We start from the raw sequence: 72089 nt of genomic DNA, 5'->3' as shown, positions 1-72089 counted from the left end.
ACTCTTTGGACAAGGATTTGCAGACTTTAAGCACCATAACCGAACTCACTCAAATTGAAGAAAATCAATAAACATTTTTGGATTTGCAGGTGGATTCAGAGTGTTTTAAAGATCCAAATGTATTCTTGGGACATAACTGAACGTTCCACAATCTGTTTCGAACTTGGAAACATCAACAATACGCGACAATACCCCTACGGTTTGCGTTTTGTTCTTTGCTTCAACTTCGATGATTCAGGCATCCTTTGCTCGATTTGATTACAGATATATGTTTATGTTGATGTGTGTAGTGATTCTGGACGTTTAATTGCGTTTTTGTGAGTGTTTGCTACCGATTTCCATATTAGGGTTCTTGAGTGTGAATTTGGGATCGTGTGGTTCGGTCCAAATTAAGCTTTGAAACGAGCATCATCAAGTTCGTATGAACAAGACGAATCCAGCCATATATTTAATTTTGATTTTTATGCGTGTATGATCGTTTTCGTAATGGACAGGTGTGATAACTATGCATTTTTATAGCTTACTGGTAAGAAGCGCTGTAATAGCCCTGAATCACTTGTCTTCACGAGGAAGACGAAGACGTGGCATAATGCAACAGGCCGGTTTGAATTCGCGCGCGCGGATTTCCGCTAATTGCTTGGTCTCCTTTATAATGAATTAAAGTTATATATTAAACAAATACGAAATCCAGTTAAAGTGGCAAGGAGCGATGCTGTTCACATGAGGGTCGCGGGTTCAACCCCAGGTCCCAACATTATTTTTGTTATAATTATAACATTTATGTTTTAATTACATAAATGTTTCTTATTTCTTTTACTCTTTTGCTTTGTTATTTTAATTATTTATTTACTTTTATTTCTATAACTTAATTTTTTTTATATAATTTTACTATTGTTTCTATTTTATCGAAATTTCAATTTTTTTTACCATTCTATTAATAATATTGTTATTTTAAATAATTATATTTAAATTCATTTAGTTGTCTAATTGTTCATTTAATTATCAATGTTTTTGATTAAAATACATATTAGGGTTAGGTAATTTAATCGAAAACTTATTTTTGCCGATTTAATTAATTGGGTTGAAAACCAACAATTAATTAATTTGGTTCTTATTTATTTTATTTTATTAACCATGGTTAACTTGTGCCTTGATCAAGGTTTGTGAGGTTTATCATTAGATCATTCCTACGCTGAAAAAATATTTCTTTGTGCATTCTTTTCAGGGTTGACTTTTCAAATGCACTCCGACTATGCGCCACGTCAAATACGAAGCTAAGTTCTAACCTCTCTTATTTAAATATTTATTTACCTTTTATCTTATTTAATCAGGGTTTAGTTCCTTTGTTAATGGAGCTTCTCCTGCACTTACTTCTTCTTTTTATTCTTTTTGCCAACCCTCTAATGATCAGGGTCAATGCTTAATGCTCGAGGCAAACCTTTTCCCATCAACCTTCATCAATCGAAGCTAAGTGCTCTTTTCCCTTTTTCTTGTATTTTCACTTTTATTGATTAAGGTTAACCATATTTATGGCTGAACTGATAATGCACTCACATATATCCTGTTTTCTATTTTTCCCACCTTTTCAGGGTTTGCTAATTACCAAAGCTTCGAATAGTCGGTAACCCTAAACCCTGATCTTAATTATTACTTGTGTTAGACCTATAGCATTATTATCCCGCTGGTTTCATTTTCCCTTTCCCCCCGCTAGTTTCATTTTCCCTTTCCCCATTATTATTTTAATTGTTAATATTAATTGCTGTGGTTAGTAATTCTAGGGAGTGCAAGCCTGTAATTAACCTAGAATAACTAATTATAAGATAAATTTCTGAATCAAATCACGTGATTGGTGCACACACGCACACTTTTAGGGTAACCTCTCTGTTGCCTGTTGCCTGTTGCCTTGTTGCCTGTTGCCTTGTGTTTTTGCAGAATAGCCATGTCCCTCGAATTCGAGGATACCTCAGCCATGTTGCCTCGATTATGCAAAGGTCATAAGACCCTAATAATGCTGCCTTCGATACACCAATATGACCTCGACCCTCGGAAGTTGCCTACGAAAAGGATGAGGTATCCTCTGGCTGCCTACGAAAGGCTATTCTGGTTCTTCCCTTAGACTACCTGCCTCTCTATGGCATGGGACAGTCTTATGGCAAACGAACTCTCGATGACCCTTCAACCTCCAAATGAAAGGCTTCCTGCCCTCTTATGGCATGGATAGACCCTTTCACCCTGAAAGGCTAAAAGAACATTTTTCATCTAACCAGGTAATTGCCCCTAATTGCTTTGCCTTGCTCTAAAACCTTTTTCATATTCTTTCTCATAAACCTTCAAAATGGCTACGCTCATTTACGAGCTAAAGTCCATATTCAATTCTTCTACATTTCTGAAAACAAAGAGCAAAGCAATTAAGAGCCCATGGAAAACCATGGATGCAAAGGGTGCCTTACACCTTCCCTTTGCATAATTACCCCCGAACTCAGTTTTATTTAAAAGGTTTTTCCTGTTCTTTTAGCCTTTCTACTTAATTTGGATAAAATAAAAGTCGGTGGCGACTCTTGCTACCGTAACACTTTCATTTAAAAGTCAGTTCACCGAGTTACAGAACTGGCGACTCTGCTGGGGATTTTCGATTAAAAGAGGGGTTAACTTAAAAGTTTAGGAATCACTTAAATGCTTTCTATTGTTTGCTTTGTTTGTTTTATTTTTCAGGGGCGTTTTGGGAATTAACTGAAGGACGAATCCTACACCCGGATTCAAGTACACTTAAGATAGGAGTGGCATAGTCATGGCGACCTCTTTCACATATGTGGGAGATGAGTCAATATGAAGTTCACGCTTGAGTTAGGACTCCATAGCATATGCACACCTTTCTCAAATGAGGGAGGTCTATGTATGTGTCTGTGGGTGCGCCGGAGCTCAAGGACCTTTAGTTACCCTAAACCCATCTTGGCCTTTAGGAACGTAGTGGGGGGACTACTCTTGACAAATGTTGAGAACTAGTCGCTACCCGATGCTACAATTCAGATAGGTCCTTTCTCAAAGTATCATTGCATGATGCGAATGTATCATGTCCGAGGGTGCTTTAGAAGGGCTGACAATTCTGGATAACTCATAGAACCCGTTGCTGATATCATCCTTATCCTTAGAAATACCTTTGGGGAAGGGTATCTCACATGATCTAAACTCCATGCAAGCCCAACCTAAGAAAAGTGTGTGACTTGTGTGACTTATGTGACTTGATTGCGTCTTCTACTAACCTTTGTTTCCTCGCAGGTTTTGTTAAAAGTACTTGTATGTCCTTACTATCTCACACTATGCCTAATGAAACGCATTCGCATAACATCATGACATCATGACATCATAAGCATAACATGATTTAACTAACCCTTTCAAGGACCTTAGGGATTTAGGGCGCACAATTTCAGGTGCTCTTATCAAGGACTGAATTCCTATCAAGGGGCAAGAGGATTTATTTTCCTCTGGCCACATACCTTCCCATTCAAAGACACAGTACCTATCAAGGGGCAAGAGGATTTATTTTCCTCTAGCCATGTATTTTGAAAATTCAGAAGTATCTCGAATCAGAGGCTATGACCCACTGGATATGGTGAGCTTGATTCCCCTAGAAGAACATCCAAGAATTCGAGTTCTTCAAACAAAGATGCGACCAAATCATTTTCCAATGTTGCTAACTAAATTTCCTATAGATCCTTGAAAGTATTGCATTTGCATTCATAACATCGCATAACAGGTTTCTATAAACAGGTCTCTCATCTTTCCGCTATTTATTTCAGCATCATGGATCTCGAGCAATCAGTTAGAAATCTTCAGGCTCAGAACAACCAGTTCCAGAAAATAATCTTTCACTTGGCCAATGGGCAAGAAGAATTGAAGGCACTTTTGATCAAGAAGGAAAAGGATCAACATAGGCAACAAGATGGTCAAGGTAAATGGAAATCCAAACCCAAGCGATCATTCACTCCGTTGTACATGCCGATGTCTCAAGTTCTGCAACAACTGCTCAATCAGAACTTGATAACCCTATTACCTTCATATTCAATTCCTACAAATCCTGCTCCTGGGTATAAGTACCATGCGGGATGTGCTTGTCATTCGAATAGTCCTGGTCATGACACAGAGGATTGTGGACCATTGAAGCATAAGATCCAAGACTTAATTGACGACAAGATCATTGACTTCAATTCAATTAAGGGGCCTTACATGGCTAATACTGTGCGCAACCAACAGGTTGGGGAAGTTCTGATCTCCACATCAGCATCACAACCAAAACGTAAGCATAGCGCGCCTAAAAGACAATTCACAAAGATCAACATGACTTTGGCTGAAGCGTTGCAACAGATGCTGAAGAAAGGGCTAATTACTTTGAGGGATCCATCTCGGAATCCTAACACTTTGTCTCGTCAGTATAATCCTAATGCAAGATGTGCATATCACTCTAATAGTCCTGGACATGACACTAATGATTGCTGAACATTGAGGAACAAGATCCAAGACATGATCGATGTTGGTGAAATTGAATTCCATCACCTCAAGACTCCTGTAGTAATCACTTCTCCTATGCCTAATTACGACAAGACTGATTAATGTCTAAAAGGATGAACTTTTAATCATTAGACTTATTCTCATGCACAATTTCTATTCTGTTTGTTTAAACATTCGACTTATGATAGACATTACCTGTTTTAATAATCATCATCAGTGCATTGCATATGCTTGTCTTGAATAAATTATTTCGTTATCACTCATTTTAAATTACGTCTTTACTTTGCATATGTTTTGTGATATTCAACTCCAGCTAAGCTGTAAGCCTTTTAAGGGAGGATGACAAAAACGATACCACAACCTCATACAGTATGCTTTTGAGCGGACTATGCTGACGATGTACATGCATTGTTTCAATTCCTAAACAGTGGAGATATAAGGATGTTAATCCCTCGTCAACCCCTTTGAGCCTAAGAAGTAGAAGTTTCTTTCTTGTACTAATTAAAACCCTTGATCATAACCTGGGGCAGGGTAGTTCTCAGTTAATTTGGCTGTGCAGTCTATTTTAAGAGAATCATTCAGTACACCTTTCAACAAAGGTTTCAATCACAAGTGTTCATCCGCACGCATCAAAGAAGTGTTGGAGATGTCAGTCAAAAGCCAATAATGGTTCATCAATCATTAAGCAATGCAACCAATATCTTTCAAAAAGAAAAAAACGAAAAAACATATATACAAAGAAAAGCCTGCTAAGTCAAAAATCAAAAAGATGACTTAGGCAAAAATCAAGGCATCCCGCTGATTGTAAGCTCAAAATAGACAGGTCAGGCAAAAGTTAGGGATATCAAAAAGATGAAAAAAGAGAAGTCAATAATTTCCTGAACAACACAATGTTGTGACTACCAAAAGGAAGAAGTGACTGCCATCTCAAAATTTCTCCTTGCTTGTGAACCATCGTCATTATCAAAGGTGCAAATCCAAAAGTCTCTTGGAACCTGAATGCATAAGTTGAATTAACTGAGCTTAGGACTGAAGATCATCACGAAGAGGGGTGGGCACAAATAAACTTTGAGCCTTTATCCTTTGTTACTTAAAACCGTGAACCAAGCCACGTTACAACCCTTGAAAGTCCTAATTGAAGCATGGTTAGTTCGAAAGCATACTGTCACCAAAAAGGTATCCCGACTCCTTAAGGTTTACTAAAATGCTGAGTCGATATTTCGCTTCTACAAAAATAGCATGTTTTTACAAATGTCACGCTTTTACATCTCTTGTTTTAATAAAACTCAAGACAAACGTATGCATTGCATCTCATGAATTCATTATTAAACAAATTCTGCTACATAATTTCAAACGTTAGCAACAAAACGAATTTGCACAGGGTACAACTAATGACTGAAAGTTATCCCGACAGACAAGATTCCTACGAGAAGCAATGTCTCCTACGTATACAAGAGGAATGGCCCGCTTTGTCCGATCAATCCGGGGCAATCAAGTCAAGATTCGAAGAATCTCTCAAATGCCAAACAATCAAAGGCATACATCCCAAGTGGATTTCAAACTATTTCCCGATCAGTCAGGGGCATCATACTAAGTACTAGGGGCATGTCACCCATAGTGCACATCTCATAAAGTCCTCGCGAGGCGAATCTTTCCAAAGTTCCTACTAGCAGGGACAAATCTATGCGAGTCCAGTTGATACTTTGATCAATATTCATTGGTGTTTTCCAATCAATACGAGTCTAGGAATGTCAAGTGCTATAATCACGTGGGGAAATGTTCAAGACACCCATGTCTCCCCACAGAGCCGGGTTCACAAGATCATATCCCCACAGAGTAATCATTAAGAAGATATCTTCAAAATGCTCTCGTCCCGACAAAGACATGGTTCCCCAACAAAGTCTACACCTTCAACACTACCGGTTCTCCAACACTTTGCTCTCCTCCAACATGACCTAATTCATCTCTCCTATCCCTAGTCAGGGTACATCAAATTACTGGTCGTCCCCAAGCAAAATCATAAATCCCCAGTTGTGAATCTTCAAAACAAGATCAGGCATTAGAGTCGAAATGACCTAGAGATTTATTTTCTCAATCAAGATACTTCAAAATAGCATAAATCATGTTCATACATTCATACATACGCCTCATTGCATATGCATAACACTCTCATTCATGTCAAAAATAAACACTACAATACATGCATCACGACATTACATAAAACTAATGTCCCTTTTTCAGTCTATTTCTACGATCAAATGAACATTGTCTTCTAGATATAGTGCAGAGATAATCAAGTCAACGGTTTAATTTTGACGCTCATTCAAGACAAATATTTAATTCTGATACTTAATTTTGGATATCTTCCAAAAATAGTTCAGAGATAATCAAGACAGAGATTTAATTCTGATACTTAATTTTGGATATCTTCCAAAAATAGTTCAGAGATAATCAAGACAGAGATTTAATTCTGATACTTAATTTTGGATATCTTCCAAAAATAGTTCAGGGATAATCAAGACAGAGATTTAGTTCTGACACTTAATTTTGGATATCGTCCAAAGATAGCTCAGAGATAATCAAGACAGAGATTTAATTCTGATACTTAGTTCCGGATATTCTCCAGAGATAGTTCAGAGATAATTCAAAGATCTAATTCATCTACTACGAACGGAGCTGACGTGATCGACCTTCCAGACATCTACGGATGCAAATTGTATCTGATCTAACGCACGACTCATCCTTCAGCCTAACACACGGCTTTCCAGACATCTACCGATGCGAATTGGATCCGGTCTAACGCATGACCCATCCTTTAGTCTAACGTATGACTCATCCTAAGTATATCATTCAGATACGATCTAACGTACGATGTATTCTGACTCTCAAGTCTATCAAGCTGGATGGCATCTTTAAGCCTATCTCAATCATACATCTTTTCCAAACACCTCGATGGCATCTTCAAGCCCATCTCCGACGAAGGCAAATTTCTGGGTATTCTAGTGTTCAATTCTTTCTACCTTCAGATTCCGACAGACACATGCCAGTCTACATCTTCAGATATAAGAAAATTGAACAGGGGCAACTGTCATACCCCAAAATTTGACCATCTTATTTCTCCTAACAAATTCAAATCAAAGTATAAAGCTCAAAGACATCTCTCCTAAGCAAAGATCAGAGAACTAGGGTTTTGTTGTTCAGAAAGAAAATCAATGAATCAATGGCTCCAAGGCATCCCATATGGCTCAAAATATCTCACATTACCTCTATGACAAGTATCAAGTCTCAGCTCAAAAGGATTGGCCACTCAATTGTTCAGAAGGTCAACAGTCGACTAGATCGACCTAAAAGTCAACTGCGGTCCAAGTACAGTCAAAACTCCTGATTTTTTTGTCAACATCCTTCCATTGAAGTATCATTCACCATTTGATCAAGAATTGATAATGGTTCATCAAGGAAAGATCAAAGATCAACAGTTCAAAAAGTTTCTAAATTAGGATTTGTATAAGAGAAAGTCAACTGAACTTTGACCAGCCATAACTCTTACATGGAACATCAGAAATTTTCCATCCAAAGATCAATTTGAAGGAAATTTGATTCTCTACAACTTTGTCTCTCACATGCCAAGTCTAAAAATGCTTCATTTGAGAGGTATGGACCAAAATATTATAGGTCCTTTTTAAAAGTCAACAAAAAGTCATTTTCTTCAAAAGGACACACAAGGAGCATGGAAAATTATTTTGATATGAGACCAAAGACACTGGTTAGAGGACTCTCTAAGGTTTCTAAAAAGTCCTAGAACTCCTCCATACCTCAAAAGTTGAGGGAGATAGACCTTGTCAAAGTTGGACTATTTTCAAGGGCATATGTGAAGAGAAAAGGTCTAAAAATCCAAAATTCTTCCAAAAGGGCCCATATTTTTAAGACCCGATCTCTTTCTTAAGCCCATGCACGACCCATGTATCATCCTACCAATTTTTAGTATTTATTTATTTCTTTTATTTTGAATTTAATCATTTAAATTCAATTTAAATTGAATAAAATAATAGAAGGAATCAAAAATTATATTTGTCTTCACTTTTGAGCCAATATCTCATCAAAACAATAAGGCAAATAATTGGATCTCATTTAAAGGGTGATTGGAGAGATTTGGTACAGAATTATAAATTTTTCAATCAAATTTCAATCAAAAATATTTCACACTCAATCATACCGATTGCAAAGGTTTGGATCAATTTTGATGACCTAAGGCATCCCTATAAATGCATAAGTGTATTCAGAAGCAAGGGGACTCTTTGGATAAGGATTTGCAGACTTTAAGCACCATAACCGAACTCACTCAAATTGAAGAAAATCAATAAACGTTTTTGGATTTGCAGGTGGATTCAGAGTGTTTTAAAGATCCAAACGTATTCCTGGGACATAACTGAATGTTCCACAATCTGTTTCGAACTTGGAAACATCAACAATACGCGACAATACCCCCACGGTTTGCGTTTTTTTCTTTGCTTCAACCTCGACGATTCATGCATCCTTTGCTCGATTTGATTACATGTATATGTTTATGTTGATGTGTGTAGTGATTCTGGACATTTAATTGCGTTTTTGTGCATGTTTGCTACCGATTTCAATATTAGGGTTCTTGAGTGTGAATTTGGGATTGTGTGGTTCGGTCCAAATTAAGCCTTGAAACGAGCATCATCAAGTTCGTATGAACAAGACGAATCCAGCCATATATTTAATTTTGATTTTTATGCGTGTATGATCGTTTTCGTAATGGACAGGTGTGATAACTATGCGTTTTTATAGCTTACTAGTAAGAAGCGCTGTAATAGCCCTGAATCACTTGTCTTCAAGAGGAAGACGAAGACGTGGCATAATGCAACTGGCCGGTTTGAATTCGCGCGCGCGGATTTCCGCTAATTGCTTGGTCTCCTTTATAATGAATTAAAGTTTTATATTAAACAAATACGAAATCCAGTTAAAGTGGCAAGGAGCGATGTTGTTCACATGAGGGTCGTGGGTTCAACCCCAAGTCCCAACATTATTTTTGTTATAATTATAACATGCAGGATCACATATGCTCCAGCCAGGGAAGACTACCATACACTCTAGATCCTGGCCATACGTCTCCAGCGAGCAAGGATCCAACGTCCCAGAGTTTGCAACTGCATCATAGTCCAACAAGGTTCACCACACAGGATCAGCTAAGTCTTTCTTTTTAATTTTTATTTTTTATTATTTTTAATTACATAAATGTTTCTTATTTCTTTTACTCTTTTGCTTTGTTATTTTAATTATTTATTTATTTTTATTTCTATAACTTAATTTTTTTTATATAATTTTACTATTGTTTCTATTTTATCGAAATTTCAATTTTTTTTACCATTCTATTAATAATATTGTTATTTTAAATAATTATATTTAAATTCCTTTAATTGTCTAATTGTTCATTTAATTATCAATGTTTTTGATTAAAATACATATTAGGGTTAGGTAATTTAATCGAAAACTTATTTTTGCCGATTTAATTAATTGGGTTGAAAACCAATAATTAATTAATTTGGTTCTTATTTATTTTATTTTATTAACCATGGTTAACTTGTGCCTTGATCAGGGTTTGTGAGGTTTATCATTAGGTCATTCCTACGCTGAAAAAAATATTTCTTTGTGCATTCTTTTCAGGGTTGACTTTTCAAATGCACTCCGACTATGCGCCACGTCAAATACGAAGCTAAGTTCTAACCTCTCTTATTTAAATATTTATTTACCTTTTATCTTATTTAATCAAGGTTTAGTGCCTTTGTTAATGGAACTTCTCCTGCACTTACTTCTTCTTTTTATTCTTTTTGCCAACCCTCTAATGATCAGGGTCAATGCTTAATGCTCGAGGCAAACCTTTGCCCATCAACCTTCATCAATCGAAGCTAAGTGCTCTTTTCCCTTTTTCTTGTATTTTCACTTTTATTGATTAAGGTTAACCATATTTATGGCTGAACTGATAATGCACTCACATATATGCTGTTTTCTATTTTTCCCACCTTTTCAGGGTTTGCCAATTGCCAAAGCTTCGAATAGTCGGTAACCCTAAACCCTGATCTTAATTATTACCTGTGTTAGACCTATAGCATTATTATCCCGCTGGTTTCATTTTCCCTTTCCCCCAGTTGGTTTCATTTTCCCTTTCCCCATTATTATTTTAATTGTTAATATTAATTGATGTGGTTAGTAATTCTAGGGAGTGCAAGCCTGTAATTAACCTAGAATAACTAATTATAAGATAAATTTCTGAATCAAATCACGTGATTGGTGCACACACACACACTTTTGGGGTAACCTCTCTGTTGCCTGTTGCCTGTTGCCTGTTGCCTTGCGTTTTTGCAGAATAGCCATGTCCCTCGAATACGAGGATACCTCAGCCATATTGCCTCGATTATGAAAAGGTCATAAGACCCTAATGATGCTGCCTTCGATACACCAATATGACCTCGACCCTCGGAAGTTGCCTATGAAAAGGATGAGGTATCCTCTGGCTGCCTACGATTCTGGTTCTTCCCTTAGACTACCTGCCTCTCTATGGCATGGGACAGTCTTATGGCGAACGAACTCTCGATGACCCTTCAACCTCCAAATGAAAGGCTTCCTGCCCTCTTATGGCATGGATAGACCCTTTCACCCTGAAAGGCTAAAAGAACATTTTTCATCTAACCAGGTAATTGCCCCTAATTGCTTTTCCTTGCTCTAAAACCTTTTTCATATTCTTTCTCATAAACCTTCAAAATGGCTACGCTCATTTACGAGCTAAAGTCCATATTCACTTCTTCTACATTTCTGAAAACAAAGAGCAAAGCAATTAAGAGCCCATGGAAAACCATGGATGCAAAGGGTGCCTTACACCTCCCCTTTGCATAATTACCCCCCGAACTCAGTTTTATTTAAAAGGTTTTTCCTATTCTTTTAGCCTTTCTATTTAATTTGGATAAAATAAAAGTCGGTGGCGACTCATGCTTAACCGTACATTTCAATATAAAGAGTCAGTTCACCGTATTACACACGTCTTCAAAAGCTTGATAACTCATGGCTTTTAGGAATGAACGAGCCTTCTTCAATAGGAACTTGGCCAGAAAGCCGTTGACTCCACTCTTTGTTTCCCAATTAGACACAACTTCTGATTTTTCTATATGTAGCGCGCTTGCCATGACTTCAGGTTATGGGACGTCCTCCAAACCTGTGAAGGGCATCTGATCTTGGATGGGTAAGCAAAGTAACTCAGAGAATTCCTCCAGGGTAGGCACCAACTGATAATCAGGAAAAGTGAAGCAATGATGCATAGGATCGAAGAACTGGAATAAGACCCTCATCATATCTTCTTCAAAATCTGAGGAGACCAATCTGAGTAGGCAACCATGTCTTTCAGCGAATCGAGAATTTCCGGGGACCTTTGAGACTAATTCTTTAAGCTCGGGAGGTACGCCCACAAAGTTGATTTTGATGAACTTCCTAGCAATAGGAGCCATAACCTATAACACAGAACAAAGATAAATTCCTCGGTCCTTGAAACGGTTAGTAAAGATGCTATGTTATGATGTCATGATGTCATGATGTTATGATGTCAGATAGATAACAAACATAAACAAGTCACACAAGAGCCATAGGTTTGAAGGCGAGCATGGAGTTCATAGGTGACTACCCTCCCCACTGAATTTTAGTTGGTTCAACCTGTCCTAGATAAAGATCGGGTTCTATGGTGCTCATCTCGACGATCGTTCTCGAAAGCATTATCTCAGTCAGCGCTCGGGTGCCTGACCAAAAACATCTTAAAAGATTGATCTCAATGAGTGTAGCTTCGAGTATCAACCAGCTTCAGTCAAGGTCCAAAGCCGGCCATCTTGTTGTACCCTAAATTTTGCCCCGACTTTTTATCTGCATCATTTGCATTTAGTATTCTTATTTTATCTCAAAAATTCAAAAAAAATATATGTAGCGTCATATATGCATTTGCATCATTCTCATTCAAAATTGAAAAAAATATATAATTCATTCATTTCATACATCATCTCACACTTTATAGTTTTTTTATATAGACTAACCATTGCATGATTTTAATATTTTAATTTTAGTTCAATTTATTTTGAACTTCTATTAAAATGTTAAAACAATTTTATTTTTGTTTTATTATTACTTGCTACTTTTTGTTTTTTTAGGTGCATTTCTTATAAAAGTGAAGGTCCAATTCAAGAGTATTTGGTACAACGTTTCAAGGCCCATTTGTAAACATTGATTCAAGTCCAAGACTTTTTTAGTCATGAGAAAATCTGTTGGGACCCATCTCAAATGCTTCACACGATGAAAGTTTTCCAGCAAAAGCCATGTTCACGTTTTTTCACCATCAAGAGGAATTGCATGACATCACACTACAGACAAAACAAAGAAAATATCTTCACAGCATCAGGTTTTACTCGTGAAAATTCCTCACGCGTTTTTGATTCCACTCCGGAAATAGTGGATCGAAAAATGCTCATGCTTATCCTCTCTTCATCCTCAAATACCATTCTACCCTCACCTCTCACTTCCTATATAAGGAGCCTCGATCCACAGAAATTGGGAGGAAGAAAAAGCTATTGTTACTCTGCCAAAATTAACTCAGATCTTCCTCCCAAAATTCAATTTCCAAAACCTACAAAACCATTCATTTGTTTCAGCTTCGCACAATGTAGAAGCAGATTCATATTCATACCTTCATCATCATAACTGAAACATGTAAATCATACATCACCTTCATAAATTGCACCTACAAATTGTTTCAGTCAACCACAATCTGATCCACCATTCTATCAATTCACTGCACCTTCAACTCACTCACTTTCGCATCACCGATTTGCTTCAGCGAACGTCATCATCATCTCGTCACAAATCCAAATCACAACACAAGAATCGCTCCATCCAGATCCAACGCGACACCGACGCGGCCTTCAAATTCCTTCAAGCGTGATGTCAACGAACCGCTAGCAACTCAGACAAAACAACAACAACACCGAATCTGGCGCAGCAGCATCTGAGTCAAACCGCGTGACAACGTCATCATCGCAACGTCACCGAGTCCAAACTTCACTGAATCTGCGGGTTGATTGATCTTTACAACATTCTTCGGCAACTTGTACGCGCTCTGCACATATAGTAAAGCAACGTCTCCTTCAAGCTTCCGATTCGGTAATCCTAAGCTCTCTACCTTCGAGTTACCGTTGATTGTGAGTTTCTGATTGGAATTTGTTGTTGTTGCTTGGTAATTATTTGAAATGATGGTTGATATTGTTTGATTTGTGTTTATGCTTGATGATATGCAATCTATTGTTTGTGTTTTGCTGATACCTGGAAATTTGAGTTTTGTTTGAATCTCAATCGAATAGGAAGAGTGAGAACCGTGAGAAAAACAGAGAGAGAACAGAAATCGTGAGAGTGATGTTGGAAGAGAGAGAGGCCGTTTTGGCTTTGTTTAGTTTTAGGTTTTTTTTTATGCTCAATTGTAGTGTGGGCCGGTTTTGTTGAGTGATGAGAAGCCCAAACTCGGTTTGCCTACAGCACACCCCCACCACGTGAATATCTCCCCCTGTGCTAGACTGATATCTCTTCTGTGGGCCTGATGCTGAAAGCCCAACTGATTCCCAGCGCCCCATCTATTATTTGCATGCTGTTTTATTTTTCTAGCCCATTTTCTTTTAATTGTTTAAGTTTTAGTTTTAGTTTTCCTTTTTAGTTTTAATTGTTTAAAATTTACATGACATAAAAAAATACAAAAATATGTTTACTTAGATTTTACTTCTTATATTAAAAATACCAAAAATATTTTGTTTAATTTTAATTTTCTTTTAGATTTTAATATGCTTATTTCTAGACTTTCTTTAGTTAATTTTAATTAATATTTGTTAGTATATTTTTGTCATTTATTCATGCATCATTATATATATCCGTTGCTAATGTTTTCTTGACTTTTGTGAGGTACTACTATCATTGAGGCATTGAACTTTATTGTGGACATTTATATCTCATTTTAATCTTTGTATATATTATCCTTTTATTTTCTGCTTTAATATTTCGATTGGGTTGTAATAATTAGTAGTTAATTTTCATCCCCATTTATTAAGTGTGTAATCCCCATCCCCGAGGCCTTGTAATATTTTTACCGCTTTCCTTTACCGCTTTATTTTATTGTGCATTGCATGCTTTTAACCGTTTTCAAAATAAAAGAATATTAGGTTCTTAGCCGTTTTCTACCATAAGTCGATCGCACTTCACGCATCGCCATCAACCGTACTTACACATGCACACTTGCACGTACACCCTTATTTTACCTCTTTCATGTTCATCCCTTTATGCTTGAACTTGTATGCTTGTTTGTATGGATTTTACCTGTATGAGCTTGTATGTTTCCATTTACTTCTTCTACTTTTCTCTTTTAATAAAATGTTCACCCCCGCATTACTTGGTCCATATACCAAGCACCCAACCAACTCTTTGTAAGTCGAGTGCCTTGCGCACCGCCATCGACCTATTTTCAAAACTCTTTTCATAATAAAACTTTGACTTTTGTCATGTGATCTTCTTTAAAAACTCTTTTGTGCACTTGCGCTCTTTCTCTTTTAAAACTGTTTTCAATAAAACTCTTTTTCAAAACTTTTGAGCAGAACTACAAATGCTCTGACTTCTCCATTGCACCGAGGAGGTATGTAGGCACAAGATTTTACATCTTGCCGAGCAAACTTTTGTAAATAAGCAAACTTTTGTAAATAATCTTTTTCTTTTGTAAATAACCTTTTCTTTTCTCATTTCTTTCTTTTTAGCAAACAAAATCGCTTTAACTTTCAAACACAGATTTTCAAAAGGTTCCTGTGGAGTACCACAGATGTTAGGGGTGCTAACACCTTCCCCTTGCATAACCAACCCCCGTATCCAGATTTCTTTTTGTGGTTTTTTCGAGTTTTTTTCCCTTTCCTCTTTGGAATTAAAAAAGTTCGGTGGCGACTCTTGCTTTTTAACGATTTAAGTTAACCAAATGACTTAAACTCAAATTTTCCGCCGCTACAGAAAAGTGGCGACTCTGCTGGGGACTATCTCTAAGTGGGTTTAGCCTATTTTGTTTATCTGTGTGTTTATGTTATTGCCATTTGTTTGCTTTTTGTATATATTTTTATGTGGTTACTTGGGTGATACCTTGTGATATGAGATAAAGTTCTAACCCGAACTTTTGTGAGTAACTTGAGATAGGAGGTGGTATGACCAATAGTTGCATGTCAGGAGCGATCCTTAACATGAGCATCATATGGTGGAACCCCAATCAGTGGAGGCCTCATGGAAGGTAGTAGATGTTGTTACGAGCTATCGTAAGAACGCTATTACTTTCAATAGTGAGTGTCCGTAGAAGCTGAATGACCTAGAACCCTTTTAACCCATCTAAGCCTTTTTTAGGATGTAGCGCAGAAACAAGTTCAAGTACCAATTTGTTCTTGTTGTCATGCGATGCTACGCTCAGACGAGGTCTTTTTAGGAATATTATTGGCGCCCATGAGCAATTGTGCGAGCCGGTAGTATCCGATAGAAGATTGAAAACTCTGGGAACCTTTATAGAACCCGTTTGGCAGGTACAAAATTCCCTAGTACATACCTTTGTGGGTGGTTCTTAACCATAACTCCATGCTCGTGACTTTGAACCTTGTTTGTGTGACCTTGATTATGATGGATACATAAACCATGCATTCGTTTGATTTCCAAGGAACTCATAGGTCTTTCTTTGTAAACATCATAAGTTTCATCAAACTCAATGGATCTTGGGTGTTGATAGGGTGAAAACCCTAATCCACCAAAATGGATGATTGATCTTGATGATAACTTGATCAATGCTTTCATCAAATTTAGGATTTACTTCCTTCATGCTTTGATGCTTACAAATTAATAACTTGAATTCCTCGAAAATCAAACAATAACAAAAACAACATTGCATTTGCATTGCTTCATTTGCATACTTCATGCATTTATCCAGGTTGTCCAGAAAACTTATCCTTGTCTGTCTCCATCTTCAGTGTTGTCTGTCTACCGTCAAGCTGATTCCTCCACACAAGTACGGAACTAGAGCTGCTGTTAGACAAAGAATGGCAGACCAAGAGAAACATAACATGGAAGTTAGAATGGAAATTGATGAGTTGAAATCAGGCATGATTAAGCTTACCGAGATGATGCAAGTGTTGATGGCTAGGACTGATCCACCTCAGAGGACTGTTATTTCCGAAGTCTCCACTGCTGTTGTTGATCCTTTACAGGTTCAGAAGCCACCTTCTACTTGGCCAGAATTTGGGTTACCTGAGAATTTCTCTCCAACATATGTCAATGCTTCTATGGTGGGTCAAACTTCGAGGCAGATATTCCAACCTCCGGTCTTTTCTGAACCTCCGCCTGTTGTTCATACTACTGCTCAAGCTGTTCCAGCTCGTTATGACAATCCTCTCTATGATTACCGTTCTGTTGGTTCTCGAAGTGTTAGTCAAGGAGATTGTGGTGAAGTTGAAGAAGTCCGTGAGCAATATCAGGCATTGGAAAAGAGACTAAGAGCTATGGAAGGAAACAATTTCTTTAGTGTGAATGCTGATAACATGGGTCTTGTTTCAAATCTTGTCATGCCTTCCAAGTTCAAAGTTCCTGAGTTTGAGAAGTATAAGGGGCATACTTGTCCAAGAAATCATTTGACCATGTACTACAGAAAGATGACTGCTTACACCAACAACCAGAATTTGCTCATTCATTGCTTTCAAGACAGTTTAAGTGGTGCTTCGTTGAAGTGGTACATGAGTTTGGAAAAGGGTTGTGTTCAGAATTTCCAAGATTTAGCTGATGCGTTCATGAAACAGTTCAAGTATAATCTGGATATGGCACCTGATCGTCGTCAACTTCAGAATATGGCTCAGAAGGAAAAGGAATCTTTCAAGGAATATGCTCAACGTTGGAGAGAATTGGCTTCCCAAGTTGAACCACCTTTGTCTGAGAAGGAATTAACTAGCTTGTTCATGGATACCCTTTCTCCTTTCTTTTGGGAGAAGATGATTGGAAGTGTGTCTTCAAACTTCACTGATTTGGTAACAATTGGTCAAAGGCTAGAAGAAGGAATCAGGAAAGGAAAAGTGTCTGTTGCTGTTGATTCTTCAAAGAAACCTTTTGGGGGCTTCCAAAAGAAGAAAGAGAATGAGACTAATGCTGTGTCAGATGACAGAAGAAGATTTCACCGTAGACCTCAGAATGGTGATCAGCCATATGTAGCTGCTGTCGCTCCTGTGCGACTTCAAGCTCCTCAACCTCAAGCTGCTAACCAGAATCAGATTCGTAATAGGGTCGAATTTGATCCTATCCCCATGACTTATACTGAACTGTATCCTGCTTTGGTCCAGAAAGGGTTGATTACAACAAGAGCTATGCCTCCTCCTCGAAATCCTCTCCCTGATGGTTTCAGATCTGATCTTCATTGTCCTTTCCATCAAGGTGCAGCAGGCCATGATTTAGAAAGATGTTTCCCTTTGAAGACCTTGGTGCAAGAGTTGGTTAGATCAAAGATGCTATCTTTCAGGGATATGGGTCCTAACGTTGTCACTAATCCTTTGCCAGATCAAAGTGGCTGAAGACAAGTCAAAGCCAGATGGTCTCCTAAAGCCAAGTGTTTCAGACAGGATAGCTCATCCTTGTTGCTGATTAATCACTAGGCCTTTGTTTCTTTACTGTTTGCATTTCCTTCATTGTATATTTTGCTTTCAAACTTTGTTTGTTCCTGAATGTTAACTTTAATGAAATGAGCATTGCATATTTTGAATTCATTCACATCTACTACTATGTTTATGCCTTCTTTTACAAAATTTTCTTCCATTTGCTTTCTCTATCAAACTTGTGTTTTATGCAAAGATTGGAGGGAGGATGATGACAACGAAATACCCAAGTTGTTGACTTGTATGCTTTCAAATAAACTTTGCTGATGATGTACAGGCATTGCTTCAATTCCCAAACACTGGAGAAATAAGGAAGTTAATCCCTTGTCAACCCCTTTGAGCCTTCGAAGTAGGAGTTTCTTTTTGTACAAAAAAACCCGCATTTTTAACCTGGGGCGGGGTAGTTCTCAGTTAATTTGGCTGTGCATTCTATTTTAAGAGAATCATTCAATACACCTTTCAACAAAGGTTTTAATCGCAAGCGTTCCTCTGCACACATCAAAGAAGTGTTGGATATGTCAATCAAAAGCCAATGATGGTTCATCAATCAATAAGCAAGGCAGTCACTATCTTTCAAAAAAAAAAAAAATAGAATCAAAGAAAAGCCTGCTAAGTCAAGACCAAAAATGACTTAGGCAAAAACAAGGTCATCCCGCTGACTGTAACTTCAAAAATAAACAGTTCAGGCAAAAGTTAGGGATATCAAAAGAAAAAAGATGAAAAAAGAGAAGTCAATAAATTCCTAAACAACACAATGTTGTGACTACCAAAAGGAAGAAGTGACTGCCATCTCAAAAGTTCTATTTGCTTGTGAAACTATCATTATCAAAGGTGCAAATCCAGAAGTCTCTTGGAACTTGAATGCATAAGTTGAATTAAATGAGTGTTAGGACTGGAGATCATCACGAAGATGGGATGGGTACAATCAAATTTTGAGCCTTATATCCTTTGTTTCTAAAACCGTGAACCTGACCACGTTACAACCTTTAAAAGACCTAATTGAAGCAAGGTTTATTTTGAAAGCATACTACAACAAGGTTGCGTAAGCTGACTCCCAAGAGATTTTCCAATCATTTGTTTTGATATCATGCCTTTGCTTTATCTTTCGCTTTGAATGTCTTAACCTCTATGTTTTGACCAGTGATTCCATTTGCTTTACATCAATAATATCATTCCAATAATGACTTTGATTTCAAAAATATGTTTTGAGCATTGCATTAAAATTACCATTCTTGAATGAACATTTTATTTGCAAGTAAGCACTCATCTTTCAGGAAGTTCAAACAGTCAAGAAACTTGATCAGTGATCCTATCAGGGGCACGTTACTTCAAGATCCTGTTGTTCAGATGTTCAGTCAAGATTTGTTTATCAGAATATCCTTTCAAGACTTATACTGGGGCAAGCCATCCCAACATGAATTTGAAGAATTGAAGCCATGATCAGTTCATCCCCAGTACAGTTCAACTAAAGCCATGATCAGTTAACTTGCAACAATTGGTGAATCAGGGGCAATGTTCGTTAGCAATCCCCAAGCAGTTTATCAGTCCTTCCCAAAAGGATCATCATTTTGATACAGTTACAGTGCAATAGAAGCGTGTTCAAGCATCTTCTTCCCAAGCAGAGTTGGAAGAGTTCCCGTGTTGAGGAATCAGAGCTCCAATCTTGCCTCACAAAAGAGTCTACCTCAGTTGTCACACACAATTGCATTGCATTGATCATATATCATGCATAGAAAAATTCAACATCATGCATTGAAGCAAAATTCATGCTCATTTACATTCTCTGAGGTCCTGTTGTTATCAACATCTTACCTTGAGATCAAAGTCCAACCTACTTGGCACCTATCCAAAACAAATACTTGTTTGTCTTCGCCGTCTAGTGCTATTCCTAGATGTCTTTTCCTTCTTTCTTTCAGTGCCATTCCTGAAAGATGTTTCTCACTTTATTCAGTGTCATTCCTGGATATTGTGATTCCTTACCCCATTCAGTGCCATTCCTGAGTGTTGTGATTCTTATTTCTTTCAGTGCCATTCCTGAAAGATGTTTCTCACTTTATTCAGTGCCGTTCCTGGATATTGTGATTCCTTACCCCATTCAGTGCCATTCCTGAGTGTTGTGATTCTTATTTTTTTCGGTGCCATTCCTGAAAGATGTTTCTTCACTCTATTCAGTGCCGTTCCTGGATATTGTGATTCTTTATCTCATTCAGTGCCATTCCTGAATGTTATGATTTCCCTTTCTTTCAGTGCCATTCCTGAAAGATGTTTCTCACTTTATTCAGTGCCATTCCTGGATATCGTGATTTTCTCACCTCATTCAGTGCCATTCCTGAATGTTGTGATTCCCTTTTACTTCTTTCAGTGCCATTCCCGAAAGACTTGTTTCACTTTAATCAATGCTATTCTTGGATGTTGTGATCTTCACTTTATTCAATGCTATTCCTGAATATCGTGATCCTTTGAAGTCCAGTTTTATTCCTGGTTGACGCATACCTTTTCCCCAGCTGTTTCTTTCATTCGAGTCCATTACTCATTCTTTTTGTGTATTCCCCTGCGGAGTTCTTGTTTCCTTTTCCAAGTTTCTACATCAACAGTTTGTCTTTTGTGGCACTATATTCCCCACAGAGATTCGAGTCGGTCTCATATCATACGAAAAAACAAAAAAAAGAGTCCCTGCATTCATCGCATAACATATCATTGCATCAAGGGGCAAAATTCAGGTTTTTTAAGTATTTAATTACCTTCTGCCACTGATATCTTGATGACTAAGTCATTCAAGCTACCTGGCTAAAGATAATTAAATAGGGGCAGCTGTTGTACCCTAAATTTTGCCCCGACTTTTTATCTGCATCATTTGCATTTAGTATTCTTATTTTATCTCAAAAATTCAAAAAAAATATATGTAGCGTCATATATGCATTTGCATCATTCTCATTCAAAATTGAAAAAAATATATAATTCATTCATTTCATACATCATCTCACACTTTATAGTTTTTTTATATAGACTAACCATTGCATGATTTTAATATTTTAATTTTAGTTCAATTTATTTTGAACTTCTATTAAAATGTTAAAACAATTTTATTTTTGTTTTATTATTACTTGCTACTTTTTTTTTTAGGTGCATTTCTTATAAAAGTGAAGGTCCAATTCAAGAGTATTTGGTACAACGTTTCAAGGCCCATTTGTAAACATTGATTCAAGTCCAAGACTTTTTTAGTCATGAGAAAATCTGTTGGGACCCATCTCAAATGCTTCACACGATGAAAGTTTTCCAGCAAAAGCCATGTTCACGTTTTTTCACCATCAAGAGGAATTGCATGACATCACACTACAGACAAAACAAAGAAAATATCTTCACAGCATCAGGTTTTACTCGTGAAAATTCCTCACGCGTTTTTGATTCCACTCCGGAAATAGTGGATCGAAAAATGCTCATGCTTATCCTCTCTTCATCCTCAAATACCATTCTACCTGATCGGTCACCATTTCTAGTAAGTTTCCGCACCTTTTCCGACTAAAAATCATAATCTTGGTAATACTATGTGGCATTGTTATAGGTTTTGTTAGTAAGTTTCTTGTTTGTTGATTGTGTGATGTTGTTGCATGATTAGTATGTTCTGAGTATTATTCAAGTGCCGTTTTATGCGTTGGTTGTTAGTTTGTGTGTGGTCAGGTTAATGCACGGGAGAGGTTGAAGTTATGGCGCGCACAAGCGAGAAAAGAAGCCAAAAGAGCCAAAACTGAGGTCAACACGGGCACCCGTGTGTGTGCACACGGCCGTGTCAAAAGATGGCTGGAAAGTTGGTTTTGGGAAGCAAAACAGAGGTTTCACACGGGCACCCGTGTTCCTGCACACGGTCCGTGTGAAAAGCTGCGCAGAAAGTGAATTTTTGGTGCTGAAGCAGTTGACCAACACGGGCACCCGTGTTCCTGCACACGGTCCGTGTTGGTAGGCGCGGGCAGATTTCCAACTTTTGATATTTTGAAAGCCTTGAACTCATTAAGGGTATTTTGGACCTTTCGGAGACGAGGGATGACTGTCAACACTACTAAAACCTAACGGGAAGAGGGATTGAGGCATCTTGGATCATTGAGCATAGAGAATTACAGAGAAAGAAGAGTCAAGGGTTTTGGAAGAAGATCTTCAAGAGCACTCGCGATTGGAGATCATATCAACCGATAATTTCTTGTAATGACTTCATTTACTCTTGTTATTTTCTTAAACACTATGAGTAGCTAAACTATACTATGCTAGGGTGATGTCCCTAAATCTTGTCATGTAATGAATTGTTAAAACCGTTGTTGATGATTTTGATGTTTTTATAAATTGAGTTTATGATTCAAAGTTTTTCATGCTTTATCATATTGGAAAATATTTTATTGATCTATGATTAGGGTTAGGCGTGACACACCACTCTAATGCGTTTTGAATCACAACATTACCGGTAAATCACTTAGGAATAAGGATTTCACCATAGTGATCATTCATTCTAGATTACAATGCGTAATGCCTTAATACTAAAATCAATTATTGAGGAATTGAAATTGACTTTTAAGTGTTAATAAGTTTTTCACTAAGGAATTAGGGAAAACTATTTTATGGAATTGATACTCAATTGTGGTCACATATTTTCATGAACAACGGTGTTTTCAAGGAGTTACATAAGATTTATACATCTACCTTAGCATGCTTTCTCATTTGTGAACCATATCATCATTTACTTGTCATTGTTAATTATAAACAATTAGTAGTTTCATCAAGCAAATCAAAAACCCAACAATAGCTTTTTGTTCAATTGAAATTGAGTACTGGCTTATACTTTACTCGCAGTCCTTGTGATCGATACTTGGATTCAACTCCATTTTAATAACTACATCGGTATCAAAAGTAGTACACTTGCTATTTTCCGATCAAGTTTTTGGCGCCGTTGCCGGGGACTGCCAAACTATAAGCCGAACTTTAAGTCAATTGAAATTTTGTTGCTCTGCGACCAAAATTTTATTTTTATCTGTTAATTTTAATTTCGTTGCAGTCTTGTATCTGTTCTAACTGTTGTCTAACTGTTTATGCGAGGTCAGACCTCAGCTAAATTTTCCTTTGACACAGAACCAGAAAGAGCTCTGCACGAGAGACGCCGCAAGGCAAGACTTGAAAGACTGGCAGCACCAAGTGCAAGTCTTAGTGTTCCACATCAGGAAAGCGACGACGAAGTGTCTGTGCATTCGGAGCACAGCGACTCTGACTTTGACAGGGAGGTAGTTCAGGAACCAGTTAACATGGCTGGAAATCAACCTCCTGCAGAAAGATTGTTAGGGGACTATGGAGGGGCAAATGCTCACCCCAACCGGATGACTATTGTTAATCAACCCGTGAATGTGGCACATTTTCAATTGCATCCATCCACCATTCGCCAGCTAGAGAGCAAGCCGTTCTCCGGAAGAATAAACGAGGATGCAAATAAGCATCTTCAGAGATTTCTCACTACGACAACTTCGTTGAAGATCGAAGGTCATTCAGAGGAGGCCAAGAGACTTGTTATGTTTCCGTTTACACTTACTGATGACGCAGAGGAGTGGTTTTACTCACTTCCGGCTGCAAGTATCACGACATGGCAAGAGATGGAAACGGCATTCCTCAATGAATATTTTCCTGCGTCGGTGTTTATCCGAAAAAGATACGATATTGTCAATTTCAAACAAAAAGAGGGGGAATCATTAGGGGATGCATACAAGAGGTTCAAAAGGTGTTTGACTGCATGTCCAACTCATAACATGGACGCTACCGAGCAAATGCAGAATTTCGTGAATGGGTTGCGACTAAAGACAAAGCAGCTTATTGATACCGCTGCTGGTGGTTCAACAAATTTTGCTACAGCCACAGTTATGAAAAGAATCATAGAGGCAATTGCTGCTAACGAGCATCTTGAGTTGTATGATCGAACCATGAACCAACCAGAGGGTAAAATTGATTTGAAATTGCCAGAGCAGGTTGTTAAGATGGAGGATCAGATTGCTGCAGAGGTAGAGAGAAGGTTAAAAAAGATGAATATTGGAACTCAGACAGTGGCACAGGTGGAACCAGTTAAAGCGGTTCTTTGTGAAATATGTGGTGGACCGCACTTTGCTATGCATTGTGTGGCAACTCAAGAACAGGTTGAGCAAATTCATATGTTGAGGCAGAATAATCCTTATGCCAACACATATAATCCGGGGTGGAAAAATCATCCGAACTTCTCATGGAAAGACCAGCAAGGAAACGTCCAGAAGCAGGTTCAAGGACAACAACCATATCAGCCTCAGACTCAACAATACCAACCACAGGGACAACAATATCGTCCGCAACAACAACCATACCAGCAACCTCAACAACAATACCAACCACAGGGTCCAAAAAAGGCGGATTGGGAAATTGCCATTGAAAAGATGGCCGCTCAAAGCTCCCAATTCCAAGAAGAGACACGTAGCAATTTAAGGAACACCGGAGCCTCAATTAAGAACCTTGAAGTACAAATGAGTCAAATTGCTCAGCACCTTGCAATTCCGCAAGCACCAGGAGCCCTCCCAAGCGCAACTGTTACTAATCCTAAAGACAATCAAAAAATCAATGCCGTCACCACACGGAGAGGGAAACCACGTGAAGTGGTGGAAAAGGATTCGGAGAGTGAGGATCAATTGCTTGAGGTGGAGCTGGACATAAGAGAGAATGAGCAAGTGGAAGAAGAAGTGGTAACACCAGCACCAGTTACGAAAGAAAAAGTATTAACACCAACACCAGAAGTCAAGCTGCCTTACCCTCAAAGAAACAAGAAAAAGGGGCAGCAAGAAAAGAATTTTGAGAAGTTCTTGGAATTATTCAAAAAGCTGGAGCTGAACATTCCGTTGTTGGAAGCACTTGAGCAAATGCCCACCTATGCCAAATTCATGAAGGACATCATCGCTAAAAAGCGAACCATAGCAGACCACCCCATTATTCTAACAGAAACTTGTAGTGCTATTTTGCAGGGCATGAAGATACCAGTAAAGAAGAAGGATAGAGGAGCAGTTACTATCCCTTGCACTATTGGAGATAGATCTTTCAAGAGAGCTCTAATTGATCTGGGGGCAAGTATCAGTCTCATGCCTCTATCCATCTACAAAAAGTTGGGAATTGGTGCAATCCAAGACACTCGGATGACTCTCCAATTTGCAGATCATTCGGTCAAGCGACCTTACGGAGTAGTCCAAGACGTCCTTGTGAAAGTGGATAAGTTTGTGTTTCCGGTAGATTTTGTAATTCTTGAAATGCCAGAAGACGAAGAGATGCCGATAATTTTGGGACGACCATTCTTGGAAACGGGGAGAGTCATGATAGATATGGATGGGGGCACTCTGACTTTGAAGGTTTATGATGAAGAGTTAAAAATCAATGTTCATAATACCATGAAGCATAAAGAGGATATTGGCACTAGTAGCAATATACAAGTGCTCCAACAAGTGGAAGAAAGTGATCATGTGGAGAGTGTATTGCAGTTACCTCTCGAAAAAGTTTTGAGCATGTCAATTTTTGGAGAAAATGAAGAAGCCGATGATAATGACTTGGAGGTAGTATCAATGTTGGAAACTCAACCTATCTTTAAAGGTTCTCGAACACATAGGTGGGAAGATTTAAGGCAACCAATAGCATTGGGTTGCAATGAAGAAAAGCCAAAAAGTTCAGAATTGAAACAGCTTCCGGAGAATCTTAAATATGTTTTCCTCGATTCTGAAGAAAAATGTCCCGCCATCATTAGCTCGAGCTTGAAAAATATACAAGAAGTCAAGTTAATTGAAGTTCTGAAAAAGTTCAAGGGGGCTATGGGTTGGAAGATTGAAGACCTCAAGGGAATAAGTCCTACGATGTGCATGCACAAAATTCTCATGGAAGAAGATCACAAACCGGTGGTGCAGCCTCAAAGGAGATTGAACCCGGTTATGAAGGAGGTAGTGAGAAAGGAAGTTGTGAAGCTGTTAGATGCAGGTCTTATTTACCCGATATCAGACAGTTCATGGGTGAGCCCTGTTCATGTGGTACCTAAAAAAGGAGGTACAACAGTGATAGCTAATGAAAAAAATGAGTTGATTCCTACCAGAACGGTCACTGGGTGGCGAGTGTGCATAGACTACAGAAGACTAAATCTGGCGACAAGAAAAGATCATTTTCCATTGCCATTCATTGACCAAATGTTAGAAAGATTGGCCGGGCATGACTATTATTGTTTTCTGGATGGGTACTCTGGATACAACCAAATTGCGGTTGCACCGGAGGATCAAGAGAAGACAGCCTTTACTTGCCCATACGGTATCTTCGCTTATAGAAGGATGCCGTTCGGGTTGTGTAATGCCCCAGCGACTTTCCAAAGATGCATGACTTCTATTTTTGCTGATATGCTTGAAAAGCATATGGAAGTCTTCATGGATGACTTCTCGGTTTTTGGTTCCTCCTTTGATAATTGTTTGGCTAACCTTTCACTTGTTTTGCAGCGATGTCAAGAAAGTAATCTGATCCTAAACTGGGAGAAGTGCCATTTCATGGTACGAGAAGGCATTGTTCTTGGTCATAAGATCTCCCACAGGGGAATCGAAGTTGATCAAGCTAAGGTGGAGGTTATCTCAAAATTACCACCACCTGTGAATGAGAAAGGTATTCGAAGTTTCCTTGGCCATGCGGGATTCTACCGCAGGTTCATAAGGGATTTTTCAAAGATAGCCAAACCACTCACCACTTTGTTGGTTAAAGACAGGACTTTTGTATTCGATAAAGAGTGTGCCGATGCATTTGAGACACTGAAAAATAAACTAGTGTCGGCACCCATTGTGATTGCCCCTGATTGGTCTCTACCCTTTGAGATCATGTGCGATGCTAGCGACATTGCAGTGGGGGCTGTACTTGGACAGCGAAGAGAAAAATTGCTTCATGTTATTTATTATGCCAGTCACGTTTTGAACCCTGCACAGATAAATTATGCAACCACCGAGAAGGAGTTGCTAGCTGTTGTGTATGCCTTTGATAAATTCAGGCAATATCTGTTGGGTTCAAAAGTGATTGTTTATACTGACCATGCTGCTTTAAAATATCTCTTTGCCAAGCAGGATTCAAAACCCAGACTTCTGAGGTGGATTCTACTTCTCCAAGAGTTCGATGTAGAGATTCGCGACAAGAAAGGGTGTGAAAACACTGTTGCAGATCACCTTTCACGAATGTCACCCATTGAGGAGACAGAAGAGCGGCGTCCAATAAAGGATGAGTTTGCTGATGAACACATCCTAGCTGTTATTGGAGTGCCTTGGTTTGCTGATTACGCAAACTACCTTGTTGGCGGTATAATACCTGACGATTTTGATTCTAACCGCAAGAAAAAGTTTGTTCATGATTGCAGGTTCTATCTATGGGATGACCCATACCTATACAAGAGAGGAGTAGATGGGCTGATAAGACGATGTGTGCCTGAGGAGGAGCAGAAGGATGTGTTGAGAGCATGTCATGACTCGGAATATGGAGGGCATTTTAGTGGGGATCGTACTGCCTCCAAAGTCTTGCAGTCAGGATTGTACTGGCCATCATTGTTCAAAGATTCCCAGGAAATGGTAAAAGAATGTGATAAGTGTCAGCGTACTGGGAACATTTCAAAAAGAAATCAAATGCCCCAGAATTTCATGTTAGAGGTGGAGCTATTCGATGTTTGGGGAATTGACTTCATGGGTCCGTTTCCACCATCATTCGGGAAGAATTACATCTTAGTTGCAGTGGACTATGTCTCAAAATGGGTGGAGGCGGTAGCTTTACCAACTAATGATGCAAAGGTGGTAGTAAAGTTCTTGAGGGAGAACATATTTGCTAGGTTTGGAGTACCAAGAGCACTTATTAGTGATGAAGGAACGCACTTCCTAAATCACCTCATGGAGAAACTCCTGCAGAAATACAATGTGAAGCATCGGATAGCCACCCCTTATCACCCTCAAACAAGTGGTCAGGTAGAGGTGTCTAATAGACAACTCAAACAAATTCTCGAGAAGACGGTGAGTTCATCGAGAAAGGATTGGGCAACAAAGCTAGATGATGCGTTATGGGCTTACCGAACGGCGTTCAAAACACCCATCGGGATGTCACCATACCAACTTGTTTATGGAAAAGCATGTCACTTGCCTTTAGAGCTTGAACACAAGGCATTTTGGGCAACTAAATTTTTGAACATGGACTTGTCTCTAGCGGGAAATTCTAGAATCTTACAGTTGCATGAATTAGAAGAGTTCCGGAATCGTGCGTACGAAAATGCAAAGGTTTACAAGGAACAAACCAAGAAGTGGCACGATAGGAGGATTCAGAAAAAAGAGTTCTGGGAAGGACAGCTGGTCCTTCTGTACAATTCCCGTTTGAAGCTTTTTCCGGGAAAATTGAGATCCAAATGGTCGGGACCATTTATGGTTCATAAGGTGTTTCCTTACGGTGCAGTTGAAATAAAAAATCAAGCTAATGGAGACATCTTTAAAGTTAATGGGCAGAGATTAAAGCCATATTTCCAAGGTCAACCAGTGGGACAGGTTGATGTCATTCGTCTTGCTTAGTAGGACGATGGACCGTCGAGCCATGCGACGTTAAACGCAGCGCTCCGTGGGAGGCAACCCACGTTTGTTTCCGTTAACTTTCGTCTTCTTTGTTTTATTTTGTTTCTTTTGTAGGTGGTAGAGTTTGGACCGGTAGACGCAACTCGAGTAAAAGGCACGGAGAGTGTCGATTTTTGGCGCATTGAAAGCTAGCAACACGGGCACCCGTGTGCAGGGACACGGACCGTGTTGAAAACTGCCTGAAAAGAAGAAATAAAAAATTTGAAAATTGACTTCAGCACTTGCAACACGGGCGCCCGTGTGCAGCAACACGGCCCGTGTTGCCCTCAGCGACCCAAAAAAATTTCAAACCAGTTTGTTCACACGGCCGCCCGTGTGCAGGGACACGGACCGTGTGAGCAGTGCGGGCCAGAATTTTTCAAATTTTTTCAAACCCCACGTGGGGCCCATCTCACTTATAACCAATCTTCTTCTTCTTTCCATTCATTCTTTCACTTTTCTTTCTCAATCTCCATTAAACCCTAGCCTCCACCTTCACTAAACTCATCATACCACCATCAACCACCCATCAAAACACCATAGTGCTTTCACAAAAGTTGTTCTACTCTCCATCCTCGTCACTTCTATCGGTTCAGAATTTTGATTTCGTGCACTTTTATTTTTCTGAATTTTTCCTTGTGTTATTTGTGTGTTTTTGTTAACTTTTTCTTGCAGAGCTATTACAATGCCTCCCCGAAAGACAACCACACGCCGTAATGTTCGGGATGATTTTGCCGAACCCTCCCAACCGAGGCAGCGGGTCCGTCGCGCTCCAACTCGGGCAACCGCTCGTAGAGGGGACCAAGAAGAGAATGCCCATGGCATTACGTTTGCACTTCCTGAACACAAAGCCAGGTATGATATTTTAGTGCAACGTAAATTGCTACCGACTAGATATATTTGTGATGATACTCTTACCAAGTTAGGCCTCAAAGATGAAGTCTACCGGATGTTTCACAACATCGGTATGTTGCCTTTTATGCTGTTTGAGGCACCGACTTATGAGGGCCTAACTTTGGAATTCCTGAGCACTGTAGATTTCAAATTGAGACACAAATGGAATGGCTCCGAAATGGAGTACTTTGGTGATCTAGAGTTTTATATGTTTGGGCATAAGCATGTGTTGTCTGTGGAAGAGGTAGGGGAGGCACTGAAATTACCGTCCTCTGGACAAGGCGCCCCCCCTGAAACTTTTCCTGCTTGTGAATTCTGGGAAGCCATTACAGGTGCAGCTGGGTACAATCCAAGCAAGGCTAAGGCCTCGGGGATTCATAACCCTTGTTTCCGTTATGCTCAGAAAGGTTTGGCTTTCACCTTGTTTGGGAGGGGGGATAGTACAGGGGTCTGTGCGAAAAGAGAGTTATTTTTGTTGCATAACATGCTTGAGGTAAGCCGGGTGAATGTCGCTGCTTTTGCTGCTAACCACCTGAAGCAGGTTGGTAATGCTTCTAGTGGAGAGATTTCAGTTGGGGGAATGATCTCTCAATTGGCTGAGCACCTGGATTATGGCCACTTGTTGAATGATGAGCCCTCTTTACCAGGTAAGAAAATTGATTTGCAAACTCTTGTAAATCAGAGAATGATTATTGTGAAGCCTGGGTATTTCTCACTAACTGTCCATGGACAGCATGTTTTGGCATTGCCTGCACCTGATTCTATTTCTATTGCAAATCGTGCTAACTGGCTATATGTAGCTACAGGTGAGTTTATGGGTGAAAGCCCTCCACATGACCATAATTTTGCAGGTGATGACATGGAAGATGACCTCCCCGCCCAGGATCGCCCTGTCCCGCCCCCTAGACAGTTTTTCCAGCACAGTGTTGGATCATCTTCCATGACTCAGGATCAATGGGGGTGGGTGCAAACGGAGATTGGCGCTCTCCGCACCGAGCAAACACGACAGGGTGTTGAGTTGTTCAGGCAAGGAGCTGTGATGGATGATGTCCAGGAGATGATGCGGCGCCTCATGTTGCAATTTCCTCAGGATCCTCCTCCTCCACCGCCTTATCAGTGAGATTGGTAATCTCCGTCACACTAGAATTAAAACATTGAGACAATGTTTAGTTCAAGTGTGGGGGAGGATTTATTTTGCTTTGCTTTCTGTTTCTTTTTGAATTCATAGTTTAGTTTGTTTAATTTGAAATTTTTTTTCTTTTGTCTTCTGTTTTTATGTTTATTTCAAGTTTGCAGTGCTGCCATTGTGTTACCTGGTTGGATACAAGTCGGAAGGGGGCGAATGACTAGATAGTGGTTGAACAACACATCTCACACTCTATCTCTACAGGCACCACGGAAGTTGACACAATCATAGAAAAGAAGGTTGGACGCAATGAGGAAAACACTGAACCAAGAGAGAGTATGGTGAACTTTGGAGGAAAGGAAATTGCAGAACACTTAGAGCACTGTGAAGCATGCAAGCTTAACCTACCCGGTGAGATGTCAGAGCCAAATTTATAACATCCTTATGAGAGCCCAGTCAGGTATGGCACTATTCACTTTGATTTTGCGTATTTTCTCATAACACAAGCACACTATGAAAGCACACACTGAGGCAAGTTCTTTCTCCGTAACCCCGAGCCTTTCTAGCCATCCCGTATTCATGTTATCCATCGTTAACCCCCTTTGAGCCATAATAGTTGTTTTGTTTATTGTGTTAGTATGTTTATCACCCGTTATCTCATTGTGCATGTCATCGCTCGGTATTCATGATTAATCACTGGTAAGACACTAAAAGGATCTAAGTGTGGGGTTGTGAACCATTGAAAAGGGAGGCAAGAATATAAAAAAAAGAATATCATAAAAAAAAAGAAGAGAAAAAGATGAAGATGATCTTGTGAAAACAACAAAAAGAGGTTTAAATTTCAAAGAAAAAAAAAAGAAGAGATATTTGCCTCGGTCCACTTTTAATCTGAAAAAGGTTCACACCCCATTCTTATGATTCAAATCAAAATGAGTAGAGAAGTGAATCCTATGTAATGCCGAGCACCTAAACCATTTGTTATCCCGTTCTTTGTTTTCCCACCATACCCAAGCCACGTTACATCCCTAAGACCTCATAAAGTGTGTGTAATCTCTGTGTGTAGTGAGTTGAGAATTTATTCAAAGTTGAAAGTAATATGCATGCCTTGATTCTATGAGTGTAGACACTTTAACCCGGAGAGATTTTGTGAGAATGTGAAAAGCTTGCAGGTGAAAAGGGTGTTCGAAAGTGGGAATGCCATTGATAGTCTGAAGAAGGAAACTTTACACTCGATTGCTAAGTGTAGGAATCTTGCGAAAAACCGGATTGTGTTGTGGAGAAAAGAGTCTCGTCGGTGACCTTTGTTTTGACTCGATACATCACTTGAGGACAAGCAATGAGATAAGTGTGGGGTTGTGATCGGTCACCATTTCTAGTAAGTTTCCGCACCTTTTCCGACTAAAAATCATAATCTTGGTAATACTATGTGGCATTGTTATAGGTTTTGTTAGTAAGTTTCTTGTTTGTTGATTGTGTGATGTTGTTGCATGATTAGTATGTTCTGAGTATTATTCAAGTGCCGTTTTATGCGTTGGTTGTTAGTTTGTGTGTGGTCAGGTTAATGCACGGGAGAGGTTGAAGTTATGGCGCGCACAAGCGAGAAAAGAAGCCAAAAGAGCCAAAACTGAGGTCAACACGGGCACCCGTGTGTGTGCACACGGCCGTGTCAAAAGATGGCTGGAAAGTTGGTTTTGGGAAGCAAAACAGAGGTTTCACACGGGCACCCGTGTTCCTGCACACGGTCCGTGTGAAAAGCTGCGCAGAAAGTGAATTTTTGGTGCTGAAGCAGTTGACCAACACGGGCACCCGTGTTCCTGCACACGGTCCGTGTTGGTAGGCGCGGGCAGATTTCCAACTTTTGATATTTTGAAAGCCTTGAACTCATTAAGGGTATTTTGGACCTTTCGGAGACGAGGGATGACTGTCAACACTACTAAAACCTAACGGGAAGAGGGATTGAGGCATCTTGGATCATTGAGCATAGAGAATTACAGAGAAAGAAGAGTCAAGGGTTTTGGAAGAAGATCTTCAAGAGCACTCGCGATTGGAGATCATATCAACCGATAATTTCTTGTAATGACTTCATTTACTCTTGTTATTTTCTTAAACACTATGAGTAGCTAAACTATACTATGCTAGGGTGATGTCCCTAAATCTTGTCATGTAATGAATTGTTAAAACCGTTGTTGATGATTTTGATGTTTTTATAAATTGAGTTTATGATTCAAAGTTTTTCATGCTTTATCATATTGGAAAATATTTTATTGATCTATGATTAGGGTTAGGCGTGACACACCACTCTAATGCGTTTTGAATCACAACATTACCGGTAAATCACTTAGGAATAAGGATTTCACCATAGTGATCATTCATTCTAGATTACAATGCGTAATGCCTTAATACTAAAATCAATTATTGAGGAATTGAAATTGACTTTTAAGTGTTAATAAGTTTTTCACTAAGGAATTAGGGAAAACTATTTTATGGAATTGATACTCAATTGTGGTCACATATTTTCATGAACAACGGTGTTTTCAAGGAGTTACATAAGATTTATACATCTACCTTAGCATGCTTTCTCATTTGTGAACCATATCATCATTTACTTGTCATTGTTAATTATAAACAATTAGTAGTTTCATCAAGCAAATCAAAAACCCAACAATAGCTTTTTGTTCAATTGAAATTGAGTACTGGCTTATACTTTACTCGCAGTCCTTGTGATCGATACTTGGATTCAACTCCATTTTAATAACTACATCGGTATCAAAAGTAGTACACTTGCTATTTTCCGATCACTACCCTCACCTCTCACTTCCTATATAAGGAGCCTCGATCCACAGAAATTGGGAGGAAGAAAAAGCTATTGTTACTCTGCCAAAATTAACTCAGATCTTCCTCCCAAAATTCAATTTCCAAAACCTACAAAACCATTCATTTGTTTCAGCTTCGCACAATGTAGAAGCAGATTCATATTCATACCTTCATCATCATAACTGAAACATGTAAATCATACATCACCTTCATAAATTGCACCTACAAATTGTTTCAGTCAACCACAATCTGATCCACCATTCTATCAATTCACTGCACCTTCAACTCACTCACTTTCGCATCACCGATTTGCTTCAGCGAACGTCATCATCATCTCGTCACAAATCCAAATCACAACACAAGAATCGCTCCATCCAGATCCAACGCGACACCGACGCGGCCTTCAAATTCCTTCAAGCGTGATGTCAACGAACCGCTAGCAACTCAGACAAAACAACAACAACACCGAATCTGGTGCAGCAGCATCTGAGTCAAACCGCGTGACAACGTCATCATCGCAACGTCACCGAGTCCAAACTTCACTGAATCTGCGGGTTGATTGATCTTTACAACATTCTTTGGCAACTTGTACGCGCTCCGCACATATAGTAAAGCAACGTCTCCTTCAAGCTTCCGATTCGGTAATCCTAAGCTCTCTACCTTCGAGTTACCGTTGATTGTGAGTTTCTGATTGGAATTTGTTGTTGTTGCTTGGTAATTATTTGAAATGATGGTTGATATTGTTTGATTTGTGTTTATGCTTGATGATATGCAATCTATTGTTTGTGTTTTGCTGATACCTGGAAATTTGAGTTTTGTTTGAATCTCAATCGAATAGGAAGAGTGAGAACCGTGAGAAAAACAGAGAGAGAACATAAATCGTGAGAGTGATGTTGGAAGAGAGAGAGGCCGTTTTGGCTTTGTTTAGTTTTAGGTTTTTTTTTATGCTCAATTGTAGTGTGGGCCGGTTTTGTTGAGTGATGAGAAGCCCAAACTCGGTTTGCCTACAGCACACCCCCACCACGTGAATATCTCCCCCTGTGCTAGACTGATATCTCTTCTGTGGGCCTGATGCTGAAAGCCCAACTGATTCCCAGCGCCCCATCTATTATTTGCATGCTGTTTTATTTTTCTAGCCCATTTTCTTTTAATTGTTTAAGTTTTAGTTTTAGTTTTCCTTTTTAGTTTTAATTGTTTAAAATTTACATGACATAAAAAAATACAAAAATATGTTTACTTAGATTTTACTTCTTATATTAAAAATACCAAAAATATTTTGTTTAATTTTAATTTTCTTTTAGATTTTAATATGCTTATTTCTAGACTTTCTTTAGTTAATTTTAATTAATATTTGTTAGTATATTTTTGTCATTTATTCATGCATCATTATATATATCCGTTGCTAATGTTTTCTTGACTTTTGTGAGGTACTACTATCATTGAGGCATTGAACTTTATTGTGGACATTTATATCTCATTTTAATCTTTGTATATATTATCCTTTTATTTTCTGCTTTAATATTTCGATTGGGTTGTAATAATTAGTAGTTAATTTTCATCCCCATTTATTAAGTGTGTAATCCCCATCCCCGAGGCCTTGTAATATTTTTACCGCTTTCCTTTACCGCTTTATTTTATTGTGCATTGCATGCTTTTAACCGTTTTCAAAATAAAAGAATATTAGGTTCTTAGCCGTTTTCTACCATAAGTCGATCGCACTTCACGCATCGCCATCAACCGTACTTACACATGCACACTTGCACGTACACCCTTATTTTACCTCTTTCATGTTCATCCCTTTATGCTTGAACTTGTATGCTTGTTTGTATGGATTTTACCTGTATGAGCTTGTATGTTTCCATTTACTTCTTCTACTTTTCTCTTTTAATAAAATGTTCACCCCCGCATTACTTGGTCCATATACCAAGCACCCAACCAACTCTTTGTAAGTCGAGTGCCTTGCGCACCGCCATCGACCTATTTTCAAAACTCTTTTCATAATAAAACTTTGACTTTTGTCATGTGATCTTCTTTAAAAACTCTTTTGTGCACTTGCGCTCTTTCTCTTTTAAAACTGTTTTCAATAAAACTCTTTTTCAAAACTTTTGAGCAGAACTACAAATGCTCTGACTTCTCCATTGCACCGAGGAGGTATGTAGGCACAAGATTTTACATCTTGCCGAGCAAACTTTTGTAAATAAGCAAACTTTTGTAAATAATCTTTTTCTTTTGTAAATAACCTTTTCTTTTCTCATTTCTTTCTTTTTAGCAAACAAAATCGCTTTAACTTTCAAACACAGATTTTCAAAAGGTTCCTGTGGAGTACCACAGATGTTAGGGGTGCTAACACCTTCCCCTTGCATAACCAACCCCCGTATCCAGATTTCTTTTTGTGGTTTTTTCGAGTTTTTTTCCCTTTCCTCTTTGGAATTAAAAAAGTTCGGTGGCGACTCTTGCTTTTTAACGATTTAAGTTAACCAAATGACTTAAACTCAAATTTTCCACCGCTACACATCTCACTACTTCTTAATAGGCCAAAGTCAAGTTCAACTAGAGTCAGAACCAACCAAAGAGTCACACTAACGGTGGCCACCAGATCAACCATATCGGGACGAGCCGTACAGTCTCCTTGGTCTATTGCCACATATCTAAGGTACACTAGATCCGGGTGTAGGATCTTTCACACAAGTAAACCCAAATAGGCCCACAAATATAAAGCAAACAATACAAACAATTGAAAACATTTAAAGTGAATCCTAAACTTTAAGGTAACCCCTCTTTTATTCGAAAAATCCCCAGCAGAGTCGCCAGTTCTGTAATACCGTGAACTGACTTTTTATATTTAAGCAAGCAATGTTACGGTGAGCAAGAGTCGCCACCGACTTTTATTTTATCCAATATATAGAAAGGCTAAAAGAACAGGAAAAGACTTTTAAAAAAAGATTTTGAGTTTGGGGGGTAGGTTATACAAAGGGAAGGTGTAAAGCACCCTTTGTATCCATGGTTATCCATGGGCTCTTAATTGCTTAACTCACTTTGTTTTCAAAATGTTTGAAGCGTCGTGTGTGAATAAGAAAAGTTTGAATAAGGACTTTAGCTTGTAAAATAAGCGTAGCCTTTGTTTTGAAAGTATTTGAAAAGAGTGGGAAAAAAGATTTTTGAATTTGAAAAGAGTAAGCAATCAGGAGCACCTACCATAAGTTAGAAAAGTTGTTCTTTTAGCTTTTCAGGGCTATCCATACCATAGGAGGGTAGGAAGTCCTTTCATTGGATGTAAAGGGTCATCGAGAAAGTATCGTTCGCCATAAAACTGTCCCTACCATATAGAGGGTAGGTAGTCTTTAGGGAAGGATAAAATAGTCATTTAGGCAACATGTGAGGATACCTTAGCAATGGGACAATCATCTTTTTTCCGAGGCAGCATCGAGGGACAAAATCTTATGATGATTTCAATGAATTAAGGCAGCACTTTCTTTAGGTATCCTCGGAATCGAGGGACTTGAATATTTTAGAATCGCAATTAAAAGACAACAGGCAACATAAGAAGGGTTACCCTAAAGGTGTGTGTGTGGCACAATCATGTGATTCAATTCGAATATTTATCTTATAATTAGTGATTCTATGTTCAATTCATGGTTGCACTCCCTAGAATTACTAACCATAGCAGTTAATATCATACAGAAATTTAAAGTGCGGAAATTAAATCCTTTGCTATTACAAGGCTTCGGGGAGGGGGATTACATAGCCAAAAAACTGGGGAATACGGAAAATAAAAGCGGAAAATAAACCTACAACTATTACATGGCTTTGGGACAGTTACATAAAAATATGTGGAAAATACAAATCCTAATTACTATTACAACCTCGAAACAATTACATAATAATAATCAAATAATAAAATCGGGAAGTCGAGAAGTAGGGGGGATGAGAAGAAGAGAATTTAAAAACAAAAATAAAATCAAAGTTTTAAAACTTATTATTATTTAACCTAACCAAATTAATTATTAAATTAAAAAAAATTAAATTCAAACTAATTAAAATAAATTCAAATTAAACAAATTATTTAATTAAATTAAATATTTACAAAAATAAAAATCAATTATTAATTATTATCTAAATCTAAAAATCAAATCTTAATTTTATTTAACCTAAAAATCTAATTTTTTAAATTACTAAACTAAGTAATAAAAAATAAATTAAAATAAATTTTATTATTTTATAAAAAAGGTTAGAATTAAGTAAAAATAATTTTAATCTTAATTTTAGTTAAAAAGAAAATAAAAAAGAAAATTATTAAACCAAATTAAAAAGAAAATAAAAAAGAATTAAAAAACTTAGCGTATGATTCAGTGTGGTGAGGCTCTGAAGGTCTTTGGTGGAGCTGCGCGTTTACATGCGTTGGATGAGCATCAGGAACGATCGGATGGCTGGATATGACGAGTGCATGATGAGCGTACTGGAAAGGGGAGCACCGGATCGGCCACATACCCCAAAAGGAAGCGCACGCACTTGGTTTGAAATCCTCCAATACGTCACGCCACCGTTTCGTCTTCTTCATTCCTTTTTCTGCAGGGATTACCTGCGGATTTTGGCATGGATTTTGCTGCAATTTTTCTTGCGAAAAATCCTTCAGATTTCCTGCAAATTAAAAAACACAAGAATGCGTAGAATAAAAACCTGAGAGGCACCTTACCCCCCTAAATCAAGGGTTCTGAAACCATTGGTGTGATCGTTTTGTCCATTAGAGACCTGTAGGTAGGAGAACGAAGAACAAAGTCTTTCTTGCCCTAGCCATGGTGGATGTCCGGTCTTTGCGTGCAAGCTTCGTTTTAACGGTTCTATCCCCTCCCAAATCATACCAAGAACTCATTCATACCATTAGTTCGCATTGAAACACAATAAAATAAGAATTATGGAATTCAAGAATTAAAAAGAAACATGATGAACATGGTATGCGTATTCATGAGTTATGGGAGTCAAAAAAATCATGCACACTTAATCAATATTACCTTAAGAAGGTGATTGGATGGTTAGGAAGTCTTGAGAATGCTTGGAACAAGAGATGCAATTTTTCACCTATTCTTGAATTTTTGGGACTTTGAAACCCTAGCTCTCTTCTCCCAATTTCGTGTCCTCTCTTGCTGAATGAGTTCCCTATATATAAGTGAAAATATTAGGGTAATTATTTTGGAAAGAAACCATTTGATTGATGATTTGAAAATACTGAAAAAATTTGATTTTATTTCTTCTAAAATTGACCAAATCTTGATCTTATTATTCCATCCTTGATGAGCATGAAATTCAATCAAATATATGGTCAATTATGTAATTGAACTTGATTAAAAAATATAACCAAATCAAATCTTTTCATATTTCATTGATTATTTGATTTAAATCATATTTTTAATGAATAAAAATTCAATAAAAATCAAATAATTGTCAAAAATTCGTGGACTTGGAGCTTCTAGATGACTTGGGAAACAAGATTGGATCACAAAAGTTTGGGCCCTTTTGCAAGAAAATCCATTTTGAGTCACTTTTGTTTCACATTTTTCTTCAAAATTGTTCAACTTTGACAAGGCATATCTCCCTCAATTTTTAAGATATGGAGGAGTTCTAAGACTTTTTGGAAAGCTCAAGATGACCTCTACAAGCCACTTTGGAAGCTTTTTTCCATTTGATGATTTTATCTTGATGATATGGGTTTTGACAAAAAAACTGCTTTTGGTTGACTTTCAAAAAGGACCTATAATCTTTTCATCCATATCTCTCAAATGAAGCATTTTTAGACTTGGCATGTGATAGACAAAGTTGTAGACAATTCAATATCCTTCAAATTGAGCTTTGGATGGAAAATTTATGATGTTCCATGTGAAAGTTATGGCTGGTCAAAGTATAGTTGACTTTAGGTCAAAAAACCCTAATTTAGAAACTTCAAGTTTTGTTGATTTCTGAACTTTCCTTGATGAATCATGATCAATCCTTGATAAAATGATGAATGATACTTCAAAATAAGTATGTTGACAAAAAATCAGGAATTTTGACTGTATTTTGACCATAGTTGACTTTTAGGTCAAACTAGTCGACTATTGATTTTCTGAGCAATTGACTGGGCATTCCTTGGAATTGAAGCCTGAATTTTGTCATGGAGATAGTTTGAAACATCATAAGTCATAAGAAATCCATTGGGGACCTTGATTTATTAATTTCCTTCAGAGAAATCAAAACCCTAGTTTAGGAGGTCATTGTTTAGGAGAGTATGTCCTTAAGTCTTGAACCTTTGTCTGAGATTGAAAAGTGAAACGAGATGGGCAAATTTTGGGGTATGACATTACCTAATCGAAGAACACAAATGCGAAGACGGAGGTGATGACGTTGCCGAAGTTGCGCGAGGAGGAGGGATAGATTGCCGGCTACGCTCGTGATCGGATGGCGGAGGGAGAAGTATCGCGCCGGAAAGCGATCGCCGGAGGGAGGTTCGCCGGATTTCGCGGAGGCTGGCCGGAGGCGTGGTGGCAGTGGTTCGGTGATGAGCAATCAGAGGAGAGGTGAAAGATTGATGGAATTCTTGAATTTCGTTCTAAGTTTTCTTCATCATCTTCATCATGTTCTTGAACTTTTGCTATATTTTTTTGTAGTTTTGATTCTAGAGAGAAGTTGGAGAAAATTGGGTTTTATTTGTGAAAAGAGAGAGAGAGAGAGAGAGAGAGTGGGAATTGATGAATGAATCAAAATAGAAGCAAAATGGAATATAAAGTGTGAGTGGGAAATTCCGAAAATGCCCTTAACCATCTCTTTTTTTGCTCGTTTTCGGGGAAATACGACTCGGTGCGTAAAGTGAAATCGAAACCAATGTCAATTCGAAAATGACCAAATTTGTGACTCATAGCCGCGAGAATTGTAACACCCTTCTAAACCCCACGGCAATTTAAATAAATATATCAGAGTGAAAACATATACACAAGGGTGCCACAATTATTTAAAATAATTAAATCAACTAAGGTCAAGTCATACTGCATTAGGAAACGGTTCACCAAAATATAATTGTGTTTATCACAGTGGAATAAGGAACATCATCAAATACAACTAAATGGAAACAAAATTCATCACCAATTAAAATAGAGTAATCTCATAAAAACTCTAAAAGCTATTGTTCCCCAGTGTTACAGATCAGAGCATGACCGACACGACCCAACATAAACGGATAAACTCTACGAGTCATCTTCACCAAGCACTAATGCCGCTACTCCTCAATCTGAAAATGAAAACATGTAAGGGTGAGTCTCATTCTCAATTAGTAAATATTATGCAATTCATAAGCAACAAGCATCATAATATACCGTTCACCCAATTATACATATTCAGATTCACATCTATTATTTATCAATTCACACAATAATAGATTACAACACATAACACAAAAATCCATACAATCATGTTACAACAAAATGCATATGACACAAATGACACTATGCATGTGGTACCAATAAACCGTGGAATCAATCCACCTAACCGATCTACGTCTCATCGAGGTACGGCCCACCGACACAATTTCCGCACAATGGGAAATATGTCCACCAACGATCCAAACATCACCAGGATCCATCATCAAATGCATATGAATGAATGAAACACACATAACATACTTAAAAACATCACCGAATCACGATGAACAACTCATCTCAACACCACATCACCGAATAAGTATGTACATGTTTTCAACATCATTCAAATAGTCATGCATTCATCACAATAATAATAATAATCACAACCAATTCATCATCACATCAAATACATTGTCACACCTATTTCATATGCACACAATGTTCAATTCTCATCAAGTAATTAAATCGAGTTTTAAAGAAATAAATTCGGCTACTGCCCATATTCATCATTCATCATATAAAACATTTAATTACTTGCACAACGCCCAAAACGGCACTAAGAAATGATACACGGATCAAAAGATACGTTATTTTAAAGTTTGGAAAAATTCCCGCACAGCAAGGTTCGCTCAACGATGCAAGGCAGAAGCGAATTCCTTCAGACCTCCGCTTAGCGGACCACTAGCGACCTCCAACAGAAGCTAACCAGGTCGGATCCTCCGCTCAGCGGACCTGCGATTTCACACCCTTTTCACCCAAAAACGATTCCAGACATCATATACAGGCATATAATCATCATATATTCAATCATACACTCTAAAACATCATTTAAACTCATTATTAACCAAAGAGTTCACATAATTTTCATCAATTCAATCCAAATTATACACCCTAACCTAACAATCCCAATATCTAATTGAACAAAACCATACATCAATCTACCTATTACCTAAGACCACATAAGAGATACTAAAAGGAAGAGTCCCCCCCTTACCTCGATGAATTTCTTGAATGCTCTTCTTCCAGTTTCACGTTCTCGCCTCTTTCTCTTCTCTTGCCCTTTTCACGTGTTCTTCCTCTTTTACTAACATCACACTATAAGCCCAATAGCTCTTATTCCATCATTTTCTAATTAAATCCAAATAAAATACTAAAATTCCAATTATTTAATTTTAATCCAAATTAAATTAATAAACTGAAATTATGGGGTGTTACAACTCTCCCCCACTAAAAGAGTTTTCGTCCTCGAAAACATACCTTAGACGAAAAGTTCCGGGTAAGAGTCCTTCATCTGGCTCTATAACTCCCATGTAACATTTCCATCGGCTGGTCCTCCCCAAACCACTTTCACCGTTGCTATATCTTTACCTCGCAACTGCTTCACTTTACGATCCTCAATCCTCATAGGTAAGGTCTCTACAGTCAGATTATCTCGCACCTGTATATCGTCTACCTGAATCTCATGAGACGGATCCGCAATGTATTTCCTCAACTGGGAAACATGGAACACATCATGCAAATTAGCGAGTGCAGGTGGTAAAGCAATCTGATAAGCAACCTTCCCAATCTTCTTAGTAATCTGAAATGGGCCAATGAAACATGGAGTTAACTTCTTTGACTTCAAGGCTCTCCCAATGCCAGTCATCGGAGTAACTCGCATGAACACATGTTCTCCCTCCTTAAATTCGATATCCTTCCTTCTTTTGTCATGGTAACTTTTTTGACGACTCAGAGAAGCTCTCATCTTCTCCTGAATCATCTTGATCTTTTCTGTAGTTTGTTGCACAATCTCTGGTCCAACCACCGCATTTTCTCCAGATTCGTACCAACACAACAGCGTTCTACATCTCCTACCATACAATGCTTCAAACGGAGCCATACCAATACTCGAATGATCACTATTGTTGTAGGTAAACTCAATCAAAGGTAAATAACTATCCCAAGCACCACCTTTCTCCAATACACAAGCTCGTAACAAATCCTCTAACGGTTGAATCGTTCTCTCCGTCTGACCATCTGTCTGCGGATGATAAGCAGAACTCAACCTCAACTTAGTACCTAAGGCTTCTTGCAATCCTGTCCAGAACTTAGAAGTAAACCTTGGGTCTCTATCCGACACAATACTAGCCGGAACACCATGCAAACTCACTATCTTCTCAACATATAACTGAGCCAACTTCTCCATCGGATAATCCATTCTTATTGGAATAAAGTGAGTAGATTTCGTCAACCGGTCTACGATAACACAGATAGAATCACAATTCTTGCTCGTTCTAGGTAAACCAGATACAAAGTCCATAGAAATTCCATCCCACTTCCAATACGGAACAAACAACGGTTCCATCAATCCAGACGGTTTCTGATGCTCAATTTTCGACTTCTGACAAATTAAGCAAGCATAAACAAACTCATCAATTTCCTTCTTCATTCAAGGCCACCAAAACAACTTCTTCAAATCATGATACATCTTGGTAGCACCAGGATGAATACTCAATCCACTTCGGTGTCCTTCATCCAGAATACTCTTTCTGATCTCAGCAACATCGGGTACACACACTCGGTCTCCAAACCTCATAACGCTATTCTCGTGAATTCGGAATTCACCTCCTCGACCTTGGGTAATCAATGTCAACTTATCTACCAAGCCAACGTCAGATTTTTGTCTGTTTCTAATTTCCTCAAGTATACTATTAGAGGTACTTTCGCATACTAAACTCAAATCTCGGATTTGCTCAATTAAATCCAATTCTCGCACCATTAACATAGACATATGCAATGACTTCCTACTTAATGCATCAGCAACAACATTTGATTTACCAGGATGGTAAATTCAAACCGAAATCATAGTCCTTCAGAAATTCTAACCATCTTCTCTGCCTCATATTAAGTTCTTTTTGATCGAAGAGATACTTCAGACTCTTATGATCGCTGAATACCTCAAATCGAGAACCATAGAGATAATGTCTCCACAGCTTTAACACAAACACCACAACCGCCAATTCCAAATCATGAGTCGGATAATTCCTTTCATGAATTTTCAACTGTCTTGAAGAATAGGCCACTACCTGCTTATCTTGCATCAACACACCACCTAAACCCATCAGTGAAGCATCACAGTACACATTGAAAGACTTCATTGGATTACGCAAAATTAAGATCGGAGCACTCGTCAATCTTTTCTTCAATTCTTGAAAACCTTTTTCACATTTGGAATCCCATACAAATACTTGTCCTTTCCTCGTTAGCTTAGTCATTGGCAACGCCAACTTCGAAAATCCTTCAATGAACTTTCTATAGTAACCTGCCAGACCAAGAAAACTACAAATCTCTGAAGCATTCTTCGGCGTCTCCCACTGAGATACCGCCTCCACCTTCGTTGGATCTACCACGATACCATTCTTCGAAATTACATTGCCAAGAAAACTTACTTCCTCTAACCAGAATTCACATTTGTACAATTTCACATACAGCTTCTTCTCCTTCAATAACTCCAATACCACTCTTAAATGATCTGCATGCTCTTCATCACTCTTCGAGTAAATTAAAATGTCATCAATGAACATTACCACGAACTTGTCAAGATACAGGTGAAATATCCTGTTCATATACTCCATGAAAACACCAGGTGCATTAGTAACACCAAATGGCAAAACAGAATATTCATAGTGTCCATACCTCGTTCGGAATGCCGTTTTTTAAATATCTTCCGCCTTCACCCGAATTTGGTGATATCTAGACCTCAGATCAATCTTGCTAAACACACAAGCTCCAACCAGCTGATCCATCAAATCATCAATCCTCGGCAACGGGTATCGGTTCTTGATTGTCACCTTGTTCAGTTGTCTAATCAACACATAGTCTCATTGAACCTTCTTTCTTCTTAACCAACAGTACCGGCGCACCCCACGGTGACACACTAGGACAAATAAACTTCTTTTCCAACAATTCCTCTAATTGTTTCTTCAGTTCAGCCAATTCCGATGCCAACATGCGATACGGTGCAATCGACACAGGACTAGTTCTAAGAATCAATTCTATAGCGAACTCCACTTCTCTTTCAGGTGGCAACTCACTAACATCTTCTGGAAATACTTCCGGATACTCATTCACTACTCGTAGTTCACCAGCGTTATCGCCCCCTTTCACTTCCATTGAAGAGCACAACATAAATACCACCGCCCCATCATTGACAGCCAAATTCATCTGTTTGACCGACATAGTCAAATCCTTAACACTAACCTCTTCAGGAAAGATAATCGTCTTCGTAAAACAATTGATATGAACTCGATTAAATTGCAACCAGTTCATCCCCAAAATGACGTCAAGTTGTTCAAGAGGAAGGCGCACTAAGTCCATTCTAAACTTTCTACCAAATATGTCAACAGGACAGTTCAAACAAGCAGAAGAAGTAGTTACTGAACCCGACACATGAGTGTCAATAATCATACTTCCATGAATACCAGATATTTCTAATCCCAATCGTTTAGCACAATCCAATGAAATGAACGAACGAGTCGCTCCAGTATCAATAATGGCAACTAAAGGTGTGTCATGGATAAAACACGTACCTTTAATCAGACGATCTTCCGGAGTAGTCTCTGACCCAGACAAAGCAAAGACCTTTCCACTAGCCTGATTCTTCTTCGGTTTAGTACAGTGTGGACTGATGTGACCCTCTTCACCGCAATTGTAGCAAGTCACGAGCTTTATCCTACAATCAGAAGCAATATGACCCGCCTTACCACACTTGAAGCATTTATTTTCTCCACTCTTGCACTCATTCCTTCTATGCCTAGTCTCACCATAGTTGTAGCACCTAACGGGAGCACCAAAATCTCCCCCACTAGGCCTCTTCCAATCCCTAGCTCTAGGATTTCCTCTACCATATGGCTTACCTCTATCCATAGGCTTCTTGGCTTTCTTGTCCACCAAATCGCGAGAGTGAGATGACTTCAGCTTAAGGTTATCCTCTTCGAAGATCCTACTACAGTCCACCAAATCGACAAATTGCCAAATTCTCTGGTACCTGATTCCTTGCTTGATCTCATCAAGAAGACCATTCTCAAACTTGATGCACTTTGAGAGTTCACTTGCCTCGTCATTGTTGTAGTGAACATAGTACTTCGCCAACTCAACAAATTTCGAAGCATACTCTGGTACCGTCATATTACCCTGAGTCAGCTCCAAAAATTCAATCTCTTTCCTGCCTCGAACATCCTCAGGAAAATACCTCCTCAGAAACACTCTTTTGAACACAACCCAAGAAATAGCTACACCATCAGCCTCCAATTCAGCCCTGGTAGCCATCCACCAGTCATCAGCCTCTTCTGACAACATATGAGTACCATACCTCACTTTCAGATTCTCAGCACAATCGATGACTCTGAAAAGTTTTCAGAGGAACAATCCTCCGTTGTTCAAGGGCTCTCATGACCTTGAAGGTGCTCAGAAGTGGCTGAAGGAAATCGAAAGGATTTTCCGAGTTATCGATTGTGCTGAGAACCTGAAAGTGAGGTATGGTACTCACATGTTGTCTGAAGAAGCAGATGACTGGTGGGTTGCTACGAGAGCTGAACTGGACACTTATGGTGTAGCTATTTCTTGGACTGTGTTCAGAAGAGAGTTTCTAAGGAGGTACTTTCTTGGAGATGTTCGGGGAAGGAAATAAATTGAGTTCTTAGAGCTGAAGCAGGGTAATCTGATAGTACCAGAGTATGCTTCCAAGTTTGTTGAATTGGCCAAGTACTACACTCAGTACAACAATGATGAAGCCAGTGAATTCTCAAAGTGCATCAAATTTGAGAATGGTCTTCGTGATGAAATCAAGCAATGTATTAGATATCAGAGGATTCGTCAATTTATTGACTTGGTGGATTGTAGTAGGATTTTTTAGAAGGACAACATCAAGCCGAAGTCATGTCACTCTCGCGAGTTAGTTGACAAGAAGGGAAAGAAGCCTATGGATCGAGGTAAGCCATATGGTAGAGGAAATCCTAAAGCTGGTGATTGGAAAAGGCCTAGTGGGGAGATTCTAGTGCTCTCGTTAGGTGCTATAACTGTGGTGAGACTAGACATCAAAGGAATGAGTGCAAGAGTGGGGCGGGCCATATTGCTTCTGATTGTAGGATGAATACCGTGACTTACTACAATTATGGTAAAGAAGGTCATATCAGTACGTAGTGCACGAAACCAAATAAGAACCAATCTAGCAGAAAGGTTTTTGCTTTGTCTGGGTCAGAGACTACTCCTGAGGATCGATTGATTAAAGGTACATGTTTTATCCATGGCACACCTTTAATTGCAATTATAGATACTAGAGCAACTCATTCATTTATTTCCTTGGATTGTGCTAAAAGATTGAACTTAGAAATATCTGATTTTAATGGAAGTATGGTTATTGACACTCCTGCATCAGGTTCGATTACTACTTCTTTTGCTTAAGTTGTCCGTTTGATATTTTTGGTAGAGAATTTGGGATGGACTTAGTGTGCCTTCCGTTAGAACAGCTGGACGTTATTCTGGGAATGAACTGGTTAGAATTCAACCGGGTTCATATTAATTGTTTTACAAAGACGGTGATCTTTCTTGAAGTTGTCAGTGTTGAAGATTTGGCAATGACCGCGAGACAAGTGAACCAGGCGGTTAAATACGGGGCTGCCGTGTTTATGTTATTTGCGTCTATGGAAGTGAAAGGAAAAGCGGTGGGTAGTGAATTACCGGTTGTATGTGATTTTCCATAAGTCTTTCCAGAAGATGTTAGAGAGTTGCCACATGAGAGAGAAGTGGAGTTTTCTATTGACTTGATTCCTAGAACGAGTTCTGTGTCGATGGCGCCTTATCGTATGTCGGCATCTGAGTTGGCTGAATTGAAGAGTCAATTAGAAGAGTTGCTTGAGAAGGAACTCATTCGTCCTAGTGTTTCTCCATGGGGTGCGCCGATGTTGTTGGTAAAGAAGAAAGAAGGGTCTATGAGGTTGTGTGTGGATTACAAACAACTGAATAAAGTTACTATCAAGAATCGGTATCCGTTGCCGAGGATTGATGATTTGATGGATCAGCTGGTCGGAGCAAGTGTATTTAGTAAAATTGTTTTGAGGTCTGGATATCATCAGATTCGGGTGAAGATGGACGATATTTAGAAGACTGCATTCAGGACAAGGTATGGTCATTACGAATATATAGTGATGCCATTTGGAGTTACTAATGCACCTGGTGTTTTTATGGAGTATACAAATAGGATTTTTCATCCTTATCTTGATAAGTTCATTGTGGTGTTTATTGACGACATTCTGATATATTCCAAAAATGAAGGAGAACATGCGAAACATCGTAGAGTTGTGTTGGAATTATTAAAAGAGAAGAAGCGTTATGCCAAGTTATCAAAGTGTGAACTCTGGTTAAGTGAAGTAAGTTTTCTTGGTCATGTGATTTCCGAGAATGGTATTTCTGTAGATTCGGCGAAGGTAGAAGCGGTATCTCAAATATAATCCATGATCAATGGATCCTTAGTCGGAACAAGCCTGCAAGGGTAGTGAATAATGTCATGTGTAACCTTAGCTCTTTGATAACCACTAATCCAGTGAACTCCGCGGTGTCTTACTCAATGAATGAATGCATGGTGTGTAAATGACCTACTGGAGGTATGTAGATAAAATGGAATGCATAAGCCAGTTAGAAATAAAATTAAGAGGGCAAATTTTGCGGTGCAACAACTACCCCTATTTAATCATCGTAAACCTGAAGATGAGATTTGTGCAAGCTTTTCGAACATTTGAGGTAGAAGAAGATTAAATACTAAAAGAACCATAAAATTTGTACTCCGGAGAATGGATGAATGTATTTTCTTTTTTTTGGGTGCCTCCACTACCAAGCTTTGGCAATTAATAGTGTGATATTCCCGCATGATTTCCTCAAAGGAAAGAGAAATGGTGATGCCTATCCGCAACAGGAAAGTGGAAGAGAAATTGGCTTTCCAAATTCATTGGACTTTAAAAAGAGGGGCCAACCTAAGCTGAACTTTTAGGGTTATCAACCGAAGGTGGATTTGAAACAAAGAGACACGGCCAAAGGGTGACTATAACAAAGGATACCAGCTGAAGGTAGATTTAAAATAAGGAGACACAGCCGAATGGTGACTCTACAAAGGATGCTAATAGAGGGTAGACTTTGAAACAAAGAGACACAATTGAAGGATGACTTTACAAAGGAACATACTAGCCAAAGGGGAATCTTAACGAAATTGCTAACCGAGGGTAGACTTCAACAAAGAGACACAACCGCAGGGTGACTCTTAAAAGGAAGATACCAACCAAAGGGGAATCTTAACCTTATTGCAAACCGAGGGTAGACTTCAACAAAGAGACACAACCGCGGGGTGACTCTAACAAGGAAGAGACCAGCCGAAGGGGAATCTTAACCTTATTGCTAACCGAGGGTAGACTTCAACAAAGAGACACAGCCGCAGGGTGACTCTAACAAGGAAGAGACCAGCTGAAGGGGAATCTTAACCTAATTGTGCCCATAATCACGGGACTTGAAAGAGGAGGACTAGTAACGACTAGACTCTACTAGGGGACGCCAATGAACACTGGCCTTTCAAGAAGATACTGATACTCGCAACGCAAAAGAACTACAGGAATCCCACATGCTAGAAGGCGGGTATAATTCTTCGAGGGTGGCAATTACTCGGATTTCCACACACCAAGTATGGTTATCCAAATAATTGGGAAACAATACAGGTTGAACTTGAAGAGTATGAAAATACTTAGAAGGGGGGGTTGAATAAGGGGTTTCCTTTCACAAATAAAACTTCACACGATATTTTTATCCTGGTTCGTTTGAACTCAAACTACTCCAGTCCACCCGTCAAGGTGATTTCGCCTCTCTCCGTCGAGGACTTAATCCACTAATCAAAACTTGATTACAATTGGTTCACGAAGGCAACTGCCAACGTCTTCTTGAGAATCTTAACCATAACTTGGTTACTCAAGGATTAACATACAACGTCTTCTTGAGAATCTTAACCACAACTTGGTTACTCAAGAAATAATATACAACGTCTTCTTGAGAATCTTAACCACAACTTGGTTACTCAAGAAAATATACAACAATAACTTCTAACAAGTGAACTTAATGCTTCTTAACCTAAGCTATATCACTACTGTGATTTTTCACTATGTTTAAGTACAATGTATATGACTTTAGTATGATAACATAACGAAGTATTTTCTTTCAGCATAAGAGTTCACATTTTCCTTCATGTGCTGTATCGTAAGTGAGCATCTTCTTACTTTTTCAAATTGATCTTCTATTTATAGCCTTTGGAAAATGTTGTCTGTTGCTTCCTCGTAAGCTGTTCTGCAATAAATGTTGTGTGTCATCTTGGTTATTTGTGCTTTCCATGCTTCCTTAATATTTGTTCCTCATAAATGCTTCAGCTATCTTTTAATCATTATGTCTCTAACGGTATTTTATCTTGTATCAGAACTTTGCATTTTGTTTTTCCTTTTCTTCACAACTCCTGTCTTGACTTTGTGAATATAACTTCTATCAGAATTTGTCTACAGCGGTTGGTGCATTCAGAAGTCTTCATGCATTAGAACTTCTTGAACTTCAGCGTGACTTTTCTTTGTTTGTTTGTTCAGCTTTACATAAAGTCCATGTTCTGATGGTACTTGAGCTAGAAATTCTTCTAAAATAAGAAGCATATAACTAGAGTACCACATTTACTTATACAATTTTTTTTAATTGTTATCATAAAAACTCTAAGATATGATTAGAACCGAACTATGTTCTAACAATCTCCCCCTTTTTTATGATGACAAAACATTTAAGTTCTAATCATAAATTTGGTATATAAGAAAGACAATCTCCCCCTGAGATGTATAATCTCCCCTTGAAATAAATACTTAGAGAAAAATTGAGAGATAACTTCCCTGAGTATATTTTTCTCTCTAGCGTACTTCTTCAGAAGATTAACTTGTTTTTCTTTTCAGAGTGCTTCTTTAGAAGATCTATCATATTTTCTTTCAGAATATGATTTTCTGGCATACTTTCAGAAAGAAAGAAAACTTTTTTGTACACTTGTTAGAAATGTTTGAGATCAAAATTTCACTTTCTCTTCCCCTTTTTGTCATAAATCAAAAAACGTAAAAAAAACTTTCAAATAAGTGAGTAGCGTAAATGAATGAGTGACACTCCCTCTTAATTAGAAACTTGATAGAGAAGAAGTACTCCCCTGATCTTTTTATTCAGATATTTCTGTTCTTTAACCAAAGCTTTCCAGAATATTCCTGTTCTTACTTAATGAACAAGGATTAGGTTTACGTAAGTGATAAGAGTTGACAATGGATGCAAATATATATATAGGGATGAAGAAAAGAGGAATGAGAACGTATAACCGGATGCAATAAATGCAGAGATTTGCATGCTTTATATAATGATGAGAAAATATTGAAATAAGCAAAGGATAGTAGCATCATGATTAATGATATTAGGGGAAACGTAAAAGATTTAAGACAATAGTTACCAATGACTCGTGCCTCAATAGCCTGCACGCATGACCTTTCAGAAATTTGAACACGTGTTCAACTTCTAGGGTTAGCGTGATACAACTGTTTTATGTAATGAACTTCTGAACCAAATTAGAAAATTAACTTCTGAACCAAGTAGGTCAGATGTTTCTAAATGGTTTCACTTCTAACTTCCAAAGAGTTATGAATCAGATAGTTCATTTTAGGTAAAAGATTGTTCTAATGGGATTTCAGATATTTAACATAACTTTATTCTGGACAAAATTCCATACTAATATTTTTTAGAATGAATTTGAATCTATCTTTAGAAAGAGGTTTGGTGAAGATATCAGCCCATTGATGGTCTGTATCAACGAAATTTAAATTGAGTATCCCTTTTTGAATATAGTCCCTAATGAAGTGATGCTTAATTTCTATATGCTTAGCTTTAGAATGTAAAATAGGATTTTTTGAGAGACAAGTAGTTGAAGTATTATCACAGAAAATAGGAATCTTACGCTCATATATGTGATAATCTTCTAATTGACTTTTCATCCATAGCATCTGAGTGCTACAGCCTGCAACAACTACATATTCTGCTTCCTTAGTTGATAGTGCAATTGTAGCTTGCTTCTTGTTGTACTAGGAGATCAGATTCTTTCCCAGAAACTGACAGCTTCCAGAATTGCTTTTATGTTCCACTCTGTCTCCAGCAAAATTAGCATCACAATATCCTACTAAGTTGAAATTTTTGGATTTTCTGTAAAGCAATCCATCATTAGTAGTATCTTTCAGATACCTCAGAATTTGCTTGACAGCAGTCAAGTGAGATTCTCTAGGATCTGATTGGAATCTTGCACATAAACATACACTAAACAGAATATCTGGTCTAGATGCAGTTAGATAAAGTTGAGATCCAATCATACTTCTATAGATTTTTTTATCTACTTTCTTACTTACCTCATCTTTTCCCAGAATGCATGTAGGATGCATTGGAGTTTTAGCTTCTTTACTTTCTGATAGATGGAATTTCTTCAGAAGTTATTTGACATACTTTGTTTGATGTATGTAAGTTCCTTCAGAAGTTTGATTAATTTGAATTCCTAGAAAAAATTTAAGTTCTCCCATCATACTCATTTCAAATTCTGCTTGCATGGACTTAGCAAATTCTTTTCCAAGAGAAATATTAGAAGTTCCAAATATAATATCATCTGCATATATTTGGAAAATTAAAATATCATTTTTAAATGTCTTGCGAAATAAAGTTGTGTCCACTTTTCCTCTGGTAAAATCTTTATCTAGAAGAAAAGAACTTAATCGCTCATACCAAGCTCTAGGAGCTTGTTTCAGACCATATAAAGATCTCTTAAGTTTAAAAACATGTTTTAGATATTTTGAATCTTCAAAACCAGGAGGTTGATGGACATAAACTTCTTCTATGTAACCATTTAAAAATGCACTCTTAACATCCATTTGATACAAAGTGATGTTATTTGGAGCAGCAAAGGAAATTAATAATCTAATAGATTCTAACCTGGTGACTGGGGCAAAGGTTTCATTATAGTCAATACCTTCTGGCTGACTATATCCTTGTGCAACAAGTCGTGCTTTATTTTTGACAACTTCTCCTTGCTCATTCAATTTGTTTCTGAATACCCACTACATTCCAATGATATTGAATCCATCAGGTCTTGGAACTAGATCCCATACATCATTTTTAGTAAACTGGTTCAGTTCTTCTTGCATAGCAATAATCCAGTCAGTATCTTGAAGAGCTTCACCAACAGAAGTTGGCTCAACCATAGAAACTAATCCACATAGAGATTCTTGATTATTTCTGAGAAATGATTTGGTTCTAATGGGGTCATCTTTCTTTCCGAGTATAACAACTTATGGATGTGGTGAGGTGAGTCTAGAAGATCTTTTTTGTGAGGTTTCCTCATAAATTCTCAAGTTCTCCATAGATGATGTAATTTGAGGATCTTCTGAATTGTCTTTTGCTTCTGAGTCTTTAGAGTTTGTAAGTTGAACTTCCATATCTGCAAAAATTTTAGCTTGCTTTGGCTTTTAATGGCCAAGCTTATCATCAAATTTGATATTAATTGATTCTTCAACAATCATAGTTTCTGTATTGTATACTCTATAACCTTTTGAACGTTCAGAGTATCCAAGCAGAAAGAACTTTTGTGCCTTAGAATCAAACTTGTTCAGATGTTCTTTAGTGTTCAGTATATAACAAGTACATCCAAAAGGATGGAAATATGAAATGTTGGGTTTTCTGTTCTTCCACAATTCATAAGGAGTCTTTTCAAGAATAGGTCTTATATTCTTGCTTCTGCCCAGAAATATTTAGCCATATTGGTTTCATTAATCATGGTTCTGGCCATTTCTTGCAATGTTCTATTCTTTTGTTCTACAACTCCATTTTGGTGGGGAGTTCTAGGACAAGAGAAATCATGAGAAATGCCATTTTCTATAAAGAACTTTTCAAAATGATTGTTCTTGAATTCTCCTCCATGATCACTTCTATCCTTTATGATTCTAAACTCTTTTTCATTTTAAACTTGGTTACAAAAATCAAAGAACACATAATATGACTCATCCTTGTGTTTTAAGAACCTAACCCATGTCCATCTGCTATAGTCATCAACAATTACCAATCCATACTTCTTGCCCCTGATTGATGCAGTTTTCACTGGTCCAAATAGATCAATGTGCATAAGTTCTAATGGCCTAGAGGAAGAGACAATATTTTTTATTTAAAAGAGGGTTTTGAAAACTTTCCCTTCTGACATGCTTCACACAGAGCTTCTGAGTTGAACTTCAAATTGGGAAGTCCTCTAACCATATTGAGTTTGTTAATCCAAGATATTCTTCTCATGCTAACATGTCCCAATCTTCTGTGCCAGACCCATTGCTCATCGTTAACAGACATAAGACAAGTTACTTTCTGAGTTTTACGATAAAAAAGATCAATTTTATAGATATTGTTCTTTCTCTTGCCAGTGAAAAGGATTGACCCATCTTTCTGACTGACAACTTTACAGGATTTTTGATTAAAGATTATGTCATAGCCGTTCTCACTTAATTGACTTAGGGACAACAAGTTATGTGCTAATCCTTCTACTAACAGAACATTAGCTATGGAGGGAGAATTACCGTTTTCAATAGTTTCAGAACCAATAATCTTTCCTTTTTGATTTCCTCCAAATCTAACGTCTCCTCCAGATTTAAGCTCCAGACTTTGGAACATAGACTTTCTTCCTGTCATGTGTCACGAGCATCCAGAGTCTAGGTACCATGACTGGTGTTTCAACTGTGCTGCTAAGGATATCTGCAACATATATTATTTTCTCCTTAGGTACCCATATCTTTTTGGGTGCTTTGGTGTTAGTGTGCCTAAAGTTCTGTTTGAACTTAGATTTAGCATGAAAGTTTTCAGAATAAGAAGTGTATTTAATGTCATGTGTGTGACCATATTCAAATTGGGTGTGTAAAGGTTTATATGTAATAACCATATCATCAACAGGTTTAGTTTGATATGGTTCTTTCCCTTTGGGTGTTTCATAACCAATTCCTTTTCTGTTGTTTCTGCTAACACCATATATCATTGAAGCCATTTTGCTTCTATTTATGCTTATAGTAAGAAAATTTTGAAAGCCAGAGTCATATTCTTTTAGAATATCTTTCGAACTTGAAGCAGTATCTGAATTAGAGATTTTTTGAATTTTTAATTCCTCTATGAGTTTAAGATTACTTTCTTTAAGTTCAGAATTTTATGCTTTAAGTTTATCAGTTTCAACTACAAAACTATTTTTAAGTTTCTTGTATTTGATTCCGAGTTTATTATGGTTTTCCAGAAGTTCTAATAAGCTTTGTACAAGCTCATCTCTAGTAAGTTCAGAGAATACCTCATCAGTTTCTGATTCAAAGCCAGAGTCATCTCCTATGGTAGCCATTAATGCTAAGTTGCCATGTTCATCTTCTAAGTCAGATTCAGTTTCAGAAGATTCTGAATCATCCCATATGGCCATCATACTTTTCTTCTTTTCAAATTTTTTCTTTGGCCTTTCTCTTTGCAGCTTGGGACAATCACTCTTAAGTGTCCTAATTCTTTACCTTCATAGCAGACAATGCTTTTTGTGCTAGGCTTCTTATGTCCAGAAGATTCTGCTTTATTTTTTGGTCTCCTGTAGTTTTTGAACTTCCTTTGTTTATGCTTCCATAATTGATTGACTCTTCTGGAGAGAAGAGATAACTCATCTTCTTCTTCTGATGCAGAGTCACTAGAGCTTTCCTCTTCAGCCTAAAAAGCGTTAGTTACAAATTTTCTAATATATTTAAGGGAAACAGACTTACCTTTCTTCTAAGGCTCATTTTCATTAAGCTCTATCTCCTGGCTTCTCAATGCACTAATAAGTTCTTCAAGAGATACATCATCTAGATTCTTTGCAAATTTGAACACAGTAACCATTGGTCCCCATCTTTTGGGTAAACTTCTGATTATCTTCTTAACATGATCTGCTCTAGTGTATCCTTTGTTCAAAACTCTCAACCCAGCAGTTAGAGTTTGAAATCTTGAGAACATGGTTTCAATGGACTCATCTTCTTCCATTATAAATGCCTCGTACTTCTGGATGAGGGTCAGAGCTTTCGTCTCTTTAACTTGAGCATTTCCTTCATGAGTCATTTTGAGAGACTCAAACATATCATGTGCAGTATCTCTGTTGGTAAAATTTTCATATTCTGCATGTGAGATAGCATTCAGCAAGATAGTTCTAGCCTTGTGATGATTTTTGAACTCTTTCTTTTGTTTCTCACTCATGTTTTTCCTATCAATCTTTTTACCAGCATCTACAGGATGTGTGTAACCATCTAACACAACGTCTCATAAGTCAGCATCTTCTCCTAGAAAGAAACTTTCCAGTCTATCTTTCCAATACTCAAAATTTTCTCCATCAAACACAGCGGGTCTAGTAAAACCATTGTTGTTTTGCTCATTTGCCATAGTGTTTTCCTTCTAGATCTTTTACTAACACTGTTAAGTGTTTGCACCCAGAACCAAGAGCTCTGATACCAATTGAAGGGTATGAAAACACTTAGAAGGGGGATGGGGTTGAACAAGGGGTTTTCTTTCACAAATAAAAATTCACGCAATATTTTTATCCTGGTTCGTTAGAACTCAAACTACTCCAGTCCACCCGTCAAGGTGATTTCGCCTGTCTCCGTTGAGGACTTAATCCACTAATCAAAACTTGATTACAATTTGTTCACGAAGGCAACTGCCAACGTCTTTGTGAGAATCTTAACCACAACTTGGTTACTCAAGGAACAATGTACATCATTTTCTTGAGAATCTTAACCATAACTTGGTTACTCAAGAAACAATATACAACGTCTTCTTGAGAATCTTAACCACAACTTGGTTACTCAAGAAACAATACAACAATAACTTCTAACAAGTGAACTTAATGCTTCTTAATCTAAGCTATATCACAACTGTGATTTTTCACTATGTTTAAGTACAATGGATATGACTTTAGTATGATAACATGAACGAAGTACTTTCTTTCAGCATAAGAGTTCACATTTTTCCTTCATGAGTTGTATTGTAAGTGAGCATCTTCTTACTTTTTCAAATTGATCTTTTATTTATAGCTTTTGGAAAATGTTTTCCGTTGCTTCCCCGTAAGATTTTCTGCAATAAATGTTGCGTGTCATATTGGTTATTTGTGCTTTGCATGCTTCTTAATATTTGTTCCTCATAAATGCTTCAGCTATCTTTTAATCATTATGTCTCTAACGGTATTTTATCTTGTATCAGAAATTTGCATTTTGTTTTTCCTTTTCTTCACAACTTCTGTCTTGACTTTGTGAATATAATTTCTATCAGAATTTGTCTACAGCGGTTGATGCATTCAGATGTCTTAATGCATTAGAACTTCTTGAACTTCAGCGTGACTTTTCTTTCTTTGTTTGTTCAGCTTTACATAAAGTCCATGTTCTGATGGTACTTGATTTAGAACTTCTTCTGAAATAAGAAACATATAATTAGAATACCAAATTTACTTATACAAAATTTATTTAATTGTTATCATCAACCTATGTTCTAATAGAACTCCCATTCTCATTCTCACTCTAACTGCAAACAGCGAACGCGGGTAAATAACCAAGGTGTCATACCCTAAATTTTGACCCCCTGAGATGTCATATCTTCAGGCTTTTCATCAGATCAAAACAAATACCCAGAACAGTCATTTGTTCATCTAGTATTTAATCGAGGATGGTCAGGAACAAAAGAACTCAGGAAAAGGATCAATCAATTGAAGGATTAGTCTCTAACACAATCATAGGACTCAAAAGCTTCATTTTATTCACCTATGATTGATTAGACACCCAGTCATCTGAGCTCAGGTTTGCTTAGGTCACCATACTAGGGTTTTGAGCCCATCAAGGACTATAATCAGGGATCACCTTTGGGAAACCCTAAAAAGCTCCAGGACATCTATCAAAGACTTCAATCATCTTCAAAGGATTCATATAACAAGGTCCATTGGGCATTACAATCCAATTCAAGATCCACAGTCATCAATTTCATTTGGTCGACAATTAGGGTTTTTGACCTAATTCACCTGGATAGTTGACTTTTAATCAGGACATGGATCATAAACTCAAGACATGGTTCAAGGACTTCTACAACCTCAATATAATCCATTCACATCACTCATTTGAGGAGGAGATCTTGATTCCACACAAAAGTCCAAAATCTCACGTTATTTGAAAAAAGTCAACTGTACAGGATCACTTTTGACTTTTAAGATTTTTGGTCAAACCATGACTTTTAAGGATCAATATCATCAATATATGGTTAATAAAGTCATTTGACCAAAGAAATTCAAGAAAATTCATCAAGGATCAAACAGTCGGGAATTAGGGTTTTTAAGGGCATTGTGGGAACTCAAAATTTCACCTACACAACTCAAAAAACTTCCAACATGAAAGTTGTAGATCTTGCAAAATAAAACAACATCTTACAATGCAACTTTTTTCAAGAAATCAATCATTTAAGAGATTTGGAATTTGGAAGCTTTAGGTCATAAAAACTTAGAAATTTTTCTAAGTGTTTTAAACCTAGTTTTCTTCCAACTTTGGGCTTATTTTTCACAATTTTCCCAAATGATTCTTAAGAAACCCCAAACTAATGATTTGAAGTAGATGTTTAGGGCTTTCCAAATTGTGCTCAACCTTCTCCAAATTCATTTTGAGCTAGGAGTTATGCTTGTTCAAAGTTGGCCTCATGAAGTAAAATTATAGGTCATGCATCATTTTGGAACTTTGCAATTTTGTGCATATGGCCACACTTATGGATGCTACATGACCCATAACACATCTGCAAACATGCCATGCATTCATTTTCACCATGGCATAAGGATTGAGGAAGATTCCCAAAACAAGAACATGTGATTATGTAATGATTACATTTGGGAATTTATTGCAAATGGATGAATCATCAAAGGAATCTTCTCACCAACCAATTAGAGCTCATTATGCATAACAAATGTTCCCTAAGATTAGATGGAATCAATGGATAGGGAGCTAGCTCGAAAATGCAATGATCACATTTTGGATATTCCTTGAATTCCTTCATGGCCAAGGAACCAAGTAAACCTCACTAAGCAAGCTCACTCTCTACAATTGTACTGAGCTCGTGGCCTATAAATAGAAGTGTCATTCCTCATATTTAGCACACCAAAGCAACTCAATTACTTGCTTTCTCCTTATCTCTCTCATGCTTATGGTTTTTCAAAGTTCTTTGGCAAGAAGAATCGTTTTCTTCAAACCAAAGCTTTTCTTTGGAAAGTAAGCATTCTAACATCTCAAGGGGGATCATTTGAGGTGTTCCAAGCACCTAGATCACTTCTGTAGGAGGAGGAACACCATTGTTGCTCTCACTTTTGAGCTCATGCAGTTGGAGGTCCACAGAGCAATTCAGAGGGTTTCAAGCAAAGATAAGCATCCAAACACGTTCCTTAGGGTGTGGTGAAGCTACCCAGATGGTCGCAGCTCATCTGTAACCGCAGATTCATCATCCTCCATGTTCACTTGAAGCTCAAATCGAAGGGTCAGGTAGAACAATTCTGAGGTATTTGAGCCACAATAAACATTCAGTTAGCATCACTGAGTCCCAAGGAAGCGTTTTGGATCGTTCAAACAAGCCCAGACGTTATCCATCAAGCTCACGACCTCCATTTTCAGTGGTATTTTTTCAAACTCTAACTCACTTATTCAAGTATTCTTTCTTATATATCTGGATACCAGTTTGTTCAGCATCATCAGAGGATTGAAAACCCTCTATCATCATTCATTTATTCATCTTGTTCATCATTTAATTTTAAATTTAGGGTTCTTATGTTCTTCGTGTTTTATGAGAAATTAGATAGTTGTAGTTAATATAAATAGATGTTAGTTACATATCTGGATTCGTGAGAAAAATTAGAACAAGATTGATGTTTACATCATGCCATTTGGTTGAGAAACCAGAGAGTTAGAAATTCAAATTATTTCAAGCTCAAGGAAGAAGACGACCATGGTGCGCGCGAAATTTGAATCTCACGGGCTGTTTTAAAATATAATAAAATGAGTGTATATAGTTAACAAGCTGCGCGCGCAGCTCAGTTGGTTAAGTTTTGAAGTGTGATCATGAATGCGTGGGTTCGAACCTCCCTAGGGTCAAAACCAATTTTTTATCACTTTTTTTCACTTATTTTCTTCACAACGTCAACCAATAATTTAACCTATCAAATTAATTCATTTTAACTTCATTTTTCACACACTTGTTGATTAATATATATAAATATATATATATATATATATATATATATATATATATATATATATATATATATTATGAATAATCAAAAAAATCACAAAAATATTATTTATTTTATATATTTCTATTAGGTTAAAAATGGTGTTGTTTTAAGTGTTTTAAAATATATTTTAATATATGTTTTCATTGAAATTTCAAAACCTAATATCTCATAAATATTTTAGTGGTAAAATCCTAACCATTTGGGTCTTAATTAGGTATAGATATTGTCTTTACTTTAATTAAGTTGAATTTTGTCAAAACTCAAACTGTTTTCAAACTTCGAAGTAAACAGACGATCGAGGTTTTCAAACAATAGAACCTCGTATCTTCTCAAATGTTTTCATAAACAGTAAATCATTTTCATTGAGCCTCTAATAGAGTGTAAGTCCCAACACCTTTTTCTTTTCATAGTTTGTTTTCAAAACTGTATTTTCAAAATCTTCTTTCTGTTTTCAAAACATTCTTCTGGTATTTGAAGGGCATTATTCCGGTGAAACTCTTCAGATACCTATGTGACCTATGTCCATCTTCATTTCTTCTGTTATCAAAACCCTTAACTGTTTATCATAAATATTCAACTGATATCAATCAACTGCTAGTAAGGTTTTGTACATACTTCTTCAAAGGCCTCCACTCCATCCAGGTTAGGCTTTACAAGCTTTCACAACTCAAAAAACTTCCAACATGAAAGTTGTAGATCTTGCTAAATAAAACAACATCTTACAATGCAACTTTTTTCATGAAATCTATCATTTAAGAGATTTGGAATTTGGAAGCTTTAGGTCATAAAAACTTAGAAATTTTTCTAAGTGTTTTAAACCTAGTTTTCTTCCAAATTAGGGCTCATTCTTCACAATTTTCCCAAATTATTCTGAAGAAACCCCAAATTAATGATTTGAAGTAGATGTTTAGGGCTTTCCAAATTGTGCTCAACCTTCTCCAAATTCATTTTGAGCTAGGAGTTATGCTTGTTCAAAGTTGGCCTCATGAAGTAAAATTATAGGTCATGTATCATTTTGGAACTTTGCAATTTTGTACATATGGCCTCACTTATGGATGCTACAGGACCCATGACACATCTGCAAACGTGCCATGCATTCATTTTCACCATGGCATAAGGATTGAGGAAGATTCCCAAAACAAGAACATGTGATTATGTAATGATTACATTTGGGAATTTTTGGCAAATGGATGAATCATCAAAGATATCTTCTCACCAACCAATTAGAGCTCATTCTGCATCAGAAATGTTCCCTAAGATCAGATGGAATCAATGGATAGGGAGCTAGCTCGAAAATGCAATGATCATATTTTGGATATTCCTTGAATTCCTTCGTGGCCAAGGAACCAAGTTAACCTCACTAAGCAAGCTCACTCTCTTCAATTGTACTGAGCTCATGGCCTATAAATAGAAGTTTCATTCCTCATATTCAGCACACCAAAGCAACTCAATTCCTTTCTTTCTCCTTCTCTCTCTCATGCTTATGGTTTTTCAAAGTTCTTTGGCAAGAAGAATCGTTTTCTTCAAACCAGAGCTTTTCTTTGGAAAGTAAGCATTCTAACATCTCAAGGGGGATCATTTGAGGTGATCCAAGCACCTGGATCACTTCTATATGAGGAGGAACACCATTGTTGCTCTCACTTTGGAGCTCATGCAGTTGGAGGTCCACAGTGCAATTCAGAAGGTTTCAAGCAAAGATAAGCATCCAAACACGTTCCTTAGGGTGTGGTGAAGCTATCCAGATGGTCGCAGCTCATCTGTAACTGCAGATTCATCATCCTCCATGTTCACTTGAAGCTCAAATCGAAACGGGTCGGGTAGAACAATTCTGATGTATTTGAGCCACAATAAACATTCAGTTAGCATCACTGAGTCCCAAGGAAGCTTTTTGGATCGTTCATACAAGCCCAGACGTTATCCATTAAGCTCACGACCTCCATTTTCAGAGGTATTTTTTCAAACTCTAACTCACTTATTCAAGTATTCTTTCTTATATATCTCGATACCAGTTTGTTCAGCATCATCAGAGGATTGAAAACCCTCTATCATCATTCATTTATTCATCTTGTTCATCATTTAATTTTAAATTTAGGGTTCTTATGTTCTTCGTGTTTTCTGAGAAATTAGATAGTTCTAGTTAATATAAATAGATGTTAGTTACATATCTGGATTCGTGAGAAAAATTGGAACAAGATTGATGTTTACATCATGCCATTTGGTTGAGAAACCAGAGAGTTAGAAAATCAAATTATTTCAAGCTCAAGGAAGAAGACGACCATGGTGCGCGCGAAATTTGAATCTCACGGGCTGTTTTAAAATATAATAAAATGAGTGTATATAGTTAACAAGCTGCGCGCGCAGCTCAGTTGGTTAAGTTTTGAAGTGTGATCATGAATGCGTGGGTTCGAACCTCCCTAGGGTCAAAACCAATTTTTTATCACTTTTTTTCACTTATTTTCTTCACAACTTCAACCAATAATTTAACCTATCAAATTAATTCATTTTAACTTCATTTTTCACACACTTGTTGATTAATATATATATATATATATATATATATATATATATATATATATATATATATATATATTATGAATAATCAAAAAAATCACAAAAATATTATTTATTTTATATATTTCTATTAGGTTAAAAATGGTGTTGTTTTAAGTGTTTTAAAATATATTTTAATATATGTTTTCATTGAAATTTCAAAACCTAATATCTCATAAATATTTTAGTGGTAAAATCCTAACCATTTGGGTCTTAATTAGGTATAGATATTGTCTTTACTTTAATTAAGTTGAATTTTGTCAAAACTCAAACTGTTTTCAAACTTCGAAGTAAACAGACGATCGAGGTTTTCAAACAATAGAACCTCGTATCTTCTCAAATGTTTTCATAAACAGTAAATCATTTTCATTGGGCCTCTAATAGAGTGTAAGTCCCAACACCTTTTTCTTTTTATAGTTTGTTTTCAAAACTGTATTTTCAAAATCTTCTTTCTGTTTTCAAAACATTCTTCTGGTATTTGAAGGGCATTATTCCTGGTGAAACTCTTCAGATACCTATGTGACCTATGTCCATCTTCATTTCTTCTGTTTTCAAAACCCTTAACTGTTTATCATAAATATTCAACTGTTATCAATCAACTGCTGGTAAGGTTTTGTACATACTTCTTCAAAGGCCTCCACTCCATCCAGGTTAGGCTTTACAAGCTTTCACAACTCAAAAAACTTCCAACATGAAAGTTGTAGATCTTGCAAAATAAAACAACATCTTACAATGCAACTTTTTTCAAGAAATCAATCATTTAAGAGATTTGGAATTTGGAAGCTTTAGGTCATAAAAACTTAGAAATTTTTCTAAGTGTTTTAAACCTAGTTTTCTTCCAAATTTGGGCTCATTTTTCACAATTTTCCCAAATGATTCTGAAGAAACCCCAAATTAATGATTTGAAGTAGATGTTTAGGGCTTTCCAAATTGTGCTCAACCTTCTCCAAATTCATTTTGAGCTAGGAGTTATGCTTGTTCAAAGTTGGCCTCATGAAGTAAAATTATAGGTCATGCATCATTTTGGAACTTTGCAATTTTGTACATATGGCCTCACTTATGGATGCTACACGACCCATAACACATCTGCAAACATGCCATGCATTCATTTTCACCATGGCATAAGGATTGAGGAAGATTCCCAAAACAAGAACATGTGATTATGTAATGATTACATTTGGGAATTTATGGCAAATGGATGAATCATCAAAGGAATCTTCTCACCAACCAATTAGAGCTCATTCTGCATCAGAAATGTTCCCTAAGATCAGATGGAATCAATGGATAGGGAGCTAGCTCGAAAATGCAATGATCATATTTTGGATATTCCTTGAATTCCTTCATGGCCAAGGAACCAAGTTAACCTCACTAAGCAAGCTCACTCTCTTCAATTGTACTGAGCTCGTGGCCTATAAATAGAAGTTTCATTCCTCATATTCAGCACACCAAAGCAACTCAATTCCTTTCTTTCTCCTTCTCTCTCTCATGCTTATGGTTTTTCAAAGTTCTTTGGCAAGAAGAATTGTTTTCTTCAAACCAGAGCTTTTCTTTGGAAAGTAAGCATTCTAACATCTCAAGGGGGATCATTTGAGGTGATCCAAGCACCTGGATCACTTCTGTAGGAGGAGGAACACCATTGTTGCTCTCACTTTGGAGCTCATGCAGTTGGAGGTCCACAGAGCAATTCAGAAGGTTTCAAGCAAAGCCAAGCATCCAAACACGTTCCTTAGGGTGTGGTGAAGCTATCCAGATGGTCGCAGCTCATCTGTAACTGCAGATTCATCATCCTCCATGTTCACTTGAAGCTCAAATCGAAGGGGTCGGGTAGAACAATTCTGAGGTATTCGAGCCACAATAAACATTCAGTTAGCATCACTGAGTCCCAAGGAAGCTTTTTAGATCGTTCATACAAGCCCAGACGTTATCCATCAAGCTCACGACCTCCATTTTCAGAGGTATTTTTTCAAACTCTAACTCACTTATTCAAGTATTCTTTCTTATATATCTCGATACCAGTTTGTTCAGCATCATCAGAGGATTGAAAACCCTCTATCATCATTCATTTATTCATCTTGTTCATCATTTAATTTTAAATTTAGGGTTCTTATGTTCTTCGTGTTTTCTGAGAAATTAGATAGTTCTAGTTAATATAAATAGATGTTAGTTACATATCTGGATTCGTGAGAAAAATTGGAACAAGATTGATGTTTACATCATGCCATTTGGTTGAGAAACCAGAGAGTTAGAAATTCAAATTATTTCAAGCTCAAGGAAGAAGACGACCATGGTGCGCGCGAAATTTGAATCTCATGGGCTGTTTTAAAATATAATAAAATGAGTGTATATAGTTAACAAGCTGCGCGCGCAGCTCAGTTGGTTAAGTTTTGAAGTGTGATCATGAATGCGTGGGTTCGAACCTCCCTAGGGTCAAAACCAATTTTTTATCACTTTTTTTCACTTATTTTCTTCACAACTTCAACCAATTATTTAACCTATCAAATTAATTCATTTTAACTTCATTTTTCACACACTTGTTGATTAATATATATATATATATATATATATATATATATATATATATATATATATATATATATATATATATATATATATATATATATATATATATATATATATATATATATATATTATGAATAATCAAAAAAATCACAAAAATATTATTTATTTTATATATTTCTATTAGGTTAAAAATGGTGTTGTTTTAAGTGTTTTAAAATATATTTTAATATATGTTTTCATTGAAATTTCAAAACCTAATATCTCATAAATATTTTAGTGGTAAAATCCTAACCATTTGGGTCTTAATTAGGTATAGATATTGTCTTTACTTTAATTAAGTTGAATTTTGTCAAAACTCAAACTGTTTTCAAACTTCGAAGTAAACAGACGATCGAGGTTTTCAAACAATAGAACCTCGTATCTTCTCAAATGTTTTCATAAACAGTAAATCATTTTCATTGGGCCTCTAATAGAGTGTAAGTCCCAACACCTTTTTCTTTTCATAGTTTGTTTTCAAAACTGTATTTTCAAAATCTTCTTTCTGTTTTCAAAACATTCTTCTGGTATTTGAAGGGCATTATTCCTGGTGAAACTCTTCAGATACCTATGTGACCTATGTCCATCTTCATTTCTTCTGTTTTCAAAACCCTTAACTGTTTATCATAAATATTCAACTGTTATCAATCAACTGCTGGTAAGGTTTTGTACATACTTCTTCAAAGGCCTCCACTCCATCCAGGTTAGGCTTTACAAGCTTTCACAACTCAAAAAACTTCCAACATGAAAGTTGTAGATCTTGCAAAATAAAACAACATCTTACAATGCAACTTTTTTCAAGAAATCAATCATTTAAGAGATTTGGAATTTGGAAGCTTTAGGTCATAAAAACTTAGAAATTTTTCTAAGTGTTTTAAACCTAGTTTTCTTCCAAATTTGGGCTCATTTTTCACAATTTTCCCAAATGATTCTGAAGAAACCCCAAATTAATGATTTGAAGTAGATGTTTAGGGCTTTCCAAATTGTGCTCAACCTTCTCCAAATTCATTTTGAGCTAGGAGTTATGCTTGTTCAAAGTTGGCCTCATGAAGTAAAATTATAGGTCATGCATCATTTTGGAACTTTGCAATTTTGTACATATGGCCTCACTTATGGATGCTACACGACCCATAACACATCTGCAAACATGCCATGCATTCATTTTCACCATGGCATAAGGATTGAGGAAGATTCCCAAAACAAGAACATGTGATTATGTAATGATTACATTTGGGAATTTATGGCAAATGGATGAATCATCAAAGGAATCTTCTCACCAACCAATTAGAGCTCATTCTGCATCAGAAATGTTCCCTAAGATCAGATGGAATCAATGGATAGGGAGCTAGCTCGAAAATGCAATGATCATATTTTGGATATTCCTTGAATTCCTTCATGGCCAAGGAACCAAGTTAACCTCACTAAGCAAGCTCACTCTCTTCAATTGTACTGAGCTCGTGGCCTATAAATAGAAGTTTCATTCCTCATATTCAGCACACCAAAGCAACTCAATTCCTTTCTTTCTCCTTCTCTCTCTCATGCTTATGGTTTTTCAAAGTTCTTTGGCAAGAAGAATTGTTTTCTTCAAACCAGAGCTTTTCTTTGGAAAGTAAGCATTCTAACATCTCAAGGGGGATCATTTGAGGTGATCCAAGCACCTGGATCACTTCTGTAGGAGGAGGAACACCATTGTTGCTCTCACTTTGGAGCTCATGCAGTTGGAGGTCCACAGAGCAATTCAGAAGGTTTCAAGCAAAGCCAAGCATCCAAACACGTTCCTTAGGGTGTGGTGAAGCTATCCAGATGGTCGCAGCTCATCTGTAACTGCAGATTCATCATCCTCCATGTTCACTTGAAGCTCAAATCGAAGGGGTCGGGTAGAACAATTCTGAGGTATTCGAGCCACAATAAACATTCAGTTAGCATCACTGAGTCCCAAGGAAGCTTTTTAGATCGTTCATACAAGCCCAGACGTTATCCATCAAGCTCACGACCTCCATTTTCAGAGGTATTTTTTCAAACTCTAACTCACTTATTCAAGTATTCTTTCTTATATATCTCGATACCAGTTTGTTCAGCATCATCAGAGGATTGAAAACCCTCTATCATCATTCATTTATTCATCTTGTTCATCATTTAATTTTAAATTTAGGGTTCTTATATTCTTCGTGTTTTCTGAGAAATTAGATAGTTGTAGTTAATATAAATAGATGTTAGTTACATATCTGGATTCGTGAGAAAAATTGGAACAAGATTGATGTTTACATCATGCCATTTGGTTGAGAAACCAGAGAGTTAGAAATTCAAATTATTTCAAGCTCAAGGAAGAAGACGACCATGGTGCGCGCGAAATTTGAATCTCATGGGCTGTTTTAAAATATAATAAAATGAGTGTATATAGTTAACAAGCTGCGCGCGCAGCTCAGTTGGTTAAGTTTTGAAGTGTGATCATGAATGCGTGGGTTCGAACCTCCCTAGGGTCAAAACCAATTTTTTATCACTTTTTTTCACTTATTTTCTTCACAACTTCAACCAATTATTTAACCTATCAAATTAATTCATTTTAACTTCATTTTTCACACACTTGTTGATAATATATATATATATATATATATATATATATATATATATATATATTATGAATAATCAAAAAAATCACAAAAATATTATTTATTTTATATATTTCTATTAGGTTAAAAATGGTGTTGTTTTAAGTGTTTTAAAATATATTTTAATATATGTTTTCATTGAAATTTCAAAACCTAATATCTCATAAATATTTTAGTGGTAAAATCCTAACCATTTGGGTCTTAATTAGGTATAGATATTGTCTTTACTTTAATTAAGTTGAATTTTGTCAAAACTCAAACTGTTTTCAAACTTCGAAGTAAACAGACGATCGAGGTTTTCAAACAATAGAACCTCGTATCTTCTCAAATGTTTTCATAAACAGTAAATCATTTTCATTGGGCCTCTAATAGAGTGTAAGTCCCAACACCTTTTTCTTTTCATAGTTTGTTTTCAAAACTGTATTTTCAAAATCTTCTTTCTGTTTTCAAAACATTCTTCTGGTATTTGAAGGGCATTATTCCTGGTGAAACTCTTCAGATACCTATGTGACCTATGTCCATCTTCATTTCTTCTGTTTTCAAAACCCTTAACTGTTTATCATAAATATTCAACTGTTATCAATCAACTGCTGGTAAGGTTTTGTACATACTTCTTCAAAGGCCTCCACTCCATCCAGGTTAGGCTTTACAAGCTTTCACAACTCAAAAAACTTCCAACATGAAAGTTGTAGATCTTGCAAAATAAAACAACATCTTACAATGCAACTTTTTTCAAGAAATCAATCATTTAAGAGATTTGGAATTTGGAAGCTTTAGGTCATAAAAACTTAGAAATTTTTCTAAGTGTTTTAAACCTAGTTTTCTTCCAAATTTGGGCTCATTTTTCACAATTTTCCCAAATGATTCTGAAGAAACCCCAAATTAATGATTTGAAGTAGATGTTTAGGGCTTTCCAAATTGTGCTCAACCTTCTCCAAATTCATTTTGAGCTAGGAGTTATGCTTGTTCAAAGTTGGCCTCATGAAGTAAAATTATAGGTCATGCATCATTTTGGAACTTTGCAATTTTGTACATATGGCCTCACTTATGGATGCTACACGACCCATAACACATCTGCAAACATGCCATGCATTCATTTTCACCATGGCATAAGGATTGAGGAAGATTCCCAAAACAAGAACATGTGATTATGTAATGATTACATTTGGGAATTTATGGCAAATGGATGAATCATCAAAGGAATCTTCTCACCAACCAATTAGAGCTCATTCTGCATCAGAAATGTTCCCTAAGATCAGATGGAATCAATGGATAGGGAGCTAGCTCGAAAATGCAATGATCATATTTTGGATATTCCTTGAATTCCTTCATGGCCAAGGAACCAAGTTAACCTCACTAAGCAAGCTCACTCTCTTCAATTGTACTGAGCTCGTGGCCTATAAATAGAAGTGTCATTCCTCATATTCAGCACACCAAAGCAACTCAATTCCTTTCTTTCTCCTTCTCTCTCTCATGCTTATGGTTTTTCAAAGTTCTTTGGCAAGAAGAATTGTTTTCTTCAAACCAGAGCTTTTCTTTGGAAAGTAAGCATTCTAACATCTCAAGGGGGATCATTTGAGGTGATCCAAGCACCTGGATCACTTCTGTAGGAGGAGGAACACCATTGTTGCTCTCACTTTGGAGCTCATGCAGTTGGAGGTCCACAGAGCAATTCAGAAGGTTTCAAGCAAAGCCAAGCATCCAAACACGTTCCTTAGGGTGTGGTGAAGCTATCCAGATGGTCGCAGCTCATCTGTAACTGCAGATTCATCATCCTCCATGTTCACTTGAAGCTCAAATCGAAGGGGTCGGGTAGAACAATTCTGAGGTATTCGAGCCACAATAAACATTCAGTTAGCATCACTGAGTCCCAAGGAAGCTTTTTAGATCGTTCATACAAGCCCAGACGTTATCCATCAAGCTCACGACCTCCATTTTCAGAGGTATTTTTTCAAACTCTAACTCACTTATTCAAGTATTCTTTCTTATATATCTCGATACCAGTTTGTTCAGCATCATCAGAGGATTGAAAACCCTCTATCATCATTCATTTATTCATCTTGTTCATCATTTAATTTTAAATTTAGGGTTCTTATCTTCTTCGTGTTTTCTGAGAAATTAGATAGTTGTAGTTAATATAAATAGATGTTAGTTACATATCTGGATTCGTGAGAAAAATTGGAACAAGATTGATGTTTACATCATGCCATTTGGTTGAGAAACCAGAGAGTTAGAAATTCAAATTATTTCAAGCTCAAGGAAGAAGACGACCATGGTGCGCGCGAAATTTGAATCTCATGGGCTGTTTTAAAATATAATAAAATGAGTGTATATAGTTAACAAGCTGCGCGCGCAGCTCAGTTGGTTAAGTTTTGAAGTGTGATCATGAATGCGTGGGTTCGAACCTCCCTAGGGTCAAAACCAATTTTTTATCACTTTTTTTCACTTATTTTCTTCACAACTTCAACCAATTATTTAACCTATCAAATTAATTCATTTTAACTTCATTTTTCACACACTTGTTGATTAATATATATATATATATATATATATATATATATATATATATATACATATTATGAATAATCAAAAAAATCACAAAAATATTATTTATTTTATATATTTCTATTAGGTTAAAAATGTTGTTGTTTTAAGTGTTTTAAAATATATTTTAATATATGTTTTCATTGAAATTTCAAAACCTAATATCTCATAAATATTTTAGTGGTAAAATCCTAACCATTTGGGTCTTAATTAGGTATAGATATTGTCTTTACTTTAATTAAGTTGAATTTTGTCAAAACTCAAACTGTTTTCAAACTTCGAAGTAAACAGACGATCGAGGTTTTCAAACAATAGAACCTCGTATCTTCTCAAATGTTTTCATAAACAGTAAATCGTTTTCATTGGGCCTCTAATAGAGTGTAAGTCCCAACACCTTTTTCTTTTCATAGTTTGTTTTCAAAACTGTATTTTCAAAATCTTCTTTCTGTTTTCAAAACATTCTTCTGGTATTTGAAGGGCATTATTCCTGGTGAAACTCTTCAGATACCTATGTGACCTATGTCCATCTTCATTTCTTCTGTTTTCAAAACCCTTAACTGTTTATCATAAATATTCAACTGTTATCAATCAACTGCTGGTAAGGTTTTGTACATACTTCTTCAAAGGCCTCCACTCCATCCAGGTTAGGCTTTACAAGCTTTCACAACTCAAAAAACTTCCAACATGAAAGTTGTAGATCTTGCAAAATAAAACAACATCTTACAATGCAACTTTTTTCAAGAAATCAATCATTTAAGAGATTTGGAATTTGGAAGCTTTAGGTCATAAAAACTTAGAAATTTTTCTAAGTGTTTTAAACCTAGTTTTCTTCCAAATTTGGGCTCATTTTTCACAATTTTCCCAAATGATTCTGAAGAAACCCCAAATTAATGATTTGAAGTAGATGTTTAGGGCTTTCCAAATTGTGCTCAACCTTCTCCAAATTCATTTTGAGCTAGGAGTTATGCTTGTTCAAAGTTGGCCTCATGAAGTAAAATTATAGGTCATGCATCATTTTGGAACTTTGCAATTTTGTACATATGGCCTCACTTATGGATGCTACACGACCCATAACACATCTGCAAACATGCCATGCATTCATTTTCACCATGGCATAAGGATTGAGGAAGATTCCCAAAACAAGAACATGTGATTATGTAATGATTACATTTGGGAATTTATGGCAAATGGATGAATCATCAAAGGAATCTTCTCACCAACCAATTAGAGCTCATTCTGCATCAGAAATGCTCCCTAAGATCAGATGGAATCAATGGATAGGGAGCTAGCTCGAAAATGCAATGATCATATTTTGGACATTCCTTGAATTCCTTCATGGCCAAGGAACCAAGTTAAC

The sequence above is a fragment of the Vicia villosa genome, linkage group LG1 (assembly GCF_029867415.1).
Source record: "Vicia villosa cultivar HV-30 ecotype Madison, WI linkage group LG1, Vvil1.0, whole genome shotgun sequence".
Lineage (NCBI taxonomy): Eukaryota > Viridiplantae > Streptophyta > Magnoliopsida > Fabales > Fabaceae > Vicia > Vicia villosa.
Note: the sequence above shows the minus strand (reverse complement) of the source record.